This window comes from Bos taurus, chromosome 1 (assembly GCF_002263795.3).
Source record: "Bos taurus isolate L1 Dominette 01449 registration number 42190680 breed Hereford chromosome 1, ARS-UCD2.0, whole genome shotgun sequence".
Classification (NCBI taxonomy): Eukaryota; Metazoa; Chordata; class Mammalia; order Artiodactyla; family Bovidae; genus Bos; species Bos taurus.
Window position 1 is genome coordinate 35582322 of NC_037328.1, and position 72089 is coordinate 35654410.

General features: G+C 37.3%; 1 long non-coding RNA gene across 1 annotated transcript; it reads right to left on the minus strand.

The window, feature by feature from the left end:
• Window positions 1–15748: 15748 nt before the first annotated feature.
• LOC132346261 (uncharacterized) lies at window positions 15749–38647 on the minus strand. Its single transcript, XR_009496036.1, has 2 exons — window positions 38223–38647; window positions 15749–15895 (listed from the first exon to the last, which is right to left on the minus strand). It is a non-coding gene; the product is annotated as an uncharacterized lncRNA (long non-coding RNA).
• Between the last annotated feature and the right edge of the window lie 33442 nt (window positions 38648–72089).

The window sequence follows — 72089 nt, forward strand, 5'->3', positions numbered from 1 at the left end:
CACAAGGGAAAGTCCTGGAGGCTGAACATTTAACATCTTTCCTCCTACAGGAAGGAAACTCTCCTTTGTCTTCAGTCAAAAATGTACTTGTGCCTGCAAAGTTGGTATTAATTCTGGCAATGGAGGGAGGAGATTGGTTTTAGGAAATGAGAGGTTCCAGATAGTGTGCAGAAGATGGCTTTAAACACCTTGTAACAATCAAGAGAACCAGAGGTTCCTGAGAAAGACCTGCGAAGCTACCGGTAAGCCTCCCTCCTTGAAAATGAGAGAAAGAACAAAAGTAACACCAAACCTGTCTATTGTTCTAGTCTAGATTACAGATATTATCTGTTAGAAGGGGAAAGGGCACTGAAAATATACGTTATATTCTAGATTTTTTCAAAATGTTTTTGTCCATAAAACTAAAACTACGTGATGAATCAGATATTAATTTTAAAATGATACTAATAAGTCAAAAAGAATTGTATATCATTTACTTTCCCAAGCTCATTTAAATTTTCACACTTTTTAAAAAAAAATAAACTCACTCAGTGAGTTCACTTTTTAAAATTCCAGATATAAATACCATATGGTCTGTGTATTTCTCTGTCTGACTTATTTCACATAACATAATGCCCTCGAGATTCATCCATGTTGTCACAGAAAAGCGATATTACTTTCATTCTTATAACTGAAAATATTCCATTGTGTATACATATGTGTGTGTGTACGTGCTAAGTCCCTTCAGTCAGGTCCGCTGTCCAGGCAAGAATACTGGAGTGGGTTGCTATGCCCTCCTCCAGGGGATCTTCCCGACCCAGGGATTGAACCTGTGTCTCTTATGTCTCATGCATTGCCAGGAGGGTTCTTTACCACTAGTGCTACCTGGGAAGTCCACATATACATATTTTTTATCCTTTCATCCATTGACAGCTACTTAGGTTGTTTGCTTATCCTGGCGATTGTCAATAACATGGAAGTGCAGATTTCTCACTGATGTCTTGTTTTTCTTTCCTCTGGATATATGTCCAGAAGTGGGACTGCTGGATCATATGGTTGTTCTAGTTTTAATTTTTTGAGGAATCTCTATATTGCTTTCTGTAATGTCTCTACCAATTGACATTTCCACCGACAGTGCACAGAGTAGAATAGTGATCACCAGGCACTGAAGGGTAGGAGAAATGGTCAAGGATACAAAGTTTCATTTAGGAGAATCAGTGATCTTATGCACATTATTGTGATTATAGTTAACAATATGTATTATATACTCCAAAGTTGCTAAGAGAGTAGAACTGAAATGTTCTCACTGCACCAAAGAACTGGTAATTATGTGATATGATGCAGGTGTTGACTAATACCGCCATGGTGATAATCACATTGTAATGTATTGTTGATGTTTCTGTAGTTCAATCGCTCAGTTGTGTCCAACTCTTTGCAACCCTATGGATTGCAGCATGCCAGACTTCCTTGTCCTTCACCATCTCCCAGAATGCAATGTGTAAGTGGATCAAATCAATGTGTTGTGTTAAATTTACAGAAGGTTATATATCATTTATAGCTCAATAAAGCCGGAGGAAAATTAACACTATCTCATCATAATGAATCAAGCTGATGCATTACTTTCAATGGATTGGTAATTCTGAAACTACTTTCTAAAGAATAGGCAAACAAAGAACACAGCTTTCCCTACTCTTCCTCTTTCCCTTTCTTATTCTTGAAGGTAATGTCCAAAAGTGATATTTCCAGGAGAGGTCTTTAGGGGAAACATATCAATTCAAATGCACTTAAACCTACAGTTTTTTGATATTAAACGTTTTTCAGTGAACTGTCTTATCTCTATCATTCACAAAATTAAGTCCATGTATATCCTAAGGCACCTTGAAATCTCTTTTCTCTTCAATACTGAAGGACACTTCTCCACTTTTGTTTTTTGTCATTAATCTAACTAGAGCTAAGAGGATGCTCAACACATATTAAAATTTTCATGATGAGTTTCACTACCATCCATCAAATTAAATGTTGGAAGAAGTTATTTGTCTCCATAATAATCACCCATTGTGCTTGGTTATTTTAATTTATTTAGAGACAAATTTATTAACCTGTCTTGAAATAAATTTTAGTTTATTTAGTGGCAAAGCATTCCCTGGTACAAGTACTCATGGGAGGGTTCCCTCAGCAGCAATGAGGTTATAAATAGCTTCTTGTGATTCCAGTCTCATACTCATGGTAACCATCTGATGATGCCATTCCTGGGCATGATTATAAAGGTCCGGTTTTCAGTGTGAAAGTGGTTTAGTCATGTCCAACTCTTTGCGACCCCATGGACTATACAGTGTGTGGGACTCTCCAGCCCAGAATATTGGAGTGGGTAACCTTTCCCTTCTCCAGGGGATCTTCCCAATCCAGGGATCGAACCCGGGTCTCCCACATTGCAGTCAGGTTCTTTACCACCTGAGCCACAAGGGAAGTCCAGAATTTAAGAAGAACTGGTATGAATTATGTTTCAATAAGAAAGGGTAACTCTAAGAATTAGCTTATGACTCACTTATCAGCTATTATGTGATGCTCACTTCCATGTTTCATTTTCTGAAACATAGATATCTTCCTGAAACCTTTACCACCTCAGTTCATTCTCTGGTAAAGACTCTTCACATTTTTGCATTGGATTAATATGTCATTCTTCTAATATTTTAATATGCATTTTATTAAGTTTTCATGAACTTTCATTTCCAATGTTATTAGAGATGCTGTAGGAGCTGTAAAATATGAGTTTCATCTGGAGAAAATATTGTTTTAGTCATCTTTCAGTGAACTAATGTGGACTCTAAAAGCCAATATTAGTTTATAGAGATTGAAAGTTTTTCACACTCTTATCTCTGGAAATTAAGACTAACTGACAAATCTCTTGTTTATAGTTCAGTACATGCCAAAGTTTCTAAATTTATCTTTGAATCATATGAAGATCTAGAAGGCAAAAGAACATTTTTACTCGGCTAATCTCTGCTGCTGCTAAGTCACTTCAGTCGTGTCCGACTCTGTGTGACCCCATAGACGTCAGCCCACCAGGCTCCCCCGCCCCTGGGATTCTCCAGGCAAGAACACTGGAGTGGGTTGCCATTTCCTTCTCCAATGCAGGAAAGTGCCTTCTCCAATGCAGGAAAGTGAAAAGTGAAAGTGAAGTCGCTCATTCGTGTCTCTTAGCGACCCCATGGACTGCAGCCTACCAGGTTCCTCCATCCATGGGATTCTCCAGGCAAGAGTACTGGAGTGGGATGCCATTGCCTGCTAATCTCTAAAAGCATCATATTGCCAAGGAAAAAGAATACCAATTTAGAGTATTTGGGATTTTAACAGCTCTCCAAACCAATATAAATCATTCATTGATGCCCATGATTTTGCTATTAGCAGTTAAGCCTTTGGGTCATTTCTTTTCTAAGGCATGCCTTTTCAAAGACTAATGATGATTAGAGAGCAAATTAAGACTCTAACATCATAGACAACATGTGTTTAGTCAGATACTATGTCCTCATAATTTAGGACCTAGACTAATTGTGCTCTTTCAGTCTCTGAAAAAAGAGAAAATGGGATTAGAAAGAGAAGACTGAAAATTGTCTGTTCACAATTATCCCTATATGTAAATATTGCCAAAAGTTAGGGTTTATCTTAGTCATATTTTCTCCCTCATGTGTCATAAAACTATTTCCCTTTAAACAGTGTCATTCCCTTTATAGTTTTCAAAGTTCAGTGCAAGCAGTGTACGGGGTAACGATGGCCTGGAAGTCTGAGAAATGCAAATAGCAACAGGAAAAATAAGTTGCCAGTTTCCTGGTCAAAGTAGAATCAAGAATGAGCTGATTTTTTCCATTAGAGATATAAGACTTATGCAGGCACATTAGGCCTGCACCTGTTTTCTATGGGTTGGTAACACTGACTCAAAATTAGCCTTCCTAAGGCATATTATATGATTTGTGTTGGCATTGATTCATCTGTTTAAGCATAGTTTTAATTACTGAATACAACACACACAAACTTGACAAGTTCAAATTCACCTTTATGTGATCCAGGAAATTGCAGTATTACTTGTGTTTGAGAAGAAATTCTATTATTAGCCATTTTAAAGATATTGATCTGTATTCCAGGCAGCAGTGAGTGTCTGTGGATATTATATGATACCTTCAGTTCAGTCGCTTAGTTGTGTCCGACTCTTCGCGACCCCATGAATCGCAGCACGCCAGGCCTCCCTGTCCATCACCTTATATTCATTCTTATAAATTATTGCCCCAGGAGAGCAAACAGAGAAAAAAAGGGGAAACTGAAAGGGAAACAAAAGTACAGCAAATAACTGATGTGTAGAGAGACTGAAGAGATTTTGATTAAACATAAGGAAGTGATGGGTATAGTGAAGAGGTGACCTTGTAATAACAATGTAGATAAATAACTGTTAGAATACAGACTACAAATTGAGTCCCCAAAGTCTGGAAGGTAAAAGACTATCTTCAGCATGGGAACTTCCAACCTTAACATTGAAAAATAAGATCACTTTAGGAGAAGGCAATGGCACCCCACTCCAGTGCTCTTGCCTGGAAAATCCCGTGGACGGAGGAGCCTGGAAGGCTGCAGTCCATGGGGTCGCTGAGGGTAGGGCATGACTGAGCGACTTCACTTTCATGCATTGGAGAAGGAAATGGCAACCCACTCCAGTGTTCTTGCCTGGAGAATCCCAGGGATGGCAGAGCCTGGGTGGGCTGCCATCTATGGGGTTGCACAGAGTCGAAAACGACTGAAGCGACTTAGCAGCAGCAGCAGCAGGGCTTTTAGGTTGTCTAAAATTGAGGATATTAAAATAAAAAATCCAAAACTCTTACTGTTTCTTTTTTGAAATTTCAATACATAGAAATAAAGTTGTATAACTTTGAACACTTCGTGATGACAGCCTGTTAATCAACACAACTTGAGGATGTTTTGAGGAGTCCCCAGGGCAGAGCAAACAGGCATTCATTTTAATAAATTACAAGTTAATCAACAATGTAAGAATTCAGGTTTTCAAAAGGTATTGTGCTTTTCCAGTATTAGGGGATTAATCCTCAAGGTAACCATTTATTTTTTAATTGGAGTATCATTGCTTTACAATGTTGTATTAGTTTCTGCTGTACAGTTAAGTGAATCAGGTATATGTGTACATATATCCTTTCCCTCTTGGGTCTCTCTCCCTTACCATCCCACCCATCTAGGTCATCACAAAGCACGAGGTTGAGCTTCCTTTGCTCTACAGCAGATTCCCACTAACTGTCTATTTTACACACAGTACTGTATGTTTGTTAATCCTAATCTCCCAACTCGTCCCACCCTCCCCTTCCGCCTGCTGCACCCACATGTCTGTTCTCTCTAAGGCTGTGTCTCTATTCCTGCCCTGGAAATAGGTTCATCTGTACCATTTTTCTAGATTCCACATATATGAGTGAAGTCAGTCAGAAAGAGAAATACAAATATTGCATATTAATGCATATTGTAACCATTTTTGATTCTATGAAACTGTTATCCTGTACTTCAGTTCAGGTTCCCTGGAAAATACTCTTGTGCTGAGTTTAGCCGTGGAAAGCTTTATGGCAGAGTGCTCTTGGGATTAACATCTGTGGAAGAGAAAGGATGGGAATGGAGTGCAGCCTGCATGGATAAGGGGGAACTTGAATTCTGAAGCAGTCTTTTTCTTTTTTTGGAGTACAGTAGATGTCCAATGTTGTGTTAGTTTCTGCTGTACAGCAAAGTGAATCAGTTATACTATACTTATAACCACTCTTTTTTAGATTTTTTTCCATGTAGGTCATTACAGAGTATTGAGAAGAGTTCCCTGTGCTATACAGTAGGTCCTTATTAGTTATCTGTTTTATACAAAGTAATGTGCAGTCTTAACAGAAGCCTCCTGAAACCAACAGGGGAGTCTGAATTTAAGATGATCCTTCAGAGTTGATCTAAGTTCGAGCAGGGGGGCCAGCACTTTAAGTGCACGCGTGCTCAGTCTTTCAGTCTTGTCCGACTCTTTGCCCCACCGTGGACTGTAGCCTGCCAGGCTCCTCTGTCCATGGGATATCCCAGGCAAGAATACTGGAGTGGAGTGCCATCTCCTCCTCTAGGGGATTGTCCTGACCCACGGATCAAACCTGTGTCTCCTACATTGGCAGGCAGATTCTTTACCACTGCAACACCTGGGGAGGTCAGCACTTTACAGCCTTATCTTAGTCAATTATTATATAATGGCTGTCCTGAAAGAGGGCATAACTAGAGAGAAGTGGATCTTCTGAGGTGAGGGAATCCCCTAGGGAACTGCAAGGAGCACTCTCAGCACATAGAGTGTGGATAGGGAGGGAAATCCTCACTCCTCAAGGGGATTCTGTGTGATGGATCAAATCATCTACCAGATGTGGAATACGAAATGTGATTATGAAATAATTTTATTTGAGAGTAGATTTATTACACAAGTTCTCTACAGGAATTTCAATCACATTGAAATACCTAAAATACATATTTAATGTTGCTTTAGCTTGAAATGCAATTAGGAGACAGGAGTAATCAGTGTAAAATTGACTGCGGGTAACAAAACAGCCAACTGAAATTGGCTCAAACACTAAGGAACCTCAATAACTTATACAACTGGAAATATAAATAAAGTGGGAGGTTCAGGACCAATGTAATCCAACAGCCCAATTCCATCTCCTGTTCTTCCCTTGGCTCTATTCTTCCTGGTGGAAGAGATGCTTTTTGTTGTTGCTATTGTTTTGTTTGTCTTTTGATCTTTGTGGTAGTCCTGACTTCACATTTATGAATGAAATCATCCCATGGGAGACTGTCTTATACCAAAGTTTATGGTTCATAGTGAAGGGTTTGGGCTTCTCTGGTGGCTCAGTGGTAAATATTCTGCTGCCAATGCTGAAGACATGAGTTTGATCCCTGGTCTGGGAAGATCCCCTGGAGAAGGAAATGGCAAGCCACTCCAGCATTCTTGCCTGGGAAATCCCATGGACAGAGGACCCTGACAGGTTATAATCCATAGGATCACAAAAGAGTCAGGCATGACTTGGCAACTAAATGACAACAGCAAAAGTGAGCAGTTTGTGTTTGGATTTAGGCTAAATACAAAGAGCCATCAAAGAGTCTTCTCCTTTAAAATAAACTTATTTAAGTGACTATATTAGCTTAATAACTAAATTAGTACACAGATAGGGATTTTAAATTTCAGATGTCCCCAAATAAGAACTGCACTGTGCTATGCTTAGTCGTTCAGTCATGTCCAACTCTTTGTAGTAGCCTGCCAGGCTCCTCTGCCCATGGGGATTCTCCAGGCAAGAACACTAGAGTGGTTTGCCATGCCCTCCTCCAGGGGATCTTCCCCACCTAGGTCCCCTGCATTGTAGGCAAATTCTTTACTGTCTGAGCCACCGGGGAAGCCCAAGAACTGCACTATGGCTCCTTTTTCTTGCCTTCTCCTTCCTTGAGGTGAGGAAGTATATGGTTTTGACTTCATGATGGAAAAGCTAAACAGAAACATAGTTTATAGGGAAATTTAAAGAATACAGGTTAAATATTTTGGAAATGTTATCTCTATAACAGTTTCATTATCCCTAGTAGGAAAAAGTACACTCTACCTCAATGAAATGCCAGATACAAATTTTATGTATTTTGAATTTTTAAGAACTAAACATATGATTTATGTCCATATTCCTATGGTTCCTAAACTTTTAAATTTTAAAGTATGAAATGTCTTGAATGTCCTAGAAATGTCAGAAAATAAAATAATGAAAGTTTAGGTAAAGAACCATTTGTTTAACAAGGTAAATGCTTATATTGTAAAAATTGCTATGAAAAATATTTTATTCACTAAAATAACCAGCAAATTTACTATAAATATTATTCACTGTGGCATATTTTTCAAATGCAGTAATTAATATATGTGGTTAAGTAAACCTCCAAAAATGATGGAAACCTATTTTTTATGCCAAAAAGGTACAAATGAAAGGAAAACTGTATTGAGTTGCCATATCCAGATCACATTTTAAAGTCACTGTTCCTCCCTAAACGCTTCCAACTAGGGCAATTACTGAGCAGAATTTTAGAACACTTTTTCATTCCAATTCAGCTTCTTCAGTGCCTTTATAATGATCTTTCCAAGTCATCACTCTGATCATGCCCTCATACCTTTGCTTAGTGTGGCATTGTCTTTCTATAATTGCCTCAAACACACACATCTCATTTTCATCTATTCCCACTTGCATCTATGCATCCTGTACTTCATATTCATCAATCTAGTTCTTATATTAGATAACTGCAAACCTTTTAGTTCCTTTCTTGAGCTGCCTCCCATAAGGCAAAGATCACCAAGGTGCATTTCAGATACAATGACTCAGTGTAGATTTATATCATGGGTCATCCTACACTGGTTTAGTCTAGAGGTATAAAGCTAAATGGGGTTAATCAGGTGCTATCTTCTAGAAATTTGGATTGAGATTAAAAAAGACTAACTCCAGAATGTAGAAGGCATAAATCTGAGAATGGTAGCATAAGCAACTTGCAACCGCCTGTGCACCAAGAAGTTGAGATTGAGTCTCCAGCAAAAAAAGGTGACAGAGATGTGCTGAAAGCATTAGAGATAAGAGAGCAATAAAACCTTCAAAATTTATCCGTCCCTGGTCCCAGTGTCTTTCCCACATTACTACATTTCTGAGCTTTGGTTTTGAAACACATTCTTAAACTCTCAAAAGTAAGCCTTGTTTTAAAGCAAACTTTAGATGATTTCTATTGCTTATAACCCTAAAATCTTCACAAACATATACCCTGATGAGAAATTAAATATGAAGACAGTGACAATTTTGAAAGGTAAGTTTTACATGTGTCTCAAGATTATCTCATTCATATGTTTTCATAATTTATTTCCATTATGTTCCACAACTGTTTCCATTTTTCAAATCACACAGTCTAATCCTTACCATACATTGTTGTTGCTATTGTTCAGTCGCTCAGTCATGTCTGACTGCAATCCCATGGACTGCACACACCAGGCTACTCTGTCCTTCATCAACTCCTGGAGCTTGCTCAAACTCATGTTCATTTAATCAGTGATGCCATCCAACCATCGCATCCTCTGTTGTCTGCTTCTCCTCCTGCCTTCAATCTTTCCCAGCATCAGGGTCTTTTCTAATGAGTCAGCTCTTCACATTAGGTGGTCAAAGTATTGGAGATTCAGTTTTAGCATCAGTTCTTCTAATGAATATTCAGGATTGATTTCCTTTAGTATTGACTAGTTTGATCTCCTTGCAGTCCAAGGGATTCTCAAGAGTCTTCTCCAACACCACAGTTCAAAAGCATCAATTCTTTGGCATTCAGCCTTCTTTATGGCCCAGCTCTCACATCCACTACATTGACATCTATTTATGACTAGCCATTGTTCTAAGGTGAGTTGTGACAAGTTTCTTATTTCCCAGAATCCCAGTATGCAGCTGCTTTTGCCAAATGTATATGACCAGAAATAATATGCATCACTTCCAGGATAGGAGCTACACGCAGCTAATAGGACTTTTGTATGTACTATTTTTTTTTATCTGCCTGACTACATGCAAAGGACCTCCTAGAAATAAGGACTGGCAGAGTCACAAATTGCAAATGCCATGTGGTAGACCACTTGCCAAACCAGAAGTTTATGGGCAACACACGAAAAGTGTGTCTATTATGTGAAGTACGTTAGTAGCTCAGTCATGTCTGACACTTTGTGACACCTCTCGCCCATTCCCCGCCATGAACTGTGCAGCCTGCCAGGCTCTTCTGTCCATGGAATCCTCCAGGCAAGAATGCCAGAAAGAGTAGCCATTCCCTTCTCCAGGGGATCTTTCTGATCCAGAGATCAAACCTGTGTCTCCTGCATTACATGAGGATTCTTTACTGTCCTAGCCACCAAGTAAGCCCTATATGAAGTATAATATAAATGAAGTATGAGAAGTCATTTGCTATCATGAAGCTCACTGGATTCTAGGCTTCACAGAGACTAGAATGCTGCAAGTCCACAATAAACTTTTGTTGATTAAGGGTATGACCCCACTAAGCTAAAACCAAATATTTATGTACTTATGCTATATATGCAAAGAAATAGAGGAAAACAACAGAATGGGAAAGACTAGAGATCTTTTCAAGAAAATTAGAGATACCAAGGGAACATTTTACGCAAAGATGGGCTCGATAAAGGACAGAAATGGCATGGACCTAACAGAAGCAGAAGATATTAAGAAGAGGTGGCAAGAATACACAGAAGAACTGTACAAAAAAGATCTTCACGACCCAGATAATCATGATGGTGTGATCACTGACCTAGAGCCAGACATCCTGGAATGTGAAGTCAAGTGGGCCTTAGAAAGCATCACCAAGAACAAAGCCAGTGGAGGTGATGGAATTCCAGTTGAGCTTTTTCAAATCCTGAAAGATGATGCTGTGAAAGTGCTGCACTCAATATGTCAGCAAATTTGGAAAACTCAGCAGTGGCCACAGGACTGGAAAAGGTCAGTTTTCATTGCAATCCCAAAGAAAGGCAATGTCAAAGAATGTTCAAACTACCACACAATTGCACTCATCTCACACACTAGTAAAGTAATGCTCAAAATTCTCCAAGCCAGGCTTTAGCAATATGTGAACCGTGAACTTCCTGATGTTCAAGCTGGTTTTAGAAAAGGCAGAGGAACCAGAGATCAAATTGCCAACATCTGCTGGATCATGGAAAAAGCCAGAGAGTTCCAGAAAAACATCTATTTCTGCTTTATTGACTATGCCAAAGCCTTTGACTGTGTGGATCACAATAAACTGTGGAAAATTCTGAAAGAGATGGGAATACCAGACCACCTGATCTGCCTCTTGAGAAATTTGTATGCAGGTCAGGAAGCAACAGTTAGAACTGGACATGGAACAACAGACTGGTTCCCAATAGGAAAAGGAGTACATCAAGGCTGTATATTGTCACCCTGCTTATTTAATTTCTATGCAGAGTACATCATGAGAAACACTGGACTGGAAGAAGCACAAGCTGGAATCAAGGTTGCTGGGAGAAATATCAATAACCTCAGATATGCAGATGACACCACCCTTATGGCAGAAAGTGAAGAGGAACTCAAAAGCCTCTTGATAAAAGTGAAAGAGGAGAGTGAAAAAGTTGGCTGAAGGCTCAACATTCAGAAAACGAAGATCATGGCATCCGGTCCCATCACTTCATGGGAAATAGATGGGGAAACAGTGTCAGACTTTATTTTGGGGGGCTATAAAATCACTGCAGATGGTGACTGCAGCCATGAAATTAAAAGAGGGTTACTTCTTGGAAGGAAAGTTATGACCAACCTAGATAGTATATTGCAAAGCAGAGACATTACTTTGCCAACAAAGGTCTGTCTAGTCAAGGCTATGCTTTTTCCAGTGGTCAAGTATGGATGTGAGAATTGAACTGTGAAGAAAGGTGAATGCCAAAGAATTGATGCTTTTGAACTGTGGTGTTGGAGAAGACTCTTGAGAGTCCCTTGGACTGCAAGGAGATCCAACCAGTCCATTCTAAATGAGATCAGCCCTGGGATTTCTTTGGAAGGAATGATGCTAAAGCTGAAACTCCAATACTTTGGCCACCTCATGTGAATTGTTGACTCATTGGAAATGACTCTGACGTTGGGAGGGATTGGGGGCAGGAGGAGAAGGGGACGACAGAGGATGAGATGGCTGGATGGCATCACTGACTCGATGGACGTGAGTCTGGGTGAACTCTGGGAGTTGGTGATGGATAGGGAGGCCTGGCGTGCTGCGATTCTTGGGGTCGCAAAGAGTCAGACACGACTGAGTGACTGAACTGAACTATGCTATATATATATATAAATTCATAGAAGTAATTACAGCTATCTCTTCCTGACCTTAAGTCATTGTAGGGTCATATTGTATTACAATCTTATTTAAAATTGTTATAAGGAGATATGCAGTTTAAAAAAGGTCTAGAAAATATAACTTGAAGAGAGAAATGCCAATGTTGCAACTTTGCTGCAAGTATGCTATTAGGAATTGAGTTTTAGTTAAGATCCTGCCCATGAAACTACATATCACTGGGTTTTAACACCTACTGTGTCCTTTATCCATCACTTTAAAATATAGCTTTCTTCTTTAACAAAAATTGATTGAATATATGGTGAAAAGAAAATATAGGACTGAGAACAGTCATTGTCCAACAAGGCTGTCTTGTCCTTGATAGTGTGCCACCTAAAGGGTATCTGAGGGATTGGCAGCTCTGATATTTGTAGTTACATGCAATTCTTACAAGAGAAAAAATAAACTTTAAAGGTGGGCAAATAATGAAAGCAAACTTGCATCTTAGATAATTATTCCTATATATAGCCTAATTTAGATCCCTCACAATGAATCCTCAATTCTAGATCTAAAAATAGGAGACTCTTTACAGGTCCTCTTTTCCCCATTTAACTTAAAAACTTTACATATTATTTGTAATTGGAACATTTCAAAACATGTTCAATATAAAGTTGGAAAGCAACATTTTATGTTAAATAGAGTATAATTACAATATAAACTCACTGAAAAAGATGTAAAATATTTCCAAAACTTTTCTAGAAATTTTCACTTTTAAAACAATCCCCTTATTTTTTGTGAATATTCAGTGGAATTTTAAATATCTATTGTATAATGATTACCCTTTTATGATATTTTATATTTCAGTTAATTAAGGTTGGAATTACAAAAACACATTATTGTATTTTTGTATTGTATTTAGGGTTTTAATTACAGAATGTATTTATTCTTCCTGAGGGTAAACTGGAAAAAAACAAACACAATTTTAATCATTTTAGTTAAATCAGATCCAAGGAAGCGAAAAGAACTTGTGAGTTTTAAAAGTATTGACATAAACCTCTTTAATATCTTTGGCCATGAGAAGAAATACAGATTCCCAATATAGAGAGCAAAAATAAAACTTTTAGTGTTAAATAGTCTAGGAAAGGGAGATAACAAAATCTACCAACTAAATTAAAAATTAGTGTCTAGAAGTCCATCAATTAGATCTTGGTCAAAGGATTTAATGATAAGTAGGTTATCATTAAATCTGTTACTTGTTTTGAGAAAAACCCACCAAATGAACAAAATTGGTTGGATACAAGTATTTTCCTTTGGATATATAGTGCAAGCTATACATGCTGCTGCTGCTAAGTCACGTCAGTCGTGTCCGACTCTGTGTGAACCCATAGACGGCAGCCCACCAGGCTCCCCCCGTCCCTGGGATTCTCCGGGCAAGAACACTGAAGTGGGTTGCCATTTCCTTCTCCAATGCATGAAAGTGAAAAGTGAAAGTGAAGTCGCTCAGTCGTGTCTGACTCTCTGTGTCCCCATGGACTGTAGCCCACCACGCTTCTTCGTCCATGGGATTTTCCAGGCAAGAGTACTGGAGTGGGGTGCCATTGCCTTCTCCAGCAAGCTATACATAGATATGATAAAATTATTTTTCTGTGTATTCTTTAGCAGGTATTGGGAACTGATATCCAGGTTATTAATTATTCACTCCTCATCAAAATACTATAAATTTTTACATGTATCTTATTCTTGGTTTGGAAAAATAAAATGGAAGTAAATTTACATATTCTCCCTCTTAGCAATTTCATTTCTTGATAAATGGTTATAATCTGGATCTTGACATAGAAGCCATTAATAAATACTTTGAAAAGAGTAGGAAATAAAATAGCAAAATTGAGATTATCAGATTAGCTCTATCATGGATTTTCTTTGTGACAGAAGTCAAGGAATTTAATCTTTCTGATTCTCAGATTTCCCGCCTTAAAATGGAGATAATTTTTCTATCATATATTAGGAATTATTATTAATGTAAAACTAAAAAGACATATAAAAACATTTTGAATATAACTATTGTTTATACATTATGTTTCAAGATTTGGAGTAGGTAAAATTTTCATTTGCTTCTCTTTATGAAAATGTCTCAGGAGTCTAGATAAAGAAGAAAAACAAAGAACAAGAGGCTCATCACTCCCATAAGAAGTCACCCCTTCATCAGAAGAGGGGGAAATACCTCCTGAAACACAACGTGCTGAAAGACTCTTTCTAAAGCTCTGTTTAGAATACCATCTGGTCCCAACATGCTTCATAAAACACAGAGAGGATGATGGGGTTTGGCACATCTATAACTCTCTCCCAGAGTGAAGGAATGTTCGCTGTGATACCCGCTAATGGATGAAGGCAAAACACAGCACAGCAAGGGGGGCCCAGTCCATTCGCAATACCACCTAAATATAAATGATAAATAGCACATCAAAGGCCAGGCCTGTTTATGATCATCAGCACGCAGGCAACATCCCAAGGACCCACTGATAGGGTCTGAATAACAGATGCAAAGCAAAGCAACAGTCCTGGAAGAGTGAACAGATTGCTGGGCTGCACTACCGTAGTGAGAGCCAAAAGTAAAATGCCAAAAATTCTTGGAACAGTCAGGAATGTTGTGTTACCTGAGTTAACAGGGAGATGATACCAATACGCCCAAGTACATTTTCTGGAACTGGAATGACATTTTGGTTAGGAACAATTTTTTTTTAAATAGGTAAAGTTAATTATCCTAAAGAATTATGTTAGCTTAATCTCTTTAAGGAGGTTCTTTCTATAGAAGAATACCTCATTGTGCTAATCAGCTAATACTGTTTCACTACTCAAAACCCTCCAACTGGACACAGAGCAGATCATAACAGGATTGCCAGACTGCTTTTTATGTGTATATGTGTTTCTCATCTTATTTTATTACTTTTTGTCAGTACCTTTACAAAATGAAATTTCACTCTTTAGTAGAATTCTAGATTGCTAGCTTTCCTCAATCCTTACAGAAAATCTTCTGTCCTTCCACTCACTGTCATATCCAGGGTTAAACATATGTAGAAGCACACGTATGTGTTGGTCCACACTTGCACAGTATAGCTCAGGACAACCTAGGAAAAATTCTTACAGTCTGAGGCTATTGTGAAACTCAGGAGGAAGATGGTAAGTTTATATGTTATAGGTGGTAGAATCATTTGATGTCCCCAAAACAGTACTCTTCCATGATTTATTCTGTAATTAAAATCAAGTGAAAGGATATAATGAGAAAACTAGAATACTTGGTAGAATACCCAGATGCAGCATTGAAAGCAAGATGTAGGAAGAGGAAGGATATAGGATGATGGGATATAAGGATATAGGATATAAGAGGAAGGATATGTAATGATGCGTATCTTCACTTACAGGAAAACTCATAGAGCAAAAATTTGCTGATAAAGGAAATGCAGTGAGTTATTACTTTTTTTGTTTTTGACAATGGACAAGTAATCAAAAGAATCCAAACTATGAGAGTCAAAATGTCAGACAGCTACCTCATTAGACCTGAGTAAGGAACTGTCTTTAACAACTACATCAAGTTATTTCTTCATGAGTTGGAGAGGGCAAGAAGAAATATATTTAATTTTATTCTAACTATAAAGAACCTGATGGATGTTTGTAGTCCATTAAATGGTCTTGGGGATTTTATTAACATCTCATTTGGCTCCATTCCACTCACTTTCTCCCTCCTCTCTTTTTCTTTTCCAACTCTCCTTCGGAGATACTAACCCAAGGAAAAAGGTAATTGGGTGACAGGTCTTGCTTTAGATTCAAAGGACACTCTGAATGTTATTTGGTCAAGATAGGGTAGGTTGTTCTCAATGAAAAATAATCTCCAAAACTCAGTGACTCAACGCATCTAATGTTTATTTATTCACACAAAGTCAGCAGCAGGTCTGGACAGCCTCAGGATAGGAGTCCTCATGCAGCAACATTGATTCAGGGTACTTCCATGTTATGGACCCATCATCTTAATTTGTCTCCTTCACAATCACCACTGCAGAGAAAGACACGGGAAAATTGTTCATGAGTTCTTCACTGTGCCAGCAAAGAAGTGACAGACAACAGCCTGCCCTTATTTCATAGCCCAGAATTAGTCAGGTCCTGTCTACCTACCAGGGTGGTGCTACCACCAGGGTGCTACCACCAGGAGCTACCACCTACCAGGATGATACCGGAGAAGAGCTACCTTTTCTGTTCATGGAAGCAGAAGAGAACCAGATATTAGAAAAACCTCAAAACGGTTTATACACTATGGTTGCATGTTTTAAGACAATGATGTTGTTTTGTGAAATAACGTTTATAACCTAAAGAAGATGTGAATAAAATAAGGATTTGGCTCTTTTTCTATACTGTGAAGGACCCAAGGAAAACTTCAGAATTTTTGAGGGCAATTTGGTTAAATTTATAAATGATAACCAGAAAATTCAGACTGCACAGATGCTTTCTAAATGCAGTGGGGGCTATCAAATGACAAAAACAGTGGAAGGTAAATCAAAAAGTGTTTATTTCTTTAAAACTTATTTACCAAAATCTCTAAGAATAATTTTTGCTCTCCTCTTGTAAATTTTCTATCCACTTTTATACATGTTGCATAGACAAGGGCATACATTCTATATCATTTCTAAAATGTGTTCTCTGTTTAAACAAGCAGTTTATCTCTTGCTTCCTCACGTTCCAAAATCAACTAAATAATATTATGAATAAAATTATTTTATTATTTGCACCTGGATTTTGTATTTTATATATACTTTGTATTTTATAAACTGGTATTTATGCAACTAATAATGTCCTTATTTTCTTCTATATCAATTTAAAGTATGCTTTTGTAATGCTCTTTACATATTTTTTATAAGGCTAAATCAGCAAATATGAACCATGAGTGAATTACTACATCCTTAATCTTTACACTTTGTGTATATACAGCATAATAAACATCGTTATTGAAGTCATACCAGTCTTGGACATTTAATGTGCTAAATAATAAAAGTAAACATCCACATATTTAAGGGGCTATCTAAAGTTAAGTACTTTATCACTTAAACTTTTACAAATGAGCTGATTCTATTATAAATATGGCAAATAGCAAATTAGAGTAATACTTTGGAAGACTGCTATATTGTTTCATAGCAAAATTCATATGAAAACATATAGTTCATTAACATGAAAATATTTAGCTCATAAGATGAAAATGGTTGTGACTATTATAAAATTGAGTTCAGGAGCTTTAGTAAAGTCTCCTTCCAGAACCTATTCTATACACAAGAACTTCGTATCATTAAGCACATTTCTGTCTTAGCCAACGGTCTTGAAAATAGAGTATTAGTTCTCCTCATTTCCAATTCATTCCTGACACACTCCAGTCATTAATTGAAACTCCTCAGGCAACTGTCACCACTAACCTTCATATTTCTGTATCTACTGGACATTTTTCAGTCTTCCTCCTACAGTGATCTCATTAATTATTTCACAGTATTGATCATTTCTGACTTCTGGAAAACTACTCCGTTTTTTTCTGTGACATGTCAATTTCCTGATTCTTCTCAAAATTCCTTGGATCTTTTTTCTGATTTGTTTTCTTTGTGAACTTCTTTCTTCACTCTCTCATTATGTATTACTGATTTCTATGACTAATTTTTATTCATTGAATTTTCATATTTTAATCTACCTTTATTTTCTGGGTGATTGTATTTGCTATCATATTTTAATCAGGATTATATACTAGTAATGTTCATATCTACATATGTATAATTCTAATTCAGCACCTGGATTTTGTATTTTATATATACTTTGTATTTTATAAACTGACATATATTTCTGGACATTCTCCAGATGTTTCCTTTTAAAAGAGTTCACCTCATCTTAACTGCCAGAATTTTACATTCTGAATCTCACCTCACATATTGGCACTACTCTTCACACTGTTATGCAATGTAAATAAGTCATTCTAGATGTCTGCTCCTTATTGTACACAACAATCAATTCCTAAGGCTATATAATTATAGTTCCAAAATATTTCTCAAATCCAATATGTCTTCTTTATTCAAAGTAAGACGACCTTCGTTCTGGTCCTTATTTTTATCTTGCTTACTCCAATATCTCCTCACTAATTTCCCCAACTCCAGAATTATTTCCCTCAGATTTATTCTCTCATTATTCTACTATTGCTGTTGTTCAGTCACTAAGTCATGTCCAACTCTTTGTGACCCCATGGACTGCAGCATGCCAGTCTCCTCTGTCCTCCACTATATTCTGGAGTTTGCTCAAATTCATGTCCATTCAATTAGTCTGCCTCAATTCTAATAGTTGTTAGACAGTTCTAACTGCTGTTTCTTGACTTGCAAACAGGTTTCTCAGGAGACAGGTAAGGTGGCGTGGTACTCCCATCTCTTTAAGAATTTTCCACAGTTTGTTGTGATCCACACAGTCAAAGGCTTTAGTGTAGTCAATGAAGCAGAAGTTTTTTCTGGAACTCTCTTGCTTTCTCCATGATCCAACAAATGTTGGCAATTTGATCTCTGGTTCTTTTTCCCTTTCTAAATCTAACTTGTCCATCTGGAAGTTCTCAGTTGACATACTGCTGAAGACTAGCTTGAAGGATTTTGATAATAACCTTGCTAGTATGTGAAATGCAGGGAACATATTATAGTTTGAACATTACTTGGCATTGCCCATCTTAGGGATTGGAATGAAACCTGACATTTTCCAATGCTGTGGCCACTGCTTATTTTTCCAAATTTTCTGACAAATTGAGTGTGGCACTTTAACAGCATCATCTTTTAAGAATTTAAATAATTCAGCTACAACCCCATCACCTCCACTAGCTTTTTTTGTAGTGATGCTTCCTAAGGTCCACTTGATGTCGCACTCTAGGATGTCGGGCTCTAAGTGAATGACCCACCAACGTGGTTATCTGGGTCATTAACACCTTCATTTGCATAGTTCTGTGTATCCTTGTCACCTCTTCTTAATCTTTTCTGCTTCTGTTAGGTCCTCACCATTTCTGTCCTTTATCATGCCCATTTTTGCTTGAAATTTTCCCTTGACATTTTTCTTGAAGAGATCTCTAGTCTTTCTCAAATCTGTTGTTTTCCTCTATTTCTTTGTGTCAGGGACGTTTAACTTTAAGGAATCCAATACATTGCACTTTTCTTCCTTTGCGTGCCATTTCTCAAGGATTCTCTTTTCCTTATCAGTTCCTATTCTGGGAATGAGTAGAGCTGCACGCAGTTCTCAGGACGGAGATCATGGGAAAGGGTACCTGCTTGGATTCCTTTCAGTAACTCCCTTCAGTGACTCTTTTCAGCATTAGCGACCCTATATGTATTAGACTATCCATTTTGTTGCAACTGATGGAATTTCATTCTTTGTAATAGCTGAGTAATCATTTTACTAAAGATATATAAGCCTGCATTTCTGATAATAAAATACCCTTGCTCCACGAGAGACCTGGGTCCCCCACGTCTTTCTTTCTGTCTTCATTCTTGTCGGAGTGTGGAAACCTACCGAGCTCACTTTCTTGCCTGGGCTTTCAAGACCTCCTTGAGAGGACGCCCTGTGACTTCGTGAGCAGTACAAGTCCTGTACATGGGATTTATTGGTTTTCCACGTAACCCGAGAGATACTGCTCTCTCTCTCTTTGTCCCTCTTTCTTTCCATCAACTCTGGTCCACCAGGCCCCGGTCTGTAAAGACTGCACGTGTACCCAAACAGGGACCTGGAATTCATGGTATTCTGGACAGAGTGACTGGGACCTACTGAGGTCATGTAAGTGAGGGTTTATGGGACAAACGGCTGGAAAGCCCCACCATTTTTCTACTTTACTTCATCATTTATTTAAAGTTTAAAGACTTTCAGTTTCACACCAGCAAATAGAGGCTTATCTCCAAATGGTGGAAAACTATTTTGACAGTAATAATTGTAGTCATCTTATTCTTGCTGTTTGCTTTTTATATCTGCAACTATATAATGACTTTTATATCTAAGAGGTTTGAGGCATTTAAGTTACAAATAATTACTCAAGCTCCCATGATTGCCATAGGCTTTTCCAACTATTACTTGGGGCCCCTAGATCAAAGATCCTCAGTATGAGGATAAAGAAAATATATTGCCTCAACATGTTAGGGTCTACACCACTTTCCAACAGGAAAAAGTTACAAAATGATTTCTCCACCCCTTTCCCTGACAACCATATTCTTCTAAAAGCAGGAGGAAATGAAAGAGTTAAAGCTTAAGCAGACAGTCCAAGGCCCTATAAAGAGAAAGCAAACATTCTCACTCATGCTTTCCTTAAGCCTTGTACAACAATGTATCTTGCCAGAAAACTGACCTTTCTTTAGGTCCAGAACTAATAATTACACAGCACAATGTCTTACTCATATAAATGCTTTTCTTAGGGTCTATGTTAATGATTATAATTGTAACAAATCTTGCCTGGGAACTTGTATCTCAATACTTGCACCCCTGATTACACAGTGACAGTACATCTTGCCCAGAGACGTTGTTTAGAACCTGTTCTCCCTGACTAATCTTGCGCCAAAGTTATCTCAAAATATATGTCTTGGGAAAGGGCCTAATAAAGCCTATGCTGATTTTCTAGCTAGACTAGAAACTACTACTTCCCATAGTGTAATTAGAAACCAAATACAACTAGAGAAACCAAGAAACCAAAATACAACTAGAAAAACTGCTTACATATGAGAATGCAAATCAAGAATGTCAAAGGGCTATCACTCCAATAAGTGAGACCAGGACTGTTATCGATTACTTGAAGGCTTGCCGCAATCTAGGGTCTGAGACACATAAAATACAAATGTTAGCTAAAACAATGGCTGCTGCTTTTAAAAAGGGAAATGAAGGATACTTTGCCTATGGGGATAAGACCCATTTGAAAAAGGATTGCCCTAAGAAACATGCAAAAAAAATTAAAATTAATAAAAAATTTAAAAATAAAAAATTTCCAAAAATCTACCTTCGCTGCCATAAGGGGATACATTGGGCCAAAGACTGTCAATCTAAATATGATATGAGAGAAAACTTATTTTGAAAAACTTCAAACAGGGGACTCTCCAGGTCCCCTTCAACAAAAAAACAGGGGCAAACTCCATTTTCCCCTCAAACAATCCCTTCTAGAACACCTGCTGGACTTTTCGGACCCCTACCTCCACAAACCTTTGGCCTTTTACTTGACTAATCTAGCTTGACTTCTGAGGAAATTACTGTTCACCCTGGAATAATTGATTAAGATTATAAGGGAGAAATTCAAATTATCATGTCATCTCAGATACTATGGCAATTCAAGAAAAGAGACAAAATTGCCCAATTATTTATTTTACCTTATATTTCTATTAATTCTTCTAACGATATACACACAAATTAATTAGGAAATACAGATCAAAAACACTCTTTGTGGACATCACTGGTATCTGAATATGCCCAGCCAAATATAAATATCAAAATTAATGATAAAAGATTTTCTAATCTCCTCAATACCAGATCCAATATCACTAGTATTTCCAAACACTTATGGCCTAAATCTTGGCCTGTACAGAAAATTTCTTACTAAATTAAAGAAATTTCTCAAACCAAAATACAAGAAGTCTATTGAAACATTCAAATTTACCCTTGTGAAAGACCAGAAGGCCAGCCTACAACATTACAACCTTATGTGATAGATGCACCCCTTAATCTAATAATAAGGTATTTACTTATACTATCAGTTAGTTCAGTTCATTCGCTCAGTCGTGTCTGACTCTTTGCAACCCCATGAATCGCAGCATGCCAGGCCTCCCTGTCCATCACCAACTCCTGGAGTTCACTCAGACTCATGTCTATGGAGTCAGTGATGCCATCCAGCCATCTCATCCTCTGTCGTCCCCTTCTCCTCCTGCCCCCAATCCCTCCCAGCATCAGAGTCTTTTCCAATGAGTCAACTCTTCGCATGAGGTGGCCAAAGTACTGGAGTTTCAGCTTTAGCATCATTCCTTCCAAAGAAATCCCAGGGCTGATCTCCTTTAGAATGGACTGGTTGGATCTCCTTGCAGTCCAAGGGACTCTCAAGAGTCTTCGCCAACACCACAGTTCAAAAGCATCAATTCTTCGGCACTCAGCCTTATTCACAGTCCAACTCTCACATCCATACATGACCACTGGAAAAACCATAGCCTTGACTAGACGGACCTTTGTTGGCAAAGTAATGTCTCTGCTTTTGAATATGCTATCTAGATTGGTCATAACTTTCCTTCCAAGAAGTAACTGTCTTTTAATTTCATGGCTGCAGTCACCATCTGCAGTGATTTTGGAGCCCAAAAAAACAAAGTCTGACACTGTTTCCTCAACTATTTCCCATGAAGTGATGCAACCAGATGCCATGATCTTCGTTTTCTGAATGTTGAGCCTTCAGCCAACTTTTTCACTCTCCTCTTTCACTTTTATCAAGAGGCTTTTTAGTTCCTCTTCACTTTCTGCCATAAGGGTGGTGTCATCTGCATATCTGAGGTTATTGATCTTTCTCCCAGCAATCTTGATTCCAGCTTGTGTTTCTTCCAGTCCAGCATTTCTCATGATGTACTCTGCATAGAAGTTAAATAAGCAGGGTGACAATATACAGCCTTGACGTACTCCTTTTCCTATTTGGAACCAGTCTGTTGTTCCATGTCCAGTTTTAACTGTTGCTTCCCAACCTGTATATAGGTTTCTCAAGAGGCAGTTCAGGTGGTCTGGTATGCCCATCTCTTTAAGAATTTTCCACCATTTATTGTGATCCACACAGTCAAAGGCTTTGGCATAGTCAATAAAGCAGAAATAGATGTTTTTCTGGAAGTCTCTTGCTTTTTCGATGATCCAGCAGATGTTGGCAATTGGATCTCTGGTTCCTCTGCCTTTTCTAAAACCAACTTGAACATTTGGAAGTTCATGGTTCATGTATTGCTGAAGCCTGTCTTGGAGAATGTTGAGCATTACTTAACTAGTGTGTGAGATGAGTGCAATTGTGCGGTAGTTTGAGCATTCTTTGGCATTGCCTTTCTTTGGGATTGCAATGAAAACTGACCTTTTCCAGTCCTGTGACCACTGCTGAGTTTTCCAAATTTGCCTGCATACTGAGTGCAGCACTTTTACAGCATCATCTTTGAGGATTTGAAATAGCTCAACTGGAATTCCGTCATCCCCACTAGCTTTGTTCGTAGTGATGCTTTCTAAGGCCCACTTGACTTCACATTTCAGGATGTCTGGCTCTAGGTGAGTTACCACACTATCATGATTATCTTGGTCATGAAGATCTTTTCTGTACAGTTCTTCTGGGTATTCTTGCCACCTCTTCTTAATGTCTTCTGCTTCTGTTAGGTCCATACCATTTCTGTCCTTTATTGAGCCCATCTTTGCATGAAATGTTCCCTTGGTATCTCTAATTTTCTTGAAGAAATCTCTAGTCTTTCCCATTCTGTTGTTTTCCTCTATTTCTTTGTATTGATCGCGGAGGAAGGCTTTCTTATCTCTCCTTGCTATTCTTTGCAACTGTGCATTCAGATGCTTATATCTTTCCTTTTCTCCTTTGATTTTCACTTCTCTTCTTTTTACAGCTAATACAAAATATTTTACAACAGCAATTTTTTACACAAATTAGCCTTGATTTACCTCTAAAATTATCCATACTCCCCTCTCTCCATTCCCCCATAGGACTTCTTGCCCAACCTTAACACCTAATAAAATAGATCTATACACATTTTAGAGGGACAAAATCACTTACACCCTATCTTGATTTAATCGTTTTATTTGTTACCAGTAGAAGAAATAGAACTAAGACATTAATTGGCTCTGATCCTCATAAAATTGTTATATATATTAATAAATCTCAATTTGAAAATGCATTACAAACCTCTATTGATTTCCAATAGCCTTTCTAAAATATTTTGGAGAAATTTCATTTCATTATCCTTCTGACAAGCTCTAAAATTTCTTCAAAAATACTGAATTTATTATCTCCCACATTGTCAGCTCACAACCTATACCTCAAGCTGATGTTTTCTATAGATGGGACCCAAGACGCCAAAGCCTCATTCTGCTCTCTTAAAGAATATAAAAATTTTTATACTAAATTTCATTCTGCTCAACAATATGAATTATATGCTCGCATTGAAGTTATTTACTTACATCCTACCCCATTAATATAGTCTCTGATTCCTTATATTTAGTTTTTGTATTAAAAAATATAGAAACCTCCACTATAAACTCCAATCAACCTGCTATTCAACAACTTTTTTTTGAACTGCAATCTATTATTAGAAAATGCACTTCTCCCATTTATATTACTCATATTTGAATACATTCTTGCCTTCCCGGCCCTATGACTCATGGTAATGAACAAGCTGATAAACTTGTTTCCTTTGCTACTCCCAAAAAACAACTTGCTTTATTACACAATAATGCTGGCTCCTTACTCCATATGTAAAAAATTCCATACCGCCAAGCTAAAGAAATCATTAATAATTGCTCTACTTGTAAACCCTTACAACTTTGACCCATTGCAGAAGGTACCAATCCTCGAAGATTACAACCTAACAAGTTATGGCAAATGGATGTGACTCATTGCCCTGAATTCGCTCCATCTTCTTTCTTACATGTCTGTATCGACACAAACTCTTCTTTTATCTGGGCCACACCTCTTCAAGGTGAAACTACACAACACGTTATAAATCATTTACTAACTTGTTTTGCTATAATGGGAACTCCTAGTTCTATAAAAACAGACAATGGCCCTGCCATACTTCTAGACAATTCAAACAAATTTTACAATCTTTTTCTATTAAACATATTACAGACATTCCTTACAATCCACAAGCACAGGACATAATTAAACGAGCACATCACACACTTAAACTACAAATGAAAAAATAAAAAAAGGGGGAATACATAGGAACACTTCTATCTTCCTTATCCAGAGCAGACTTTACTAGATTCCAACACAATATAACCTATATGCAGGTCAGGAAGCAACAGTTAGAACTAGATATGGAGCAACAGACTGGTTCCAAACAGGTAAAGGAGTACGTCAAGGCTGTATATTGTCACCCTGCTTATTTAACTTCTATGCAGAGTACATCATGAGAAATGCTGGACTGGAAGAAGCACAAGCTGGAATCAATTTTGCTGGGAGAAAGATCAATAACCTCAGATATGCAGATGACACCACCCTTATGGCAGAAAGTGAAGAGGAACTAAAAAGCCTCTTGATGAAAGTGAAAGAGGAGAGTGAAAAAGTTGGCTGAAGGCTCAACATTCAGAAAACGAAGATCATGGCATCTGGTTGCATCACTTCATGGGAAATAGATGGGGAAACAGTGGGAACAGTGTCAGACTTTATTTTGGGGGGTCCAAAATCACTGCAGATGGTGACTGCAGCCATGAAATTAAAAGACGCTTACTCCTTGGAAGGAAAGTTATGACCAACCTAGATAGCATATTCAAAAGCAGAGACATCACTTTGCCAACAAAGGTCCATCTAGTCAAGGCTATGGTTTTTCCAGTGGTCATGTATGGATGTGAGAGTTGGACTGTTAAGAAAGCTGAGTGCTGAGGAATTGATGCTTTTGAACTGTGGTGTTGGAGAAGACTCTTGAGAGTCCCTTGGACTGCAAGGAGATCCAACCAGTCCATTCTAAAGGAGATCAGCCCTGGGATTTCTTTGGAAGGAATGATGCTAAAGCTGAAACTCCAATACTTTGGCCACCTCATGCAAAGAGTTGACTCATTGGAGAAGACTCAAATGCTGGGAGGGATTGGGGGCAGGAGGAGAAGGGGACGACAGAGGATAAGATGGCTGGATGGTATCATCAACTCGATGGACATGAGTTTGAGTGAATTCTGGGAGTTGGTGATGGACAGGGAGGCCTGGCGTGCTGCAATTCATGGGGTCTCAAAGAGTCAGACACAACTGAGTGACTGAACTGAACTGAACTGACTGAACACAATATATTCTTTAATCCTATAACTATTGTTAATACAGCTTTATTTGTTTTAAATTTATTAAACTTACCACAAAAAAAAAATTTTTACAAAAGCATAAAAACATTTCAAGGCATTGAAGGATACTTCCCCTCCTCTGCCCATTTGGTATCAAGACGGGTTGACTAAACAATGGAAATCTGGAAAATTAATATTACAGAGAAAGAGGTAAGCTTGTATTTCTCCAGATGAATCCAATGAACTCACTTGGCTTCCTCTTTGGAAGATCCACCCCAGGGGAGCCACCAGTGTTCAAGATAGAGAAGAAACAGTGAAATCCCCAGGAGAAGGAGATTCCAGTACAAGCAGTGGCGGCTTTAAAATTTCCAAAAAACACCACGCTCAACATCATCAACCTTATAATCTCCTTACTTGGGGACAGATAAAAATTCTTACTAATCAAGCTGAAAATCTGGTTTCTCAACAGGGAATGCCTCGGAATCCAGAAAATACTTTTGTTGCTATGCTTGCTTTGCTTGCTTTTGCTTCCCCTGCTCAAGCTAAATTAATGAATCATACTTACTGGGCTTATATACCCAAACCCTCTTTACTACAGGTTGTAGAATGGACAGAGAGAGGACCAATCGTATCTACCAATGACTCAATACATATACCTCCTCCTTGGAGCCTGGAGGGGCCCTCACACCCTGAGGAAGAAGGAAGGATTTCATAAAGATTTCATTTCATAATTCACTAATTAATATTTTTCTAGGTTATGAAATCCTTCCTTTATGCACAGGCCCAGCAGAATTATGGATAAACGTTAGCCAACAAACTTGGGCCTTCGACCTGCCTCCAAAAAAGGACTTTCGGACATTGCTTAGATTATTTACTGCCTTTTCTTTTTATGAGAACCATATCAACACTACTAAAACTCTAGGAAAAGGACAAGAAACATTATGCAAAGGGTTTACTTATAAAAAGTTTAAATATACTCATGTTCGTTGAGACAGATGTCAAGTCAAATCAGGAAAATGATTGTTTGTGGCCAATTACACCATTGTCCATTGGGGACCCCATGGTACGTGGTTGTCTGACTGTTCAGATGGTATTAACAGCACTGTATGTCATTATGCTACTCAAGTAGCATAGAAGATTACCAATATTATGATGGAACATTACCATGACAAAGGACTTCTTGGCTGGCTTGACAGTGAAATGGCACCCCCTCAGCCTGAAATTGTCCTCAATAAATGGATTGGGCCTGAACAATGGGACATTTGGAAGCCTGCTGCGAGCACCAAAGAACTTGTAACTTGGACTGGATATTTCACAAAGACTAATCATGGTTCTAGTCATTATTCCTTTCATTATAATCATTTGTATTTCATACAAGCTTGTGTTCCCCTTCCTTTTGTTGTAGCTATAGAAAACTTGCAATTTAATAAGACTTTACATTCTATAATGTGTATAAATTGCAAACTATATACTTGTGTTAACTCCCCCATGTCTATAAAAAATGAATCCCTTCTGATTCTTCAATCTCGACATAACCTATGGTTGCCAATAGATCTCCAACGACCCTGGGAGGAAGATCCCATGACCGGACTTGTTTCCCAGTTACTTACTAAATTACTTCTACCATCTAAACGATTCATTGCATTGTTAATTCTTGGCATTTTGGGATTGATAGCCATTTGCACTACTGCTGCTGTTGCCAGCATTTCTGTACAAACCTCAATTCAAAACACACAATTTTATCCAAAATTGGACTAAAGATGTTCATATTATGTGGACCACTCAGGCTCAGATAAATGAGGAAGTTCAAGATAAAATACAGAAAATAAAAATAGCCACCAATGGGTTGGAGATCAATTAATAGATTTACAAAAATAAGTTATACTAAAATGAGACTGAGATTCTACTTAATTTTATATTACCCCTGTTCAGTTTAACTATAGTGCCTACAATTGGAAATAAATCAAATTTTATTTGCAAGACTTACATGATAATGCTTCCTTAAATGTACAATTATTACAAAAAGAAATCTTTGAAGCTTTCTCTAAGAGTCTACCCTCTTCCAACAATCTGGAAACCTTAGCTGAACAACTAGCTGATTAATTATCCAGGACAGACCCTCAAAGATGGTTGCAAAGCATTATACATAGTATTGGATCTGAAATTGTAATGCTAATAATTGTCCTAATGGTTATATGTGTATTGTACCGATGCCTTTCAACTAAAATTGTTCAAACTAAACAAACTCATTCGGTCAGGACCTTTTTCACTAAAGTATCTATAGTTACCCCCAATTATGAAAAAATAAAAAAGAGGGGACTGTCAGGGACATTTAACTTTAAGGAATCCAGTATGTTGCACTTTTCTTCCTTCGTGTGCCATTTCTCAAGGATTCTCTTTTCCTTATCAGTTCCTATTCTGGGAATGAGTAGAGCTGCACGCAGTTCTCAGGACGAAGATCATGGGAAAGGGTACCTGCTTGGATTCCTTTCAGTAACTCCCTTCAGTGACTCTTTTCAGTGTCAGCGACCTTGTATGTATTAGACTATCCATTTTGTTGCAACTGATGGAATTTCATTCTTTGTAATAGGTGAGTAATCATTTTACTAAAGATATATAAGCCTGCATTTCTGATAATAAAATACCCTTGCTCCACGAGAGACCTGCGTCCCCCACGTCCTTTTTTCTGTCTCCATTCTCGTCGGAGTGTGGAAACCTACCAAGCTCACTTTCTCTCCCGGGCTTTCAAGACCTCCTTGAGAGGATGCCCTGTGACTTTGTGAGCGGTACAAGTCCTGTGCATGGGCTTTATTGGTTTTCAACATAACCCGAGAGATACTGCTCTCTCTCTCTCTCCTTTTCCCTCTTTCTTTTCATTGACTCCAGTCCACCAGGCCCCGGTCTGTAAAGAAGACCACACTTTGCATTGTTCGTTTAAGAAGGCCTTTTTATCTCTCTTTACTGTTCTTTGGAACTCTACATTCAGTTGAGTATATCTTTCCCTTTCTTCTCTGCCTTTCGCTTCTTTTTTTCTTCTCAGTTATTTATATTACTCTGCCTGAAACATCCTTCCCCTGGTTCTTTCCAAATTCTTTTCCATTGACTAGTACTCTTCCATTAAGATTCAGCTAGATTATTCCCTGTCAGGGAAATTTTTCTGAATCACCTTTGTGTACACACAGGAAATCCTGTGTACATCAGTTCTTTTTATATATTCATTCCTCCAGTTCTCATGATGCTTACTTCTTCGTATTTAACATTTTTTTTAAAAAAACTATATCTCTCCTTTTCACTCAATTTATAACTCCTTGAGGGCAGAAATCTTTAGAGTGCTAGTACTTAGAACAGTATCATTCCAGTCTAGGTATTCAGAAAGTGTTAGTTGAACTGAAATAGCATCATTTCCAGCTTTTCTATTTTTGTTTCACCTCACTGTCTCTTTACTAATAAGTCTTTTGTTTCTTTATTCTTTCCCCTGAAGTGCTTCATTAACACTTTTTCATTTTTACTTAAAGGAAGGAAGAAAACACACTAGAACTCATAGAAATCTGGCATTTATCTGGTGGTAGCCATACCTACAATTTTATCAACTTCCGCTAGCCCATAGGTAAAAATGAGGCCAGTAGGTATGAAATGTTGTAGAGAAAGAATAAGAAAGATCAGACCGGGTAGAAATAGTAGCACAGAAATAGTGAAGAAATTAAAATTAAATGTGCTTAATTAATAGGAGAAATGGAGGCTAGGTCCAAATCCACAGTATTTAATTTTATAATGCATTTCCCCATACATGCTATTATTTTGATAATAGATTTTTTTTTTCTCTAGGTATAAAATGTTGCCCTCCTCCTAAGATTAAAATTGGCCAATCCTATCTGCATGTCAACTACAGATTCTACTGTGTCCATTGTCCTGGGTCTTTTCATACCCGTTAGGAATTGAAAATTTTCATTTTTCTCTATGAGGACATAAAAATTCATGAGATATACTAACAGGAAAAATATATTTTATTTCTTTGAGGTTGTTTTCACTCCTCTTAGCCCTTTGTCTAAGTGCCTGCCTACCAATTTCCAATCAAGACCAACCTAGACAGCTTATTAAAAAGTGAGATATTACTTTGCCAACAAAGATCCATCTCATCAAAGCTATGGTTTTTCCAGTGGTTGGGATGTGAGAGTTGGACTATAAGGAAAGCTGAGCACCGAAGAATTGATGCTTTTGAACGATGGTGTTGGAGAAGACTCTTGAGAGTCCCTTACTGCAAGGAGATACAACCAGTCCATCCTAAAGGAAATAAGTCCTGAATATTCATTGGAAGAACTGATGCTGAAGCTGAAACTCCAATACTTTGACCACCTGATGCAAAGAGCTGACTCATTTGAAAAGACCCTGATGCTTGGAAAGATTGAAGGCAGGAGGAGAAGGGGTCTACAGAGGATGAGATGGTTGAATAGCATCGCCGACTCAGTGGACATGTTTGAGTAAACTCTAGGAGTTGGTGATGGACAGGGAAGCTTGGAATGCTGCAGTCCATGGGGTCGCAAAGAGTCGGACATGGCTGAGCAACTGAACTGAACTGCTGATAGTATGTCCTTTCTTTTAAAATGGTAATTAAGGTCTCATTTTGTCTGCAAATCTCCTTGGTGATTTATGGGCTTCCCTCATAGATCAGTTGGTAAAGAATTCACCTGCAATGTAGGAGACCCCGGCTCGATTCCTGGGTTGGGAAGATCCGCTGGTGAAGGGATAGGCTACCCACCCCAGTATTATTGGACTTCTCTTGTGGCTCAGCTGATAAAGAATCTGCCTGCAATGTGGGAGACCTGGGTTTCCTCCCTGGGTTGAGAAGATCCCCTGGAGAAGGGAAAGGCTACCCACTCCAGTATTCTAGCCTGGAGAATTCCATGGACTGCATAGTCCATGGGTCTCAAAGAGTTGGACACGACTGAGCGACTTTCCCTTCCCTTCCCTTGGTGATTTATATTTCAATGGCAATTATATCCGTAGCTCACCAGAGCTCTCAATACCAATACCAGGTTAATGTATTATTTCTTTTGCAAATCAACTATAGTGAATATATAGCTAAATATTTATTACAACAAATGGTGTATAATTCTAGATTAAACAATAAAATATTCAAAATAATACAGCTTTATTCATGACATATTGATAAGTACATTGAAGCAATCGATATTCTATCTGTAGATATGGAATTTACACCTTCCACAAGATTCAAAACTGATCCAAAACATGCAACATATTTCTTTGACCAAGAAAAAGAGAAAGATATTCTTAGAGAAATATTGCTTGAGAGTAATAAGAAATATTTATAAGATGGTATGTTACTCATAAAACTCTAAAAATAATATTTAGTAATGTTCCATACAAGTTTTTTTCTGGATATCATGCTCAAATATTATTACCACTCCTCAGATACTCAGTCCTGTGTATTCACATTTTATTTTATGAAGAAGGCTAACAGATGGAGCTGCTACTTTGTCCTATATTTTCTGGCTACCTCTTGATTTCACAAGAGGTAGCCAGAAAATATAGAGTGGAAAGATGCTTTTCTATACTCCCACTCAATGGTGGTAAAATGCCAAAGTAAAAAAAAAAAAAAAGCAATTCAAAAATGTTAACTTCTTCAATTCAAGCCCCATTTACCAAACGACTAACTTCACTTTTGGAGAACAAAATGGCTACCCACTCCAGTATTCTTGCCAGGATAATCTCATGGACAGAGGAGCCTGGTGGGCCACACTCCATGGGAGTCACAAAGAGTCGAACACAACTGAGCAACTAAAGAGCAACAACTTCATTTTGTTGCTACTCTTTAACTTTCTTTATCCCTGTTTACAAATATTATCTGATCAGGTCAGAAACTAAACAAAATTTCCAAAATATCTGCTCTGCAGACTCTCTCCTGTTTTGTTTTCATCTAACATTGATTATTTAATGCTCTAAATGAGAAGAGTCTGTTTTTTTTCTTCTGACTTGATGTTAGTGGTTATCTTACAGTTGGCTTCAGTTTTAACTTAAGTCTTTATTAAAATTGTCTTAATTTCGCAAGTACAAATTTCAAAATATAAAACATAATTTAATTATTAAGTTTTCCTCTTTGTGAGAATACAGTATAATAACCATCTTTACTGTCATGCCATTCTTGGGAAATTCATTTACGGAATGAAAATGATAGAACTAACTATTGGTAAGTAACTATTCCCAAGTGGAATAGTGTATCATTTAAATCACTGTGTGTGATACATATGAAGATACAAATGTCAATATCTTTAAAAAGCAAAAATAAACATTTCACTTAAGAATATTTAAATAATTAATTGCATTGTTAAAAAAATAAACATAAGTAACAGTACCAATAAATGCAAAGTTTTATTTTAGTGTAGTTTTTAACAATATAAGTAAAATAAAAATTACTTTGTAGGTAGCTAAGTGCACAAAATAATGAAATGAAATGTTCAAGATAAAAACAAGATATATAAAAAGATTAAAACAGATAAAAAGTAGAAAAGAGTTAATATCATACACCTGCTGCGTTACCTAAAATAAGGAAAGAGTAGACTAACAATTTAAATTATAGCAGTGCTTTAATTACAGAAGTTCCTTTCTGCCTGAATAAGTAATATTCTATCATAATGTAATCATTTTAGAACCCATAAGTCAACTCTTTTCTCAAAGAGTTTGTCTCCTTCCAGTTCAAGTTTTCTCGTTCCTATAAGGGTGGCCTTTGTTCCTATGACCCAAGTTGGTGGTTTCTGGATCTTCAAAGTAAGAGAGAACAAGGGAAGAAAAAACTGCCAGTTATGTGCGGCTTCCTTTTAAAGAAGGTTCCTACTAGAGTCTGTTACACAGAGAGAAGTAAGTCAGAAAGAGAAAAGTATCATATGTTAATGCATATATATATAGAATCTAGAAATGCAGGACTGACAAACCGATTTACAGGGAAGAAATGGAGACGTAGATGTAGAGAAAGGACTTGTGGAACAGCAAAGGAAAGAGACGGTAATCGAGAAAGTAGCTTTGACATATATACACTATCACGTGTAAAACAGCTAGTGGGAAGCTGCTATACAACACAGGGAGTCCAGCCTGGGGCTCTGTGACAACCTAGAGGGGTGGGATGGGGGGGGGTGGGAGGAAGCTCAAGAGGAGCGGGTTATATATATATAATTATGGCTGATTCACATTGCTGTACAGTAGAAACCAACACAACATTGTAAAGCAATTATCCTCTAATTTTAAAAAAAGTTTTTTAATTAAAATTAAATAAAGAAGGTTCCCAGAGATACCACATAAAACTTCTCTTTCAATCCTAACAGCTAGAAGTCTGTCACATGGTCTGCTCTGGAGACGAAAGGAAGCTAAACATGGTGTCTTTACACTGGTGTCCATGACCTCAGATACAAACCACTAATCTCTAATACCCGTGAAGAGGAAAGAAGGAATATTGGACATAATTTTTAAAGTTTATATTCTAGAATCTTCTCTCAGGCAATTTTTAACATTTCATGTTTCAGAAACTACGGAGCTAAAGAAAACATTTATCAAAATTACAGTTAAGAAATGTTTTCACCAAGGCAAAGAAGCTTTTGAAATGCACAGTTATATTCTGTGTGACAAACATCATGCTGTTTATTATTTGGTAAATGTATTGCTTGATATGTATTATACAGAAAACTTTAATGGAAAATCAACTTGGATGTTGATTAATGAAGTTTTCATCATTAAACATCTTGGGAGGGGCACCCTTTAGGAACATGAGATTAAGGTACCATGCTGTACCTTAATTTTGTGAAGTTAAAGATAATATAGGAGAATAAATTCATCATTTTCAATTGGACATCAATTAGCAAAAGACTGCCTCATAGTCATTGGGGAATATTTAAGCTTCATTTATGAGTTCCGTAAAACATGAGTTTCACTGTGTTCGTGTTAGTACTTTTTGTGACCATTTTGTTCAAGTGAAACATAGAGATATTCAACAATTTCACAATAACAGCAACTCTCACTTTTTAAGATTAAACTTGTTTTGTCTTCATAGGCATTGTTCATGAACTATTTATATTTGTTTTACAGAGAGAAACCTGAGACTCAGCTCTGTTAAATCACCTAATAATAGATTGTAAGACTTAAAATTATGAACTGATGGACTCTAAAGTTTTTTTCCATATTGTTGCTTTCAGGAGATATAAGGTGCTTTCACAATTTTTTCAGGCCTCTTCAACACTAGAGACAGAACAAACTTTAATGACAAGGATCATTTTAACAACCTATCTTGTCTAATTTGGTGCGTGTGTAATGGGGATTCAGTTCAGTTCAGTCACTCAGTCGTGATTACATCTTTCCAAATACATTAATGAGTTTTTTTCATTCGCAGCTTTTAGCTGTTTGATTGAGATATTACTGATAGACAAAGAACTGTACAGACTTAAGTGTACAAATTGATGAGTTTGGACATATGCTAACAGCTATGATGCAACACCACTGTCTAGATAATTCATATCCTACACCTCTGTTTCCTTGTGTTCCTTTGTGTTCTGTTTGTCTTCGTGGTAAAGATATATAACATTAAGATAGATCTTCCTTCAAATACATAACTGAAATTTTATGCTCATTGGCTCATTAAACACTAATGATAGCTCACAGTAAATGGTGTCAGATTCATGATCTCCAAAGAAGAGAATTAACTTTGGGACCAGAGATGAGGCTTGATCACACAGAGCTTTTGTGTAGCAGAATTTTGTGCTGTGTGCTGCCCTTAGTCAGTCTTGTCTGACTCTTTGCGACCCCAGAGACTGTAGTGCACCAGGCTCTTCTGTCCATGGGGATTCTCCAGTCAAGAATACTGGAGTGGGTAGCCTATCTCTTCTCGAGGGCATCTTCCTGACCCAGGAATCAAGCCAGGGTCTCCCGCATTGCTGGCAGATTCTTTACCAGCTGAGCTATGAGGTAAGCAGAGTTTTTAAAAAGTATAAAGGGGACATAGAAAGCTTCTGACATAGATATCAGAAGTGTTCCACCTACTAGTCTTATCAGTTCAGTTCAGTTGCTCAGTCATGTCGGACTCTTTGCAACCCCATGAACCACAGCACGCCAGGCCTCCCTGTCCATCACCAACTCCCGGAGTTCACCCAAACCCAGGTCCATTGAGTCCGTGATGCCATCCAACCATCTCATCCTCTGTCATCCCAGTCTCCTCCTGGCATCTTCCCAGCATCAGGGTCTTTTCAAATGAGTCAGCTCTCTGCAGCAGGTGGCCAAAGTATTGGAGTTTCACCTTCAACATCAGTCCTTCCAATGAACACTCAGGATTGATCTCCTTTAGGATGGACTGGGTGGATCACCTTGCAGTCCAAATGACTCTCAAGAGTCTTCTCCAACACCATGGTTCAAAGGCATCAGTTCTTCGGTGCTAAGCTTTCTTTATAGTCCCACTCTCACATCCATATATGATGGCTGGAAAAACCATAACCTTGACTAGAAGGACATTTGTTGACGAAGTAATGTCTCTGCTTTTTAATATGCTGTCTAGGTTGGTCATAACTTCCCTTCCAAGGAGTAAGTGTCTTCTAATTTCATGGCAGCAATCACCATCTGCAGTGATTTTGGAGCCCAAAAAAATAAAGTCAGCCACTGTTGCCACTGTTTACTCATTTATTTGCCATGAACTGATGGGACTGGATGCCATGATCTTAGTTTTGTGAATGTTGAATTTTAAGCCAACTTTTTCACTCTCTTCTTTCACTTTAATCAAGAGGCTCTTTAGTTCTTCTTCACTTTCTGCCATAAGGGTGGTGTCATCTGTGTATCTGAGGTTACTGATATTTCTCCCGGCAACCTTGATTTCAGCTTGTGCTTCTTCTAGCTCAGCCTTTCTAATGATGTACTCTGCATATAAGTTAAATAATCAGGGTGACAATATACAGCCTTGACATACTCCTTTACCTATTTGGAACCCGTCTGTTGTTCCATATCGTTATAACTGTTGCTTCCTGACCTGCATACAGGTTTCTCAAGAGGCAGGTCTGGAAGTCTGATATTCCCATCTCTTGAATTTTCCACAGTTTGTTGTGATCCACACAGTCAAAGACTTTGGCATAGTCAATAAAGCAGAAATAGATGCTTTTCTGTAACTCTCTTGCTTTTTCAATGAACCAGCAGATGTTGGCAATTTGATCTCTGGTTCCTCTGCCTTTTCTAAAACCAGCTTGAATATCTTGAAGTTCATGGTTCATGTATAGCTGAAGCCTGGCTTGGAGAATTTTGAGCATTTCTTTACTAGCGTGTGAGATGAGTGCAATTATGCAGTAGATTGGGAATTCTTTTGTGTAGCCTTTCTTTGGGATTGAAGTGAAAACTGAGCATTTCCAGTCCTGTGGCCATTGCTGAGTTTTCCAAATTTGCTGACATATTGTGTGCAGTACTTTCACAGCATCATCTTTCAGGATTTGAAATAGCTCAACTGGAATTCCATCACCTCCTCTAGCTTTGTTCGTAGTGATGGTTCTTAAGGCCCACTTGACTTCACATTCCAGGATGTCTGGCTCTAGGTGAGTGATCACACCATCGTGATTATCTGGGTCCTGAAGATCTTTTTTGTACATTTCTGTGTATTCTTGCCACCTTTTCTTAATATCTTCTGCTTCTGTCAGGTCCATACCATTTCTGTCCTTTATTGAGTCCATCTTTCCATGAAATGTTCCCTTGGTATCTCTAATTTTCTTGAGGAGATCTCCAGTCTTTCCCATTCTATTATTTTCCTCTATTTCTTTGCATCGATCTCTGAGGAAATCTTTCTTATCTCTCCTTGCTATTCTTTGGAACTCTGCATTCAAATGAGTATATCTTTCCTTTTCTCCTTTGCTTTTTGCTTCTCTTCTTTTCACAGCTACTTGTAAGGCTTCCTCAGACAGCCATTTTGCTGTTTCGCATTTCTTTTCCATGGGAATGATCTTGATCCCTGTCTCCTGTACAATGTCACAAACCTCCATCCGTAGTTAATCAGGCACTCTGTCTATCAGATCTAGGCCCTTAAATCTATTTCTCACTTCCACTGTATAATCATAAGGGATTTAATTTGGATCATACCTGAATGGTCTAGTGGTTTTCCCTACTTTCTTCAATTTAAGTCTGAATTTGGCAATAAGGAGTTCAGGATCTGAGCCACAGTCAGCTCCCAGTCTTGTTTTTGCTGAATGTATAGAGCTTCTGCATCTTTGGCTGCAAAGAAATAATCAATCTGATTTCGGTGTTGGTCATCTGGTGATGTCCATGTGTAGAGTCTTCTCTTGTGTCGCTGGAATAGGGTGTTTGCTATGACCAGTGCATTCTCTTGGCAAAACTCTATCAGCCTTTGCCCTGCTTCATTCTGTACTCCAAGGCCAAATTTGCCTGTTACTCCAGGTATCTCTTGACTTCCTACTTTTGTATTCCAGTCCCCTATAGTGAAAAGGACATCTTTTTGGGGGTGTTAGTTGTAGATGGTCTTGTAGGTCTTCATAAAACCATTCAGCTTCTTCAGCGTTACTGGTCAGGGCATAGACTTGGATTACCATGATATTGAATTGTTTGCCTTGGAAACGAACAGAGATCATTCTGTTGTTTTTGAGATTGCATCAAAGTACTGAATTTCAGACTCTTGTTGACTGTGATGGCTACTCCATTTCTTCTAAGTGATTCCTGCCCACAGTAGTAGATATAATGGTAATCTGAATTAAATTGACCCATTGCAGTTCATTTTAGTTCGCTGATTCCTAGAATATTGATGTTTACTCTTGCCATCTCCTGTTTGACTACTTCCAATTTGCCTTGATTCATAGACCTAACATTCCAGGTTCCTATGCAATATTGCTCTTTACAACTTCAGACCTTACTTCTATCACCAGTACATCCACAACTGGGTGTTGTTTTTGCTTTGGTTCCATCCCTTCATTCTTTCTGGAGTTATTTCTCCACTGATCTCCAGTAGCATATTAGGCACCTACCAACCTGGGGTGTTCATCTTTCAGTGTCTTATCTTTTTGCATTTTCATACTGTTCAGGGGGTTCTCAAGGCAAGAATACTGAAGTGGTTTGCCATTTCCTTCTCCAGTGGACCACAGTCTGTAAGACCTCTCCACCATGACCCATCCATCTTGAGTGGCCCCACATGGCATGGCTTAGTTTCATTGCGTTAGACAAGACTGTGGTCCGTGTGATCAGATTGGCTAGTAGTCTGTGACTGTGGTTTTAGTTTGTCTGCCCTCTGATGCCCTCTCTTAGCACCTACCATCTTACTCAGGTTTCTCTTACCTTAGACGTGGGGTATCTCTTCATGGCTGCTCCATAAAAGCAAAGCCACAGCTCCTTACCTTGGATGTGGGGTATCTCCTCACAGCCTCCGTTCCTGACCCTGGACATGGGGAGTCTCTTCGCTGCTCCTTCGCCATACAGCTGCTGCTCCTGCACTGTGCAGCCACCACTCCTAGTCTTATCAAGGCTTTATATATTTTTCCAATTAGTTACTAACAATAGAAAGGTCTTACCAGACCCATTCCCACAACATATGTAACAAGATTAGTCAGAAGGTTCCTGTTAAGAAGAAGAAAGATGTCCCAAGCAAGATACAGTGTTATTATGTAACCATTCAGTTCAGTTCAGTTCAGTGGCTCAGTCCTGTCAGACTCTTTGTGACCCCATGAACCGCAGCACGTCAGGCCTCCCTGTCCATCACCAACTCCCAGAGTTCACCCAAACCCATGTCCATTGAGTCAGTGATGCCATCCAACAATCTCATCCTCTGTCATTCCCTTCTCTTCCTGCTCTCAATCTTTCCCAGCATTAAGATCTTTTCAAATGAGTCAGCTCTTTGCATCAAGTGGCCAAAGTATTGGAGTTTCAGCTTCAACATCAGTCCTTCCAATGAACACCCAGGACTGATCTCGTTTAGGATGGACTGGTTGCATCTCCTTGCAGTTCAAGGGACTCTCAGAAGTCTTCTCCAACACTATAGTTCAAAAGCATCAATTCTTTGGCACTCAGCCTTCCTCACAGTCCAACTCTCACATCCGTACATGGCCACTGGAAAAACCATAGCCTTGACTAGACGGACCTTTGTTGACAAAGTAATGTCTCTGCTTTTTAACATGCTGTCTAGGTTGATCATACTTTCCTTCCAAGTAGTAAGCATCTTCTAATTTCATGGCAGCAATCACCATCTACAGTGATTAGGAGCCCCCCAAAATAAAATCAGGCACTGTTTCCACTGTTTCACCATGTATTTGCCATGAATAAAGCCATTAATAAGAGCTTAAGGAAAAAAACATACCCTAGAGCAAGATGAGTTATTTTGTCGTTAATCATTAGGGCTTAAAAAAGTTAGTCTTGGGCAAAATAGATTGCTGTCATAACAACTCAGAGCTTAGGGAAAAAATGTATTATGTACTAACATGAAGGAATGTAGAAAAAAAATTTGTCCTTTTCTCGTGCTTGTGAGCCCTGGACCCCTTTCTCCTCCTTGAGGGCCCTGGACTCCTTATCAACCCACCTAAGAATTAACTCTCTCAGTTACCTGTACCTGTACCTGTACCTGTACCTCAGTTACCTGTACCCTCCACCAAACCTGTCTCATGGCAACCACTACTATATTTTCTGCTTCTGTGAGTCTATTTTAGATATTCGTATAAAGAGTATTTGTACCATTTGTCTTTCTGTAACAGTTTATTTCACTTAGCATAAGTATTTCCCATGTTTATCTACATTTTCACATATGTCATGAGCTCCTTCTTTTTAAAGGCTGAATAACATTCTATTATATGTATATGTTGGACTTCCCTAGCTGCTCAGATGGTAAAGAATCTGCCTACAATGCAGGAGGCAAAAGAGATGCTGGTTCCATTCCTGGGTCAGGAAGATCCCCTGGAGGAGGGCATGGCAACCCACTCTAGTATTCTTGCCTGGAGAATTCCATGGACAGATGATCCTGGCAACCTACAGTCCATGGGGTCATAAAGATTCAGATGACTGAGTGACTAACACACACATATGTATATGCCACCTTTTTTAAATCTATTCTTCTGTCAATGGATGTTGGGTTATTTTCAATTCTATATGTCCTAAAAAGTTGAATAACCCAGAAGAAATGGGAAAAGCCCTAGATACATACGATCTACCAAGACTGAATAATGAAGAAATTAAAAACCTTAGACTATTTACTGCTGCTGCTGCTAAGTCTCTTCAGTCGTGTCCAACTCTGTACGACCCCATAGATGGTAGCCCACCAGGATCCTCTGTCCCTGGGATTTTCCAGCCAAGAATACTGGAGTGGGTTGCCATTTCCTTCTCCAATGCATGAAAGTGAAAATGAAAGTGAAATCGCTCAGTCTTGCCCGACTATTAGCGACCTCATGGACTGCAGCCTACCAGGCTCCTCTGTCCATGGGATTTTCCAGGCAAGAGTACTGGAGTGGGTTGCCATTGCCTTCTCCAAGACTATTTACTAGTAAGGATATTAAATCAGTAATCAAAAACTTTCCAACAAAAAAAGCCCAGGACCAAATGGCTTCACTACTAAATTCTACCAAAAATTAAAATAATTAATGCCAATTCTCAAATTCCTGCAAAAAAATGAAGAGGAAGGAATGCTTTCAACTCATTTTATGAGACCAACATTACACTGAATTCAAAGCCAGACAAAGATAATAGAAGGAAAAAAATTATAGACTAATATTCCTGATGAGCATAGAAACAAAAATCCTCAACAAAATACTAGCAAACTCAATTCAAAAGTGCATTAAAAGAATCATTTTTTCACAAAACTAAAACATTTTTTTGATGTGCACAATTATACTCTATGGGGCAAATACCATATTTTTCATTATTCAGTAAATTTATTGCCTGTGAGTTCTGTACAAATGTTTCAGTATGTTAGTGCTTTCTGCTCAAGTGAAAAATAGGGATTTTCATCAACTTCATGACAATAGCACTCAAATGTTTCATGATTTAATTTGTTTTACACTTACAGCCACCATTCAGGAATTGTTTATATCCATAGAGAAGAACCTGAGGCTCAGCTCTGTTAACTAGTTAAATAATACATTGCAAGACCTAACTTGAAATCATGAACTGATGGGCCCTAAAGATGTTTTGACACAGTGTTGCTTCCAGAAGATATGAGTTTCTTTCACACTTCTATAGACTTTATCTACGCTAGAACCAGAGTAAATTTTAACTCCGAGTAGTATTTTAACAAACTGTATTATCTAACTTAGAGCCAAGTTACAGTTATGGTCTAAAGCATGACCAAGTGAGATTTATCCCTGGAATGCAAGGATGGTTCAACATACAGAAATCCATAAGTGTGGTACATTATAGAAACATAATGAAGGATAAAGATCTCGTAATCACCTCAATACATGCAGAAAAAATGTTTGAAGAAGTTCAATACATTTTTATAACAAAAACACTTTAAAACATTCAACAAACTAGGTATAGAAGAAATGGACCCACAAAGCGTCAGACATGACTTAGCAACTGAACAACAACCGCAAGGACAAGCCCACAGGAAACAGTACACTCAACAGTGAAAAATTGAAAACTCTTCTTCCAAGATCAAGAACAAGACAAAGAATGTCCCTTTCACCAATTCTATTCAACATGGGATTTGTATAGTGAAAACTACAAAATGTTGATGAAAGAAATGAAAAGAGACACAGACAAATGTAAAGCCATCCCATGTCCATGGATTGGAAGACTTAATATTGTTAAATGTCCATACCACCCAAAGCAATCAAAATTTCAGTGTCAGTTTTTACGTGAATATGAAAAACAATCCTCTAATTCACACAAAATCACAAAAGACGCAGAATAGCCAAATTGATCATGAGAAATAAGAACAAAGCTGGAGGCATCACACTTACTGATTTTGAAATAAGTTAGAGCTACAGTAATTAAATAGTATGGTACCAGTGTAAGACAGATAAATAGACCAGTGAAATAGGATAGAAAATCCAAAAATTAACCTGTGCATATATGGTCAACTGATTTTTGACAAGTGCCAAGAACATACAATGGAGGAAAAATCAACTCAAAATGAACTAAAGTCTTAAACATGGGACATGAAACTATAAAATTCTTAGAAGAAAATATATGCAGAAATCTTCTTGACATCACTCTTGGCAATGATTTGTTAGATATGACACTAAAAGCATAGACATAAATACAAACATTAACAAGTGAGACTACATCAAACTAAAGAGCTTCTGTATGGCAAAGGAAATAATCAACAGAAGGAAAAGAAGGTAGAGAATGGGAGAAAATATATGCAAGCATATATCTGATAAAATGAATTCTTATAACTCAGTAGCAAAAAAAGAAAAACCCAAACAGTCTTATCTTTAAAAACTTGAAATGATATTTCTCCAAAGATGTATAAATGGTCAACACTATTATTCAACAGTAAAATGCAAATTATTACTACAATAAGATATTGCCTCAAAAAAAAAAGATGTTGCTTCATATACGTTAGGATGGTTGTTATCAACAAAACAGAAGATGGTAAGTGTTGGTGAAGATATGGATAAATTAGAATCTTTGTACACTGTTTGTGGGAATATAAAATGGTACAATCTCTATGGAAAAAAAGTAATGGAGTTTCCCCTAAAAATTAAAAACAGAGCTACCATATTATCCAGCAATTCCACTTCTGGGTATATAGTTCAAAAGAATTATAATCAGTATCTGTAGGAGATATTTGCTTTTCCATATTCATTGCAGCATTTACATTTCTTTAAACATCTCTTTCCTCTAGTGATTCAAAGCAAGTGGTGTGCCAGCACTGATTTGTACTGGCTTGCAGGAGACCATGGTTAAATTTTCAGAAATCTTGCAAACTGTTGGTTGTTAAAAATTAAATTATATAAATCTGTATCTAAATAAATTATATTAAAAACAAGGTAATGAGTACTCAAAACTTCTCCTTCTTAATTATTTTACTGCTGCTGCTGCTGCTGCTAAGTCGCTTCAGTCGTGTCTGACTCTGCGCGACCCCATAGACGGCAGCCCACCAGGCTCCCCCATCCCCAGGATTCTCCAGGCAAGAACACTGGAGTGGGTTGCCCTTTCCTTCTCCAATGCATGAAAGTGAAAATTGAAAGTGAAGTCGTTCAGTCGTGTCCGACTCTTAGCGACCCCATGGACCGCAGCCCACCAGGCTCCTCCATCCATGGGATTTTCCAGGCAAGAGTACTGGAGTGGGGTGCCATTACCTTCTCCATAACTATTTTTCTACATTTTACTAATATTTATGTTCTGAAGTGTATTGACTATGACTATATCTGTATGGTACAAATATTTATGAGATTTCTCATACCTTTTCATCTCTGACTTAATAATCATCTCATGTCAGCTCAGCTGGGGAGCATGGTTTTGAAGCAACAGAAATAGGTAATCGCTACAAATCAACACAATCCCCCCTGCTAAAAAAAAAAAAAAGCGCAAGTTGTTAACTATCAGCACACCACTGTCCAGATGCATCTATTTACCTCAGAAAAGACTGAGATGGTTAAATTAGAATGCAAAGAGAAAGGAGGATTATCATAATGGTTTTTTTAATCCCCATCATCTTAATAGTCAGGTATTTTTGAGAGAGAAATGTATTTCCTTAATTCCTTAATTCCTTACAGTCATATAAGCAAGTAAAAATCCAGAACTTGTAACCCTGAAGGTCCATCAGACCACACTGGAGGATAGAATTCAGAATGTGATGGAAAGGAGCCCCTATGATGCCAGGAAGGAAATGAGAAGATTTCTGTGTTGGACAGAGATCTGGGTAAAGGAAGAGAAAAAGTGAGGGAGTCAGGCTCAGTGTCCCAAATATGTTGATGAAACAGGCAGGGTGTAACTTCTATCAAAGCATTAAGTAGGTATAAAATAATTCAAGACACCAGGGATAGTGGCCCATTGTCCCAGTGAACAGGGCATACGGTCCATGAATCCGTCATGATACAGGAGTGATATAGCTGGCTGGTTGGGAGAGCTGTTTAAATATGCAGTGTCCAATATGGTAGTCATTAACAACATATGGCTTTTAAATTAAAATTAGGTAGACTAATCTGTGCTATAATTGTGAAATATATACTGTGTTAGGAATACTTAGTAAGAAAATATAAAGTAAGATATCTCATTATAATCTATATCTCATTATTAATCTATATTGATAGTGTTGGTTTGATTATATACACTAGAAAAAAGAAAATACTTAACTTTACCCACTACTTTATAGTTTTTCTTAATGTGGCCACTAGAAAATTTAAAATAACATGTTAGCTTGTATTTGTGGGCTGCATTAAACTGTAATGACAAATGCTCATCTAGATTAGATAACCCAGACTGAGGAATCCCTCTCACAGGTGCTCTGTGTTATTGTTGTTCAGTCACTCAGTCGTGTCCGATTCTTTGTGATCCATGGACTGCAGTACACCAGGCTTCCAGATCCTTCACTATTTCCCAGAGTTTGCTCAAATTCATGTCCACCGAGTCAGTGATCTGATGCTTTCATTTAACGCTTTCATTCACTCGCTGTCATGAGATTATAGTAACTAACTTACTAACTGGTAGCAATAATGCTTTCAGGATCTTGATCAAACCAGAGATCAAATCAACTTTATCTTAACTTGTAACTATAAATTTTATATTTGAATTGTATCAATTCTTTGATACTAAATTTTTTGTAAGATCAGAATAATAATCTCAGAGTTTTAGCAAAAATATATAGGCATCTGGAGATATAATAACATTCAAGGAGTAGACATTATGTTGTTTATGGATTTGTATTTATAAATTTTGATAAATTCCATAATCACTAAATCTATTTTATAATTCCAGTTTAAAATGTTGTTCTTTACTATAACTTAAAATAATATTTACAGATATGAGAATCACTCCAGGATTACACATTAATGAAATAGTTCAGTTCAGTTCAGTCACTCAGTCATGTCTGACTCTTTGTGACCCCATGGACTGCAGCACGCCAGTTTCCCTGTCCATCAGAAATTCGCGGAGCTTGCTCAAACTCATGTCCGTCAAGTCGGTGATGCCATCCAACCATCTCATCCTCTGTCATCCCCTTCTCCTCCCACCTTCAATCTTCCCAAGAATCAGGGTCTTTTCCAGTGAATCAATTCTTTGCATTAGGTAGCCAAAGTATTGAAGTTTCAGCTTCAGCATCATTCCTTCCAATGAATTTTCAGGACTAATTTCATTTAGGATTGACTGGTTGGATCTTCTTGGAGTCCAAGAGACTCTCAAGAGTCTTCAACACCACAGTTCAAAAGCATCAATTCTTCAATTCTCAGCTTTCTTTATAGTCCAACTCACAAAGCCATACCATACTATTAGAAAAACCATAGCTTTCACAAGACAGACCTTTGTTGCCAAAGTAATGTCTCTGCTTTTTAATATGCCATCTAGGCTGGTCATACGTTTTCCTCCAAGGAGCAAGTGTAAAGACGTTTTCCTCCAAGGAGCAAGTGTAAAAACTTTAGGGCTGCAGTCAACAACTGCAGTGATTTTGGAGCCCCAAAAAGTAAAGTCTGTCACTGTTTCCATTGTTTCCCCATCTATTTGCCATGAAGTTATGGGACCAGATGCCATGATCTTAGTTTTCTGAATGTTGAGCTTTAAGCCAACTTTTTCATTCTCCTCTTTCACTTTCATCAAGAGGCTCTTTAGTTCTTCACTTTCTGCCATAAGGGTGGTGTCATCTACATATCTGAGGTTATTGATATTTCTCCAAGAAACCTTGATTCCAGCTTGTGCTTCATCCAGCCTGGCATTTCGCATGATGTACTCTGCATATAAGTTAAATAAGCGGGGTGACAATATACAGTCTTGACGTACTCCTTTCCCGACTTAGAACCAGTCTGTTGTACCATGTCCAGTTCTAACTGTTGTTTCTTGACTGACATACAGATTTCTCAAGAGGCAGGCAAGGCAGTCTCATATTCCCATCTCTTTCAGAATTTTTCAGTTTGTTATGATCCATACAGTCAAAGGCATTGCCATAGTTAATAAAGCAGAAGTTGATGTTTTTCTGGAACTCTCTTGCTTTTTGATGATCCAACAGATGCTGACAATTTGATCTTTGGTTCCTTTGCCTTTTCTAAATCCAGCTTAAACATCTGAAAGTTCATGGTTCATGTACTGTTGAAGCCTGACTTGGAGAATTTTGAGCATAACTTTACTAGCATGTGAGATGAGAGCAATTGTGCAGTAGTTTAAACATTCTTTGGCATTGCCCTTCTTTGGAATTAGAATGAAAACTGACCATTTCCAGTCCTGCAGCCACTGCTAAGTTTTTCAAATTTGCTGACAGATTGGGTGCAGCACTTTCACAGCATCATCTTTTAAGATTTGAAATAGCTCAACTGGAATTTTATCACCTCCACTAGCTTTGTTTGTACTGATGCTTCCTAAGGTCCTCGTGACTCTGCATTCCAGAATGTCTGGCTCTAGGTGAGTGATCACACCATCATGGTTATCTGGGTTATGAAGATCTTTTTTGTATTCTTTTGTATTCTTCTGTGTATTCTTGCCACCTTTTCTTAATATCTTCTGCTTCTGTTAGGTCCATACCATTTCTGTCCTTTATTGTGTCCATCTTTGCATGAAATATTCCCTTAGTATCTCTGATTTTCTTGAAGAGATCTCTAGCCTTTCCCATTCTGTGGTTTTTCTCTATTCCTTTGCATTGATCACTGAGGAATGTTTTCTTATTTCTCCTTGTTATTCTTTGGCACTCTGCATTCAAATGGGTCTGTCTCTCCTTTTCTCCTTTGCCTTTAGCTTCTCTCCTTTTCTCAGCTATTTGTAAGGTCTCCTCAGGAAACCATTTTGCCTTTTTGCCTTACTTTTTCTTGAGGATGGTCTTGATCCCTGCCTCCTGTGCAGTGTCATGAAACTCCACCCATAGTTCTTCAGGCACTCTGTCTATCAGATATAATCCTGTGTTACTATTGGTAACTTCCACTGTAGAATCATAAGGGATTTGATTTGGATCATACCTGAATGGTCTAGTGGTTTTCCCTACTTTCTTCAATTTAAGTCTGAATTTGGCAATAAGGAGTTCATGATCTGAGCCACAGTCAGCTCCCAGTCTTGTTTTTGCTGACTGTATAGAGCTTCTCCATCTTTGGCTGCAAAGAATATAATCAGTCTGATTTCAGTGTTGGCCGTCTGGTGATGTCCATGTATAGAGTCTTCTCTTGTGTTGTTGGAATAGGGTGTTTGCTATGACCAGTTCATTCTCTTGGCAAAACTCTATCAGCCTTTGCCCTGCTTCATTCTGTACTCCAAGACCAAATGTGCCTGTTACTCCAGGTATCTCTTGACTTCCTACTTTTGTATTCCAGTCCCCTATAGTGAAAAAGACATCTTTTGGGGGTGTTAGTTGTAGATGGTCTTGTAGGTGTTCATAGAACCATTCAACTTCAACTTCTTCAGCATCATTGCTCAGGGCATAGACTTGGATTACTATGATATTGAATGGTTTGCCTTAGAAATGAACAGAGATCATTCTGTCGTTTTTGAGATTGCATCCAGTTACTGCACTTCAGACTCTTTTGTTGACTATGATGGCTTACTATTTCTTCTAAGGGATTTTTGCCCACAGTAGAAGATATAATGGTCATCTGAATTTAACTCACCCATTCCAGTCCATTTTAGTTTGCTGATTCTTAAAATGTTGATGTTCACTCTTGCCATCTTCTGTTTGACCACTTCCTATTTGCCTGATTCATGGGCCTAAATTTCCTGGTTCATATGAAAAATTGCTCTGATCCTGTAAGGATCAGACTTTACTTCCATCACCAGTCACATCCACAACTGGGTGTTGTTTTTGCTTTGGCTCTGTCTCTTTATTCTTTCTGGAGTTATTTCTAGACTGATCTCCAGTAGCATACTGGGCACCTACCGACCTGGGGAGTTCATCTTTCAGTGTCCTATCATTTTGCTATTTCATGCTGTTCATGGGCTTTCAAGGCAAGAATACGGAAGTGGTTTACCATTCCCTTCTCCAGTGGACCATGTTTTGTCAGAACTCTCCACCATGACCTGTCAATCTTGGGTGATCCTACACAGCATGGCTCATAGTTTCATTGAGTTAGACAAGACTGTGGTCCATGTAATCAGCTTGATTAGCTTTCTGTGATTGTGGTTTTCATTCTGTCTGCCCTCTGATGGATAAGGTTAAGAGGCTTATGAAAGCTTCCTGATGGGACAGACTGACTGAGGGGGGAACTTGTTCTAATGGGTGGAGCCATGCTCAGTAAATCTTTAATCCAATTTTCTGTTGAAATAGTAATTGTATAAAATTTATGATCAAAGTTCAAGCATTGATTTGTATTTTGATGATTTCCACATACAAATTAATCATTTTATTACTAGAAATATCTTTATCTTTGAAAGATAATTGCTTTTTCTACATCCTACAAATATTAAATTTGTATCTCTATGCATTTTTGAAGTCATCTGACAGAGAGGAGATTAATATACAATACTTAAGATAAAGCGTAGTTTTTTTTTCTTTTACCTGTTGAAGAAGGACATTATCTCTGAGCCTTGTTTCTTGTTTTTGAATAACAATACTACTATTTTATATCCAAATGTATTGAAAAAAATTTTTAAACAAAAATTAAGTTTATTTTAGTCACCCCCAACTGTTTTTGTCATGTAAATTTTAAAATAAAACAAATTAAAATATGAACCAAAGTAATTTGAATGACTCTGTGTAAAAATTCATACAGGTAATAAAGAAACCAAGTAACAGAGAGAGCAGTAATTCAGGAAATGGGGATTTGGTTGGCTAGTTCAATCCCTGGGTTGGGAAGATCCCCTGGAGAACAGAAAGGCTACCCACTGCAGCATTCTTGCCAGGATTATTCCATGAACTGGATAGTTCATGGAGTTGCAAAGAGTCTGATACAACTGAGTGAGTTTCACTTTCACTTTCAATCTAAGTTTCATGGGGAAAAAATGACAGCATTAGCCAAATCAAAGTCATTTCATGGCAGAGTATTTAGCATTTATTCATGCAAATGTATTCTGCATCATTTTGGCAAGGGATGAAATGTTTTGATGCCCTCGACAAAGACTACATTACTTGTTATTCCTTGTATTTCTTCTACTAAACATCTGTCACAAAACTTAAGATACATTTTGGAGAAAGGGAATGCTGCTAAGTCATTGAGTCGTGTCCGACTCTGTGCGACCCCATAGACAGCACCCCACCAGGCTCCCCTGTCCCTGGGATTCTCCAGGCAAGAACAGTGGACTGGGTTGCCATATCCTTCTCCAATGCATGAAAGTGAAAAGTGAAAGTGAAGTCGTTCAGTCGTGTCGGACTCTTAGCGACCCCATGGACTGCAGCCTACCAGGCTCCTTGGTCCATGGGATTTTCCAGGCAAGAGTACTGGAGTGGGGTGCCATTGCCTTCTCCGGGAGAAAGGGAATAGTGATTGTTAAATCTTTGAAAATTGCATAAAGACTCCAAAATTACTAATTAAACTTTCCAGAGGTGTATTCTATAAAAATAAAAATTTAATGACAAAAAAATACTTCTCTTGTCATTGACTGAAATATTGTTTTAGTGAATAAGTGGGATTGTCAAACTACTGTCACAGGAATCAGCTCCCAGTGCTAACAACAGTGAGTACTTTTATATCATGGTTCTTGAATCCTAAATTTTGGGAGCAAATCTAGGATTTACATTTCAGATTTAGAAGCTATGAATATATGAATACTATTTAAATAATTCTAAGGCACCCTATCCTAACTAGCCCCCAACAAAGAAACATTTGGAATAGGAATTTTTATTTCTATTCCAATATATGTTGATAGAAAAAAAGCATACTAAGCTTTGGGAGGATAAAGTACTTCAAATTATTCCAAACTACAAATTATAAAGTGTTACATAGGTACTGTTCATTAATGCCCAGCAAATAGCTTCAGAAAACAAAGTTTTGAAAAATTTTTAATGAAAAGTAATTGATATATAACATTAAGTTTAAGGTGTGCTATGCTTTGATTTGATACATTTATATATTGCAATATGACTACTATTATAGCTTTGGTTAACATCTCTATTGTGTCACTTTTTAATTGTTTTTTGTATGTGATGGGAACAATTAAGGATTGTTCTTTTAAAAACTTTGATGTTTATAGTACAGTATGTTGTCTATAGTCACTCTGCTGTGTATTAGGCCTCTAGAACATATTTCTCTACTAGTTGCAAGTTTGTGTCTTGAGCTTTTCCAATGTGGTATGGTCATGAGTAATTTGCTAAATAGCTTCTCTGGAATCTAGATTCCTTATAACCAATCTACTTCAATCTGTTGTGAATTACTAATGAGGAAATATATGTGAAATATATTGTAAATTTTACATTGTACTAATATTTGGCTATTATTGCATCATGAACTTATATTACTTTTTAAAGTTTTAACTGTTAGTGAGCTTTTCAGGAAATAATCTCCGAAGGACTTAAGCCAGACCTTCCATGTGCCTAGGAACCTGGGATACATTAAGATGTGTTTCTCTCTCTCTTTTTTTTTTCTTTTACTTTTTGGAAAAGAAGCAGAACACAAGCAAATTTACTCAAATAGTGATTTGCATAAGGGATTTCCTATATTGAGGCATAATCTGAGTATGGCAAAATAATAAGAGAAATTACAGAAAAGGTTGAATATTTGAAAAAGATACAGATGTAGGAATAAACATATTGTTTAGAAAAAGAGGAAGAAACAAATTTAATGTAGAAAATAAAGATAACTGATATTCTGGAAAAGACTAAATGAAAGATGCTCCCATCAGATTCTGTAAAATGACTCTGCTTTGGCTAATATAAGGAAATACAGACATTTCTTATGCAGCAAATGATCAATGCAAAGAAATAGAGGAAAACAACAGAATGGGAAAGACTAGAGATCTCTTCAAGAAAATCAGAGATACCAAGGGGACATTTCATGCAAAGATGGGCTCGATAAAGGACAGAAATGGTATGGACTTAACAGAAGCAGAATATATTAAGAAGAGGTGGCAAGAATACACAGAAGAACTGTACAAAAAAGATTTTCACAACCCAGATAATCACGATGGTGTGATCACTGACCTAGAGCCAGACATCCTGGAATGTGAAGTCAAGTGGGCCTTAGAAAGCATCACTACGAACAAAGCTAGTGGAGGTGATGGAATTCCAGTTGAGCTATTTCAAATCCTGAAAGGTGATGCTGTGAAAGTGCTGCATTCAATATGCCAGCAAATTTGGAAAACTCAGCAGTGGCCATAGGACTGGAAAAGGTCAGTTTTCATTCCAATCCAAGGAAAGGCAATGTCAAAGAATGCTCAAACTACCGCACAGTTGCACTCATCTCACATGCTAGTAAAGTAATGCTCAAAATTCTCCAAGCCGGGCAGCAATATGTGAACCGTGAACTTCCAGATGTCCAAGCTGGTTTTAGAAAAGGCAGAGGAACCAGAGATCAAATTGCCAACATCCGCTGCATCATGGAAAAAGCAAGAGAGTTCCAGAAAAATATCTATTTCTGCTTTATTGACTATGCCAAAGCCTTTGACTGTGTGGATCACAGTAAACTGTGGAAAATTCTGAAAGAGATGGGAATACCAGACCACCTGATCTGCCTCTTGAGAAACCTGTATGCAGGTCAGGAAGCAACAGTTAGAACTGGACATGGAACAACAGACTGGTTCCAATAGGAAAAGAAGTACATCAAGGCTGTATATTATCACCCTGCCTATTTAACTTATATGCAGAGTACATCAAGAGAAACGCTGGCCTGGAAGAAACACAAGCTGGAATCAAGATTGCCGGGAGAAATATCAATAACCTCAGATATGCAGATGACACCACCCTTATGGCAGAAAGTGAAGAGGAACTCAAAGGCCTCTTGATGAAAGTGAAAGTGGAGAGTGAAAAAGTTGGCTTAAAGCTCAACATTCAGAAAACGAAGATCATGGCATCCGGTCCCACCACTTCATGGGAAATAGATGGGGAAACAGTGGCAACAGTGTCAGACTTTATTTTTCTGGGCTCCAAAATCACTGCAGATGGTGACTGCAGCCATGAAATTAAAACGCTTACTTCTTGGAAGGAAAGTTATGACTAACCTAGATAGTATATTCAAAAGCAGAGACATTACTTTGCCAACAAAGGTCCGTCTAGTCAAGGCTATGGTTTTTCCTGTGGTCATGTATGGATGTGAGAGTTGGACTATGAAGAAGGCTGAGCGCCGAAGAATTGATGCTTTTGAGCTGTGGTGTTGGAGAAGACTGTTGAGAGTCCCTTGGACTGCAAGGAGATCCAACCAGTCCATTCTGAAGGAGATCAGCCCTGGGATTTCTTTGGAAGCAATGATGCTAAAGCTGAAACTCCAGTACTTTGGCTACCTCATGGGAAGAGTTGACTCATTGGAAAAGACTCTGATGCTGGGAGGGATTACGGGCAGGAGGAGAAGGAGACGACAGAGGATGAGATGGCTGGATGGCATCACTGACTCGATGGATGTGAGTCTGAGTGAACTCCGGGAGTTGGTGATGGACAGGGAGGCCTGGCGTGCTGTGATTCATGGGGTCGCGAAGAGTCGGACACGACTGAGTGACTGAACTGAACTGAAACAAATTGATGTATACAATTAATCACAAATGTCTAGACTTACCCTTTGGAATCAAAAGGTATCTAAGTTTAGAACTCTCAACAAACAAATTTAGGGGTAAATGGCAACTTTTATCTTTAAATTTTCTGGAAGTTAATTGTGCTATTAATACATCTGTTCACATGGTTGGAAAAAGTCAGATGTGACTGAAGCAACAGGGCACACATGCACGCACTTTGTATTTACTTAGCATTGTTAGTCACTCTGTCCTCTCCAACTCTTTGGGACCCCATGGACTCTAGCCAACTAGACTCCTCTGTCCATGGGGTTTCCCAGGCAAGAATACTGAAATGGATTACAATTCCTTTCTCCAGGGAATCTTCCCAACCCAGGGATTGAACCCAGATCTCCCTCAATGCAGGATGATTCTCTACTGTCTGAGCCACCAGGGAAGCCCCTTTAACTTAAGATTCGACCTCCATTTTCTCAAGATTACTATTTCTAGAACTAAACTGATCTCCTCCGCCTTTACTACCCACTCCAATAAAACCCCAATTCCCTTTTCTGATTTCATATTCTTAAATTGTAGTTTAGTTCCTTGATGGATTCATTTTGATATTTGGCAAAACTAATACAGTTATGTAAAGTTTAAAAATAAAATAAAATTAAAAAAAAAAAAAAGAATTCATGAATTAAAGCTCAGAAGCATTGGTGATACTTGGCTCCCATACTTCCTTAACACAACCATTACATTGTCATGGGCTGATTTCTCTTTAACATATATTAGTAGAGATGTTATTGCCTCATGCTTAGATTACACAGTAGCCTGAGCTAATTATACTCCACAGCTTTTTATTTCTCCAACTTCATGAACATCATTTTCAAACTATCATTTGCAAATCACATTTTCCACCTCACTCTCCCACTTGAAAAAATTTGGATTATCTTTGCCCATGAACTTAAGCTCTATAACTTGATCCTTCACAATTATGATAGATCTTTCTCCTTTTCAACACTCTGGTACACATTTTTTTCATTCTAGTCTATTTTTTATTTATATAAATACTACAGACTCATCTGACACTTTCCTATTTTCATCTTTTATGATGTTCCCAAAGTTGTCTACTTTTTTTCTTTACCATGTTCCTCATATTTATCTGTTTAAACCATACCCCCTGGTCAATGCGTCATTTAAAGAGCACTGACCTGGGAGTCAGAAGCTCTTTAATGTCGGCATTGCAGAAATTTTAAGAGGTAGCTATAGACCAGTAAAAGCAAAGAACTAGCTTCAAAGACAAGGTCAAATGTCCTCTGTGTGTGATACATTACATGATTTGGTCCTGTTTTGCTCATCTGTAAACTGTGAAAGTCAGATTAGACCATATCTGTCTTTGGTCTTATTTCTAATATTTTATTAATCTGTGAATTAGATTCTCCTATAAGAATTTTTTTGAATAATCCAACAAAATTAATGCTATCTTTACCAAATTAATATTTGCAAAACATTTAAATTCTTATAATAATGCCATAACTCTTTGTTCTATCCACTTGTTTCAAACTTATGATGTACTTTTCTGAATTACTGTTCTTCAGGTTTGTCAGAGGACTGGTATAATGGCTACTACTAGTGCCTGCACCCATGCTAAGTCACTTCAGTCATGTCTGACTCTTCGCAAACCTATGGACTGTTCCTGCAAGGCTCCTTTTTCCACGGAATTCTCCAGGCAAGAATATAGGAGAGGGTTGCCATGCCCTCCTCCAGCATCTTGGGTTGGATCTTCCCAACCCGGGGATTGATCAAACTATGTCTCCCATGTCTCCTGCATTGCAGACAGATTTTTTTACTGCTAAGCCACCAGGGAAGCCCTACTACTAGCACATATATAGATATTTTATACACACACACACACATACACACACACACATACCACATAAATTCTAGAACTGTATCTAGAAACTCAAAATCATGTTTTGCTTTGCTGGTATAATGTTTAGGGAAAGCAAGATGTCACTGATACTTTTTAAAAATATTCCTATGTTGGAAAAAACAAAATGTCCATGATATACTTTGAAGTCATTTCTATATGATGTAAAGAAGCATTGGAAAAGCTGGCTTGGCCAGCACCACAACTTCACCTTCTTGGTTTATGTCTCAAAACAACTACTGGTAATAGCAGAGCCAAGAATTTGTACATGGGAATTTGTGTAGAAATAGTGATGATTCTTTCTAACTTCAAAAAGCCACATGGTGTGGAAGGAAACTTCAGTATATAATTTGCCTTGGAGTAATCTTTGTGAACGTGAAAGCTCACACTGTAAATGTGCCATAAATAGCAACAAGGGACAAACTGGTGTTGGCCATGGAGCATGACTGTACAATGATTTTTAAAATTAATGTTTAATAAAACTAGTTGGGAACAGGTTCATGGTCATACATGCATGCTAAGTTGCTTCAGTTGTATTTCTTTGCCCCCTCTGGTCTGTAGCATGCCAGGCTCCTCTGTCCTTGGGATTCTCCAGGCAAGAATACTGCAGTGGCTTGCTATGCCCTCCACCAGGGCCCTTCCTGACCCAGGAATCAAACCAGCATGTCTTATGTCTCCAGCATTGGCAGGCTTGTTCTTTACCACTAGTGCCACCTGGGAAGTTACTGAGCATTTTATATTTCTGAAAATGCTATCTTATATTCTAACTTATGATGCTCTTACTATACTAATATTTACTATATTAGTTTCAGTTCAGTTGCTCAGTCGTGTCTGACTCTTTGTGACCCCATAGACTGCAGCATGCCAGGCTTCCCTGTCCATCACCAACTCCCAGACCTTGCTCAAACTCATGTCCATGGAGTCAGTGATGTCATCCAACCATCTCATCCTCTGTTGTCCCCTTCTCCTCCTGCCTTCAATCTTTCCCAGCATTAGGATCTTTTCAAATAAGTCAGTTCTTCGCATCAGGTGGCCAAAGTATTGGAGTCTCAGCCTCAGCATCAGTCCTTCCAACAAATATTCAGGGTTGACTTTCTTGAGGACTGACTGGTTTAATCTCCTTGCAGTAGAAGGGACTGTCGAGAGTTTTCTCCAACACCATAGTTCAAAAGCATCAATTCTTCAGCACTCAGCTTTCTTTATAGTCCAACCCTCACATCCACACATGACTACTGGAAAAACCATAGCTTTGACTGGATGGACCTTTGTTGGCACAGTAATGTCTCTGCTTTTTAGGTTAATCATAATGTCTCTGCTCTCTAGGTTAGTCATAACTTTTCTTCTAAGGAGCAAGCATATTTTAATTTCATGACTAACATACTAATAAACTAATATACTATTTGCTATATTATAGTATAGCAAATAGTATAGCATAGTATATAGTATGCTATATATAGTATAGTATAGCAAAACATAAATCCCACATTACTCAGATGAGAGTAAAAAATACCTAAGACATATGAAAGTAATTTTATTAGTAATTATTCATCAATAATTTAGAAGTCACAACTTACATTTGTTGAAAAACTTGCTCACCTTATCAGAATAATTTTCTACAGAGAATAAAGTACTGGCGAGAGTGTAATACAGACATGAGAAACAATTCTAAACTTTAATTAATTCTGACCCAGTTTCATTTTCATGAACCTACAGAGTACCTACAAAGAGTTAACAGAAATTCTGTAGAACAGCCACTCTGCATCACATGTTTTTAATTTTAGGAATATCCATAACCATTAAGGTCAATTTCAAATTATGGCAAAAGAGAATCCAAATGCATGACTGCTAGACTGAACTGTAATGATTAAATTTTGAAGACTTTCTTTGTTATTGTTATGCTTTAAAACAACTGTTTAAATATTCCAGTGATTCTTTCTTTTGCAATTTGAATAAAGATCATCATATGATTTAGAAACAAAGGCAAATTAATAATATTTCTATTTTCTCTGATAAGTGGTGTGAGCATAAAACACAAAGCATACAGATACATTATACTTTCATAAAGAACTTTTTATAGGTATGAAACTCTATCCAGATGTCTAACCCAACAAAATTGATGTGATAATAGGCTTTCCTCTGTATATTTTTGAAATTACGTTTTGCAAGGTATTTTTCTATCCAACACAACCCAGTTTTAAAAAATAAAATACCTATGGAAGAAACAAATGAACAAAGGAAAAGTAAAAAAGACAGTCAGGGTCTACAAATGAATGACTATGAATGACATGAATGACTATGGCTCCAGGAATGACTGTCAAATTGAAGGCTGAGGAAAAGATTGTGCCCTTTAAAGAATAAAATAGTTCAAGGCAAAAACAGAAAATGGTTCAGAATTATCTACAAGTTTAAGACGGATGTGGGAATTATAGTCATATAAGGGCATCATTATCCCCTTAACTAGCCTTATTTTAGATGTCATTTTTCTCCTCTCAGCACTAAGGATATAGTATATTCTCAACAAATGTTGACCAAATTGGATTTAATTAAAAACAGGCATTTTTACAAATGTCAATAGGAATGAAATCTTCAAGTGGAAAAGTAAGTTTGCAATTTGCAAAAGATTTAAATCTATGGGTCGTTATTGTTTGGCTTTCTCTTATCACAAACTTGGCTTGTATTTCACTGAAAGGGTGTGAGGCTGAAGAAGATTCACAAAGGGAACTTGGACAAGATAACTTTTCAATACCTAAAAATGCTTGATATGTCATTTATCTACCCAAGTTTCATTTCAGTAGAAATACTAGTATTAAAATCATAAACTGCTCTAGATCAATATTGTTCACCCCCAAGTTTAAAAGTAAACCAAGTCACTAAATTATTACTTAAAATTTAAATCTTATTATGATTTATTAAATAGCGTTCATATCAGACCAGTTGCTCAGTCGTGTCCAACTCTTTGCAACCCCATGAATCGCAGCACGCCAGGCCTCCCTGTCCATCACCAACTCCCGGAGTTCACTCAGACTCACGTCCATCGAGTCAGTGATACCATCCAGCCATCTCATCCTCTGTCGTCCCCTTCTCCTGCCCCCAATCCCTCCCAGCATCAGAGTCTTTTCCAATGAGTCAACTCTTCACATGAGGTGGCCAAAGTACTGGAGTTGCAGCTTCAGCATCATTTCCTCCAAAGAAATCCCAGAGCTGATCTCCTTCAGAATGGACTGGTTGGATCTCCTTGCAATCCAAGGACTCTCAAGCGTCTTCTCCAACACCACAGTTGAAAAGCATCAATTCTCGGCACTCAGCCTTCTTCATAGTCCAACTCTCACATCCATACATGACCACAGGAAAAACAATAGCCTTGACTAGACGGACCTTTGTTGGCAAAGTAATGTCTCTGCTTTTGAATATGCCATCTAGGTTGGTCATAACTTTCCTTCCAAGGAGTAAGCGTCTTTTAATTTCATGGCTGCAGTCACCATCTGTAGTGATATTGGAGCCCAGAAAAATAAAGTCTGACACTGCTTCCACTGTTTCCCCATCTATTTCCCATGAAGTGGTGGGACCGGATACCATGATCTTCGTTTTCTGAATGTTGAGCTTTAAGCCAACTTTTTCACTCTCCTCTTTCACTTTCATCAAGAGGCTTTTGAGTTCCTCTTCACTTTCTGCCATAAGGGTGGTGTCATCTGCATATCTGAGGTTATTGATATTTCTCCCGGCAATCTTGATTCCAGCTTGTGTTTCTTCCAGTCCAGTGTTTCTCATGATGTACTCTGCATATAAGTTAAATAGGCAGGGTGACAATATACAGCCTTGACATACTCCTTTTCCTATTTGGAACCAGTCTGTTGTTCCATGTCCAGTTCTAACTGTTGCTTCCTGACCTGCATACAGATTTCTCAAGAGGCAGGTCAGGTGGTCTGGTATTCCCATCTCTTTCAGAATTTTCCACAGTTTATTGTGATCCACACAGTCAAAGGCTTTGGCATAGTCAATAAAGCAGAAATAGATGTTTTTCTGGAACTCTCTGGCTTTTTCCATGATCCAGCGGATGTTGGCAATTTGATCTCTGGTTCCTCTGCCTTTTCTAAAACCAGCTTGAACATCTGGAAGTTCACGGTTCCCATATTGCTGAAGCCTGGCTTGGAGAATTTTGAGCATTACTTTACTAGCATGTGAGATGAGTGCAATTGTGTGGTAGTTTGAGCATTCTTTGACATTGCCTTTCTCTGGGATTGGAATGAAAACGGACCTTTTCCAGTCCTGTGGCCACTGCTGAGTTTTCCAAATTTGCTGGCATATTGAGTGCAGCACTTTCACAGCATCATCTTTCAGGATTTGGAATAGCTCAACTGGAATTCCATCACCTCCACTAGCTTTGCTCATAGTGATGCTTTCTAAGGCCCACTTGACTTCGCATTCCAGGATGTCTGGCTCTAGGTCAGTGATCACACCATCGTGATTATCTGGGTCATGAATATCTTTTTTGTACAGTTCTTCTGTGTATTCTTGCCATCTCTTCTTAATATCTTCTGCTTCTGTTAGGTCCATACCATTTCTGTCCTTTATCGAGCTCATCTTTGCATGAAATGTTCCTTTGGTATCTCTGATTTTCTTGAAGAGATCTCTAGTCTTTCCCATTCTGTTGTTTTCCTCTATTTCTTTGCGTTGATCGCTGAAGAAGGCTTTCTTATTTCTTCTTGCTATTCTTTGGAACTCTGCATTCAGATGTTTATATCTTTACTTTTCTCCTTTGCTTTTTGCTTCTCTTCTTTTCACAGCTGTTCGTATCGCCTATCTTGTTAACATCCTTTCCAAAATACTATCTTTAATGAACCAATAAGTCTGCATACAGGCTCTTCTCTCTTTAGGTAAATTTTGAACGTATATAGCCAGAAGGGTTGTGAATTCATCATGTAAGAAGTTACCACTTATAGGATGCAGTGTATATTGCAATTTCAAGGGAGACCATGCACTACTACATGTATCTGTGGGAACATATAACAGGGCTTTGTGATACAAATTCCACTGGCTATTAATTTGTTAAATATAATTTTAATACTAATGTTAAAATATTAAGCTTTAAGAGTCATGATTTTAGTTTGAGTCATTTTGTCTAAGCTTCAGTGTAATTCCATGGTTGAATGTATTCCAAATGATATAATCTAGCACAGAACTATGCCCTAAATATGCTAGGGAATTAAATAGATATCTTGACTGTTATGTTTACTTTGTAAATTAAAAAAGAAAACTTTTGTGCAAATTAGCAAAATGTATGTCCAAAGAGCTAACAATAGGGCTGTATAACTAAGAGTAGCATCCTAGACTTTTCTTTTATAGAACATTCATGGGGCATTAGAAATTCAAAATATTTAATTTGTGATTCATTCTACAGGAGACTGAAAGCAACTTTAGAGTCCTAACTAAATTTTAGAAGTAGCTTATATCTTTAAATGATCATGCTTTCTCATAAAAAACTAATTAATGTGTTATTAGAAATTTAAAATATTCATATCCAGAGCTTATTTAAATATATATGCCAAATTTAAATTACTTTATGACATGAATATTATTATTTTATTAAAATATAAATTATACAAAACACTTCAGAGTAAAACCCTGTTCCACATACTCTTTCCACTTAAAAAATATGTATTCATAGAAAATTAATTCAGGTAATTCTGCATGATAAATTATTAACTGATTTTTAAATTAAAATTTAAAATTAACCACCATATTCAAGATATTTGAGGTTATAATCACTAAGATACTCCTTTTTCTACATTATTACTTTACTTCACATTAACAGAACATTGTAACTCCCAAGTGGCTTTCATACCTGTACCCCATTTGCAGGTAAACACTGAGTTTATTCCTTATTTCTATTGCCGAGTCCATAACCTGGCAAATTATTCAGAAAATAATTATTGGATTCACATAAAAGAAAAAAATGTGAAAACAACAAGCAATTCTTCAGCATAATATCTTATGAGAAGGCAATTATTGGGTTGGCCAAAAAGTTAGTTTGGATTTTCCTAAAACATCTTATGGAAAAACCCAAAAGAACTTTTTTGGCCTATCCCATACTTGAATTCCTGTTTTACAGAAGGGAAATGGGGATACTGAGAAGCTGACTGATCTATCAAGTGTTTTAGTTTGAGGATGTAAATTGATTCCTTTCCAAGGTTCTATTGTCCAGTGAAAAAGATATCTAGTGATCTATTTGCATAAAAAACAAGGAGGAGTCTTGGAAGGAAGCTATCCCAGGAAAATGGAGAATACATTTCCATAAGTTGTGTACAAGAAAAATACTACCACCAACAACCACATAGCAATAGTGTATAAATCTTTATTATATACCAGGCACAAGAATAATTACGAATTTCTCTTCATTCATTATCTACTTGGCACAAAATTATTTCTAAAGTGTATCCCCATAGAATCTTCATTACAGTTCTGTCAGCTAAATCCCTACTGTACTTTGGGATGAAGTTAAAGAGATGTTTAGGACTAAAATCTGCCTTTCATTTCTTCCTCTACTAAAAGAATTTCTAGGATTTTCTCTCTCACTTTGGAGTTCAAATAGGTCTACTAGGCTGAAGTAATATATTTAGATAATAGTTGTGATCAAAATAACTTGAAGGAATAAAATATGACATAAAATCTTAACATTGTTGAGTTAAAAACCATTCTCCAATAGAAGATAAGGAAGAAAAGAAGTTTTGAAAATTACCATTAAATCTTACAAGTAAAATAAGAGATATTTTTGATGAAGTCTCCAGAAATGATCACGTTTTTAATTTAAGGTATAAATCTATAAATTCTTATTTTATTATAATATACTTTTATGACAGGAATTGAAGACTACACACTACACAAATAAATAAATATATATAGATGTAGAGATGCAGATTTTCAAAAATTTTGATTGCTATCCAAGAGCTTTAATACTATAATAATTAGAACATTTTTATTGTACTTGGTAACTTTATGACATTAGCCACCTCCAAAGTGGGCCTTCTCAATGGCATTAGTGGTAAAACAAAAAACAAAAAAAACCCACCTGCCAATGCAAGAGACATGAGACAGGGTTTCAATCACTGGGTCAGGAAGATCCCCTGCAGGAGGGCATGCAACCCACTCTAGTATTCTTTGCCTGGGGAATCCCATGGACAGAGGAGCCTGGCAGGCTACAGTCTATGGGGTCACACAGAGTCACGACGAATTCAACTTAGTTCAACACAGCACAATGTGGCTGATAAAATGAGGAGCACTATTAGATGGAAGTTTGGTTCCATCTGTTGGTTCCAAGCACTATTAGATTAAATTTTGGTGGAAGACTCCAGGACCAGAAGTGTATTTTGTGGGAAGAAAAAACCCTTGTTTGATCTGTGTAGGGCAGAGAGTTTTACGGAGGTGAACTGGCACTCCTTTTCTTCAAAGTGGGAAACTCTCTCAGTTGGATTCCAGTTAGTTTTTATCTTCTTCAATATGAAATCTATGGTGCAGCCAAATGACAATGATGTTTTCTTTATAGTTCAGTGCCAAAATAATGACATGGATATTTACAAACTAAGATTAATCAGCTAATTAAATGACACAAAGAAAGCTTATAATTTGGGAACAGCCACTACAGGTGATGTAACACTACAAAGTGATGGTCACAATAATTAAATCATTTGTGCTGTGTTCATCTTCAATGAAAGAATGCATAATCCTCTCTCCCAACTCATGTAACACTGCATGGAACACTTAAGCCGGCTACGGATTGGTGGTAACACTGAACTCCTAGAGTGAAGAATAATTAAACTTGAGTAAATCACTCTAAAAGCTTATAAAAGCAAACACCATAGGCTTACAACTTAGGACTGTGAACTACAAAAAGGGGAAAGTTGCTGGGGTTGATTTAAGAGCTGCTGTTGTTCAGCTAGAAGACTTATGATGGAAATTTTATCTACTTTCTTAGTATTATTTTATCATGTAATTCTTTAATCATTTTCAATTAATGTAAGTGTGTGGTGCTCCTCAAAGCAAACTTACTCACATAGGTTAATGTCTTTTTTAATGTGCACTAAAAACCTAAAAGCTTGCCTAAGATACACCTTAAAATACCCAGAAAGGATGTTACTGGCACATCCAGAACTTTCTCAAAGTCTTCATGCTTTCTTCAGTATCTTCTGAGACATGTCCTTCCCCACCTAAAATCCTAAACAAATTTTAGGAAATGAAAGTACAGAGCAGGAGGGTGTGGGGTATTATATTCAGCTCAATCTGATCATTGACTGGAAAATTCTTTGCTTGTTTTCAGTTCTGGAAGAATCATCTGTTAAGTAAATTGAGAGTATTTATTTTTAGTAGTGAAACTTGGTTGAGGGGAACTGGAAAATTAATCCATTTACATCTTAAAAGGTATTATTTCACAATTTCCAGTTTCAATAAAAAGGAAAATGAAAATAAGAAAGCAAAAGATAGATTAAATTTTGCATTACATTAGTTACTAGCTGGAGAGTGTGATGAACAGATGCTGAAGGATCTCCTCAGTGGTGAAGTAGATGCAGCTGAAATGGTACTTCACTCTTCACTGTAACTTACTCAAGTAGCTTTCAGGTTGGAGAAGGCAATGGCACCCCACTCCAGTACTCTTGCCTGGAAAATCCCATGGACAGAGGAGCCTGGTAGGCTGCAGTCCATGGGGTCGCTGAGGGTCGGACATGACTGAACGACTTCACTTTCACTTTTCACTTTCATGCATTGGAGAAGGAAATGGCAACTCACTCCAGTGTTCTTGCCTGGAGAATCCCAGGGATGGGGGAGCCTCGTGGGTTGCCTTCTATGGGGTCGCACAGAGTCGGACACGACTGAAGAGACTTAGCAGCAGCAGCAGCAGCTTTCAGGTTAGTGTCAGAGCTTCAAGGTGAGTGGCACATGGAGGCGTGACTATCATCGATACTCACTGTGTTTTAGAAATCAAAAGATTAACTCAGAAAGGTAAATCATCAATCATAAACATTTTGTATAGGTCAGTTGAGCCTTGGTTTGGGATCATGTCCTTATGTCTTCCTGAATTACAATGCTCAACAACCTAATATAACATTAAAACATCTCACAGCAAAAGAGAGTTTTGTAACTCTAACAAATTTAGTATACCATGAAATTATGCCATTGCCTTAGAGGCAAAATTGGCTGTAGTCAATTAGGTGTTAAATAGCATTTTCTATCATCTGATGACTGGATTAAGTGTTACACAAGAAAGAAGGACTTTGGATGAAAATCTGCCATATACCTATTACAATGTGTCCACACCCTCACATTCCAAAGACCCTACAGAAAGCAAAGAAAATATAGCTATTGGAAAGGTGACAGAAATTAAAATTAAAAATACATTAAACCAGCTTCCAAAACTCTGAAATCTTTTTGGATCTATTTTTTTAAGTGTAATGTCACATTTTTCATGAGTAAAACTAAAAACAAAACATAATAAAAATCTGTACATTGCATGCCATGAAGAGAACTATCACAATAAAAACAAATGGTGATACTTCTGAACTTCAAAATATTGTGTATTCAAACATTAATGGGCAAACATTTAAAGAATATAAAATCCATTCCACCTTGGTGATGCAGAAGCACAGATCCCTTTCCCTCTCTCTGTTCCTCCCTGCTAGAAGCAAAGTGATGAAGGTTTAATAATAAGGATAAATAAATACACCCACCTAAAACTATTTTCTTTAGCAATAGCCTTTATTGCCTTATCCAACCTCCTTCCTCCACATAGAGTCCATTTTTGTTAAACAGAAATTTTGATGAAACATAAACTGCAATATTAGAGATCCAAAACACATTTTTAAATGACATTTGATGCTTCCTGGAGAAGTGATAATTGATGATTCCTGAGTGGGGCAAGGATGCTAAAAGCATATGACTTAACTGAGTATATAATGTAAGGGGAGAGCAAATCAGAAAGACTGAGGACCAGAGAAATGACTTTAGACTGGGAGTGAGAGAAAGAAAGGAGGCATGAGGTGGTTGGTGAACTTGGGACAAATATCCATGATCCTGAGAGAGCCTATTAAGTTTTGATATTGACACTATTTCCAATAACCAACCTAGATGTTCATTGACAGATGAATGGATAAAGAAGCTGTGGTACATATACACAATGGAATATTACTTAGCCATAAAAAGAAATGAATTCGAGTCAGTTCTAGTGATGTGGATGAACCTATGCCTGTTATACAGAGTGAAGTAAGTCAGAAAGAGAAAAACAAATGTTGTATATTAACAAATATATATGGAATCTAGAGAAATGATACTGATGAACCTATTTGTGGGGCAGCAATTAAAAGACGCTTACTCCTTGGAAGGAAAGTTATGATAGCATATTCAAAAGCAGAGACATTACTTTGCCAACAAAGGTCCATCTAGTCAAGGCTATGGTTTTTCCAGTAGTCAAGTATGGATGTGAGAGTTGGACTGTGAAGAAAGCTGAGAGCCAAAGAATTGATGCTTTTGAACTGTGGTGTTGGGGAAGACTCTTGAGAGTCCCTTGGACTGCAAAGAGATCCAACCAGTCCATTCTAAAGGAGATCAGTCCTGGGTGTTCTTTGGAAGCAATGCTGCTGAAGCTGAAACTCCAGTACTATGGCCACCTCATGCGAAGAGTTGACTCATTGGAAAAGACTCTAATGCTGGGAGGGATTGGGGGCAGGAGGATAAGGGGACGACAAAGGATGAGATGGCTGGATGGCATCAGCAACTCGTTGGACATGAGTTTGAGTGAACTCCGGGAGTTGGTGATGGACAGGAAAGCCTGGCCTGCTGCAATTCATGGGGTCACAAAGAGTCAGACATGACTGAGCGACTGAACAGAACTGAACTGAACTGAATAGAGATGCAGACATAGAGAACAACCGTGTGGACACAGCAGGGGAAGGAGAGGGAGGGACGAATTGGGAGAGTAGCATGGAAACATATATATTACCATAGGTAAAATAGATAACCAGTGGGAATTTGCTGTGTCAGACAATAGGAGCTCAACTCAGTGCTCTGTGACAACCTAGACAGGTGGAAGGGAGGTTCAAGAGGGAGAGAACATATATATATACCTATGGCTAACTCATACTGTTGTATGGCAGAAACAAACACAATGTAAAACAATTATCCAGTTAAAAACAAAAAAAAATTGCTCTTGCAACTCTTGCTATTGCATTAAAGCATCATCATTTGCTAATGCATCATAGTGTTAAATCTGTTATTAGGGTGCTGAGTAGAGTCCCTTGTGGTGTAAGGAGACCCTAAGCAAGAATGATACCCCATTTTGTTACTTAAACATCTAGATGATGCTTCCCTGTTCCTTCTCTTCCCTGACAGAAAGTGGTCTTTCTCTCTTCCTCCTCTTTCTGCCAAAGCTGCTCTAAAAAATAGACCTGATATTGATCTGCTAAAATAAATTACATATTAAACGTAGTGTGTTCCTTTGAGGTAGAATCATCTAAAATTGTTACCTGAATCATGAAATAAGAGGGAATTCTACCCAGGTAACATGATTCTAGGTATCAGTGAGACAAGCAGCTCTTTGGATAGAATCACCCATTTAGGATTAGAGATTAGCAAACTATTCTAAATCTATTCCATTTATTAGAAAATTATTTTTGATGGCTTTTTATTCAGCTTATACTAACTCATTATAATCTATCAACAGCTTGATGATGAGGGGTCGAACAGTTGAGACTGTTTGGGGAGAAGGGTTTGAACTTCCATAGTGTTCCAGGATCTGAGAATTCTGTGTGTTATTTATCAGAACCCAGCCCAAGAGGCAATCCCCATTAGTGGGGGTAGATTTTCAGTAGAATCACCAGTTCCCCCGAAACCTTCTAACACACTTCAAGCCCATAATATGCCCTCCCCAACAAGGCAAGTTATGTTGGAATTTTGAAATTCAAATCCCCAACTCACCCTCAACCACATACCTCAGTGGCTCAAGTCTATGTGGTCCTGACTATTTTGAAAGGAAAGTCTAGTTTCTTATCTCCCCTTGGGAAATTCTTATCTTTTAGAAGAGAAAACAACTAGCAATTCTTTTCGAGACAGATGACTATTTCCTAAATGAATCATTAAGAGTTCACTGCAAAAAACCTTAGGTTTGCATTACTTTTCTGTCTGATTTTGAAATAGAAAGAAGGTAAAAGTATATTTAATTTTCGTAATCCAAATGTTCATGTTCCAAATATGCCCAAGAAAATGGAACTTTTAACCATTAGAGCACCATCAAGAATTCTTCCAATTTTTATCTGTAAATTAATTAAATCCAAAAGAAACTTCTAATTATATTTTGATAAAGTAAAATCTTATTACTAAAAGTGTATCAACAGGGTGAAACAAACGGCAGAAATGACATTCGGAATAGAATGACTTTTAGTTAAACAAATGACAAAAGGATTTACAAACACCACTTAAGGTGATTATTTATTTTTGAAAGATTCAAGTAAATTATTTAGATCATCCATCATAGGTTTTTGAAAACCGTTAATCTTGGTTTTTCAGATCTTTAATTGTCTCCATTATGAGAACACCTAGGCTCACCTGCATACCTAATTTTTGTGAGGATGGTAATTGTTATTAAATTTTTACTAAAAACCAGACATCAGAAATAGTCAACTAAATAAAATGATCATTACTTAAATTTCTGAAACTCTGTAGAGCTTCTTGAGAAAAATAAATCAAAATTGGACCTGGATCAAAGACTGGTGAATAAAATGAAAGCCCTAATGGAGTTCTGAGATCACAAAGAACTAGAGAAAACCCTTCGAATTGTATAACTTAGAATAATCCACCAGAAGTTATACACTGAGCTTACATAAATTTTGAAGGAGTCTGGCTATAAAAGATACAATGTAATGTGAAACGTTTTTTGAAAAATCACTAATTATATGGATTGATTTTGTAAATATTCTAATATTTTAGACTAGTAGTTAATTTTAACAGCTACTATTCCTCATGTTTTGAAAGTGAAAGTGCTAGTTGGTTAGTCATGTCTGACTCTATGCGACCCCATAGACTGTACCCTGCCAGGCTCCTCTCTCTATGGAATTCTCCAGGCAAGAATACTGGAGTGGGTTGCCATTCCCTTCTCTAGGGGATCCTTTCAACACAGGGATAGAACTCAGGTCTCCCAAATTGCAGACAGACTTTCTAACATCTCTATTTTAGGAGATACCCATTAATTAATAAGAACTACATATTGCATCATGTCTTTAAAGTAGCCCTTGAAAAAATAATGTGTGCTATTAACTCACCAAATTCCTGTTAATTTTTGTTGAGACTCTTGAAACAACCCTATCATTTATGTGCACTTATGATAGCTGAGTTAATATAGAGACATATGTTGTGATAACTCATGTCATATATTTAACTAGCTAAAATTACCTAGGATTTCTTTTATTCCCAAGACACATGTATATCGTAGATTATAATTGTACATTAAAGCATCTTGTCATTCAGTTTTATTATGACTCCTTCAATTAACACTGTGCTATGTATATCTTTTATAATTCCTATTTCTAACATTTGAGATAGTTTTACATTGAACAAATTGTAATAATCATTGCCAAAAGACAGCTACAGTAATAAATTCTTCTTGATTGTCTTCTTTAGAACCATGGAGCATCAGGGATAATTCAAGACAATCCTAATAAGGGTGAATTTTTGCCTCTTAGCTTAACATATTTGATATTCTTGGATTTTTTTCCGAGTGTGTAGCATTTCCTTTTCTAATTGGGGAAAAACATATTTGTAGCACTATTTGAAAATTATATTGGATTTATTTAGCTTTTATATTCAGAAGGATATTATTTTTATATTTATTTTAATTGATTAATGATTGGTTTACAGTATTGGTTTGATTTGTCATACATCAACATGAATTAACCATAGGTGTGCATTTGTCTCCTCCCTCTTGAATCTCCCTGTGAACTAGAATTTAGCCTCAATTCATTGACAGATTATGCTGAAAAATCATGTAATTACATGATTTCAGTCTGAGTTTTCTCTTAATGGCTTAAGTATCTATACTGAAACAAAGAATACATATATACACACATATGGATGTATGTATATAGATATAAAGAGAGAATTAATTTCTCATAGACTTTGAAAATTATGTCCAAATATTTCCATCACAGAAAATGTTGACACCTTTATACACTAAAATTAAACTGACTTAATATTTACTTCAGAAGCTCAAGAATAAAAACACATCATGTATATAAATTTCATGGCTTTTTAAAATACACTTATGCTAAACACATGATACAGAATCAGTTTCCATTTCATTAGAAACTCAGTGTTTTCAAGGGCACTGCGTTGAAACATAAGGTTGATTATGTCAAATATATATTCAAATCAAATGAAAGCTTTCTTTTAACAGAAACTGACAACACCAAATGTCTGTGGTTTGCATTCTATGTTTATTTTAATTACTTTAAATGAGATTATCAAAAAACACTTCACAAGATCAAAACTTAAAAGTTCAAAATCAGAGAGGCTGGTGCAGTCCACCTACTGTCATTCTGAAACCAAGAAACATTAAACGTCTTCCACAAGGTCACACAGAAAGAAGGGAGATGCTGAGAACAAAAACTAAGTTTTCTGGTTTATAATCAGTTGGGTTTTTTTTCCCACATAAATTATCATATTAACCCACACATTTTTCCTGATGAGACAACTAATAATAAGCACTGTGGTGCAAATGTAGTGCACAGCATCGCATCGAAACTGAAGTTAATCAGCGCACTGTGGTGAGGGGTTTCAGAGGGTAGAGAAAATCTGAGTGTTCTCTGGAATCCAAACGCAAGAGAGATTTAACTTTGAGATAAAGAAAACAGAAGATTCATGCTCAAATGTTTGCTTTTTTAAAAGGAAAAGAATTAGGTCTGGCTCTAGGCAATATTTTAAAGTATAATTCACCACTTAAGATCATTTCTTATCTCACATAATTTGTTCTCATATTCTGTGATCTCTCTTATCAACACTTCTGCCACCATCTTCTTTTAATGTCTCCTTGCCCCTCTTTATTAAACCTCCCATTTTTCAGAGTGGGAATTTTTTTTTCATAAAAAATCAACATTTATTTCATAAAAGGTCAACATAGTTATGATACGACTAGTATCACTAGTTATAGTGATACCAGCTTCTCCTAAAACTTTTGGGACTTTTTTGTCCCAGTGAATCTCTATATGATGGTTTCTGAAACAGTACTGGAGACAAAGAATAGGACATAATTCCTTTACTCAAATCATAATACCTGGTGTTATATAAAATGGATCCAAGGCAAATAGAAAAATATGAAGAGTTGATAAGTCCTCTTCCCAAAGATAAACATATTGGTTACAAATATTTAAAGAACTAATTATAATATGTTATTGCCATGAAGAATAAACTTCTAAGTATATTACCCTTTTTCTCATTCATTCATTTAGAAAATGTTTATGTAGTACTCAAAATGGCAGGAACTCTGCTAAATGCTCACATAGACATCTGAGAGGAAGACTGAGATACTAACTTAAAGGATTAACATTAAATCAAAACAATTATATATTTTAAATACAAAATTAAACTGTGTTCATATATGTATCTAGTGTCTATTGATTTTTCTTCTCTGATGTCCTGTGGTCATATTTATACAAATAAAAATATAAACCATATTTCACATATTGTCTCTGTCACAGCTTTAAGGACTTTTAATTTTTCAAATATTCTCCAAAAATAATTGATTAAAATTTTTGTGTTGAAACTCATTAGGAAAATATTTGATTCAAGTGTGTGGGTGGGGAGAATCTTTAGTCACCTGAGGCCCTGCTCTTTAAAGTGTGGTTTTTCAACCAGTAACAACAACATCATCTGGGAACTTATTAGAAATTCAGAAATCCATCCTAGACTTAGTGAATCAGAAACCAGATTTTACCCAAATTCCCCAGGTGACTAGTATCACATTCAAGCTGGAGAAGCACTCACTGATCTAAGACCAGATCTGGAATGGCCATGACTAGTTTTATCCCATATTTGCAAACGTTTCCATGCAAGGTGCAAAACACACAAAATCAAGATTTATACTTTATTTACAACTTTATGAAAAAGTTATACTTTATTTTAATGTTAATAAAAATGTACCCTGAATTTCTACTAATTCAATACAGTATATCCACAAATACTAAGATGGCATTTCAAGGGACATGCAGGATATTCTGGGAATTTAGAATTTATGACAGCCATCCATTTATGACTCAACACATTCATAAGTTTCCACATTTATCTTTGAATTCAAGACAACTGACCAGCCATTAAATTTACCACTTGTAGTTTTCAATTTCAGAAGTAAACCCTGATCTAGCCTAGATATATTCCTCAGAATTTCCTTACAAATATACCTTATCATTTTTTCTTTATTTCTTATTTCAATGAATGTCAATGTATCATTTCTACACCTACTCCTATGTTTTTGGTATAATTTTGTTTTTTAATCATCATGACCTCAAAGAAGAAAGAAAATTTTGGTAATGTTCTTCCCATTCATCTGCTCTATAAGATCTGAGTTTAAATATATAGATTCCTATATGCATTTCCCCAGATCACTTTTTGCCCCACCTAAACTACTGAATATGACTTTTCAGGGAAAGACCTTTCTTTAATTCCCCCAACCTTCTATCCTCTTTCCATGTTTATCTTTTACTTTCTCACTGACCAGGAAAAAAATGTAATAATATTGCTCATCTCTTCTGGCCACACTTAAGCCAGCAGTCATTTATCCATGTAGGAAGAGGATGTAGTCACAGCATTAACACAATAAATGATCTTAATGAAGAACATTCAAACCAGCATGTAATTCTGTCATTTCTGCTTTTCTTAGACAGCATCCTTCTCCATCTGTTCTGAGTTTAGAGACAAAATGTGCTCTAGATAAATTTAGAATCTGTGGGAATGGATGTGTAGGAGTTCAAAGACTGGCCTCCTGGATGGGTTGTCAGAAACTAGGAAATATGAAAAGCTCCTTCTTTTACACACCATAAGGGAAAACAAAGCAGAATCAAAAACTCCCATCTCTGGGAACCCTGTATGTGGCATCACAGAGTATATCACTCCAGAAGTCCCTCTTCTTATCTTTTCTGAATCAAAGAGTGAGCCCGCAAATTTTACATCTTATTTTACTTCTTCTCAAGAGCTTAGATCTCTCATTTCCCGTAAAACATAGCTGGGGAAACAGTTGCACTTTCCAAAGCACTCTTTCCATCACATTACAACTCTTAATTGCTATTCCCAAAGACACAGACTTTTTTTCAAATTAATGATTTTGCTATAAGTCTCTACAGGGAAATAATAAACTCCAAATAAAAAAAACATAAGAATGCTGCACATTTTTTGTGGTTCCTGGTCTATAATTTCCTATTGTTGTTGTTGCTATTGTTGTTCAGTTGCTAAGTCATGTCTGACTCTTTGAAAACCCATGACTGCCACACATCAGGCTTCCCTGTCCTTCATTATCTTCCAGAGTTTGCTCAAATTCATGTCCATTGAGTTGATGATGCCATCTATCTCATCCTCTGCCACCCTCTTCTTCTTTTGCCTTCAATCTTTCCTAGCACCAGGTTCTCTT